The sequence below is a fragment of the Dermacentor silvarum genome, chromosome 1 (assembly GCF_013339745.2).
Source record: "Dermacentor silvarum isolate Dsil-2018 chromosome 1, BIME_Dsil_1.4, whole genome shotgun sequence".
NCBI lineage: Eukaryota > Metazoa > Arthropoda > Arachnida > Ixodida > Ixodidae > Dermacentor > Dermacentor silvarum.
In genome coordinates, this window is record NC_051154.1 from 184,931,325 (window position 1) to 185,003,413 (window position 72,089).

The 72,089-nt window shown below is 45.9% G+C and overlaps 1 long non-coding RNA gene across 1 annotated transcript; it reads left to right on the forward strand.

The window, feature by feature from the left end:
* Positions 1 to 11,794: 11,794 nt before the first annotated feature.
* LOC125942716 (uncharacterized) lies at positions 11,795 to 33,759 on the forward strand. The gene is made up of 3 exons (XR_007465318.1): positions 11,795 to 11,884; positions 25,944 to 26,034; positions 33,113 to 33,759. It is a non-coding gene; the product is annotated as an uncharacterized LOC125942716 (long non-coding RNA).
* Positions 33,760 to 72,089: the final 38,330 nt, after the last annotated feature.

Here is a 72,089-nt window from a genome sequence, read left to right on the forward strand (position 1 = left end):
ATTTTGTGTACGCTTGGTGACTATTGTCTGTTCATTCGTTGCTACCTCCTCAAGCAGCACCCAGATCAGCGTGTTGCAAATGGATCGTTTCGGCGCCGCGTTAGTGGTCGAGAATTGCCTCGTCGCGCTAGAGCACTTTAATCAAGTTTAGGGTTAGATCTGTCGGAGTGTGAGAGCGTTCATACCGGAAAGGACGTGTAGACAGTCCGTCGTGACAGTCCTGCGAGTAACTTGCGCACCTTATATTAGAGTGTCCTGCTTTTCCTGCGCAGCGCCCTACGCTACGAAGGGACTATAGTCTACTTGACCTGTGGTCTACGACCCTCGATGATTGCCTATGTCTGAGTGCTTGTGCCTCTTCATCTGATCTCTGAGCTAAATGTGATCCAAGTGAGGCAGATATGGACGATGTTACGGCCGAGTTAGATGCCGGTAGATTCGCCTTTATGTTTCTGGGAATGTTGCTGTGACCGAGTTGCTTTCTTATAAGTGTAGTCATTCCTGTCGTTCTGTGTAGCTCGCATCGCTGTTTGATTCCGTCGCCTAAGCAGTCATCGAGTCACCGAAGTCGTGGTTCTGTCATGTAGCTCGCGAAATATTGATGGCACAGGCGTTCCTTGAAGGCCGCCACCTTCGAGGTATATTACTTTACACTGGTGCTTTAATGACATTCGTCAGCTCTTCTATATAGTCGTGATTACGCGACATATCCATTCGGAGCTCATGAAGCGAGAGAAATGCCAATCCTGACGTTTACTATCTGTAACTGTCCAATAAAAGCTTGCCGAGACGCGAGAAAGTATTGAACCTCTCGACATAGCAACTGGCCACCGATGCAAAGAAACAGCCACATCAAAATAAGGCGTTGTATAGGTCTCATTTTGCTGACGCCTCCTGCTCTGTGGAGAGCTTCAGAAGGGGCATTCGTGCTGCAGTGCACTTAATTGGGCTGATGACGACTCCGTGCCCCCGAACCTATCTGTAGAAGGGCTGACAGCAAAATAGATAGAACAGGTTCATGAACCCCCGCGGTGATCTAACGGAAGTCCCCGTCGGCGTGCTGACGTGCTGACACACACTCGTCGGTTAACGAACGGTTGTCGAGGTTTGCGCAATGTGCACCTTGTATAGCATATGTCGGCGAGTGGTGAGGGTCGCAAGGAGGAGAGGAAATGAATTCAAGCTATGGCCGGTTTACTAACGAGACTGTCGCGTTAAGAGGCCGTTACGTGCTCCTTTTGGTGCTGTGAACTGAAAAAGAGCATGGCGCAGACGTTCATTGGTCCCGTTGCTACGGAGAAGGCGCGTTTTCAGAAACCTGCCAGTAGTGCGACAGGCAATAAACGCGACTACATGCGACCATGAGAAACATTTGAGCACTTGTAACACATGCACGCTAACGAACATTTACGTCATGATGCAAGTTCTTGCACTGAGTGAATGAGAAACCTTCTCTAACTAAGGGACTAATCACTGGTTACAGACGCGCCTAAAGTAAACTTAGGCAGTTTTCGCCTTCCTATGGGCGCGTTTCAATTGAGCAATTGAAACACATGCACGGTAACAAACATATAGAAATTTACGTCATGATGCAAGTTCTTGCACTGAGTGAATGAGAAACCTTCTCTAACTAACGGACTAATCACTGGTTAAAGACACGCCTAAAGTAAACTTAGGCAGTTTTCGCCTTCCTATGGGCGCATGGCACAGGGCGAAATCAACTGAAATGTTACTACTAAGCGCTACTGCAACGCCTAGAAAAACGTCTTGAATGATTCTTCTTTCCGTAAAAAAAATATGCTGAGAAGAAGCTGAGTGTTGTTGATGAAGGTGCGTAGCAGCTGGACTGAAATAAAAATGGGTGTTTAAAGTCGGTTTGTTTCGTATTATTTGTACGTGATTGAAAATGTTACCAACTATGTTGCAGTCGGCTTCTCCACAAGCATTAAATTGGTAAATGATTAAAGGTTGATAACATATAGTGATATATAAGAACATTTCGGCAATAAATCAGTTTTAGTAAACGTACGTGGCTTAACAATTAAAAATTAAATTGTGGGGTTCTACGTGCCAAAAGCACGATATGATTATGAGGCACACCATAGTGGGGGACTCCGGAATAATTTTTAACACCTGAGGTTCCTTGATGTGCACCCAATGTACTTTAGACGGGCGTTTTTGTATTTTACCCCATCGAAATGCGGCCCCCGCGGCCGGGATTTGATCCCGCGACCTCGAGCTTAGCAGCACAACGCCAAAGCCAATGCGCCACCACGGCGCGTTATGTGGGTTGCCAACAAAAATAATAATAGTTCACAGCAACAAAAGAGCACGTTCTGCTGTTTCTGCGATTAGGCACAAGTCAATAAAGCACCAAAAATGCAAGTTTGAGAGAGAGATAAAGAGAGAGAAGGAGAAATCAGCACAATCAGCATAAGTCATCAAAACAATTCGCCAATGGAAGTCAATGCAGCATTTAACATGAATAGGATATCAACAATGAAACCATAAAAGAATTCAGTTTAAAAGATATTTTAACGTAATTTAGTTCAAACAACATGTGCTAAGTGTCAATACATAATTACAGTACAGCTTTCAGTTAAAATGATTATTAAAGGCTATTAGAGCAGACATCTGTAATGACGGGTTGTTTCAAAGAGCAAGGAACTTCTAAAAGGACGCTCATCAAGGCGATTCATTGTGCAACTCAATGCATACTTCTGCTGCCCAAAGTTAGCACAACTTACTAAAACTTGTTCAGCGTTGTCCCATATGTATTGCCCCAACGTGTAACAAGGCATAGCTGAATGACGTATACGATCAAGAAAGCTGCCTGTATACACACTGCTTCCAACCCGAGACAATGAATCAGAGAATACATATTATTGCCAGCTACAGCAGAGATTGGAAACTGTAAATGGAGGTCAACGCTACACGAAGTTTTCATAGAATCGGCATCAAATCGAGAAACTTGGCTTGAATACTTGCATGAGCTGCAGACTTGCTTTCTCGTAATTTTAGGATAAGCTCTCGTGCATTGTTTTGGCGTGACAGGAGCAAGGAGGTTGTCGGCTTCAGTGTTTTCAACGACACCGACATGTGGAAGTATCTATTGAAGCTTTATTTGGGGCCCTGATGCCACTGCTGCAGGTATTTTCTGTGAAATGAGATATATCATCACTGTGCAAATGTTACCATATATAGGAAAAACGTCATGAGCATCCGACTTCCGAGTCTGTTATAATAAACCAAAAAGCAGGCTTCATGTGTGGTTGAATTAAGTCAGCAGTCAAAATTATTGTATAGGGCTATGCTGCCATTGAAGACGTCCCATGTGATATACAGCACCTGTGACGTACTTTCAGTGGTGGAATTACATATGCGCATGTCGAGTCTGAAGGAGTTGTTGATGCGTTTATATAAATGGGTATACGCTTCCGTTGTGATACTCTTGTCGGTTAAACAGAGCTAGCATGTGAGCAAAAAGGTTGTAAATGGCATTCCTGTTGTCCAGTCCGACCGTATCCGTATTTATCTGAATAGGAGGAAAAAGTCAATGAGGGAAGATGTGAACCGACAGTCCACTGCGCAAGGTGTATTCAGTTGGAACAAATTCTGCGAACGAAACCAGTTTCATGATATTTATTCCCAAAGTATTCGATGAAATGCTTTCGAGTTTAATTCATTTTCGAGCTTCAGTGCATAAAACAGAGTTTTGTTAAGGTAAGCGGAACCACGGTGCATTTTTTACCATAAATCTGACGCAGCATAACTCGAAACCAATAGCACCTAAGAGTTCGTTTCAGTGAATATGTCGTGCAAGCTCACCGCCTACAATTCTTAAATTTGCACATGTGCTGTAATATGATCAGTTTCAAACTCAATTAGTGATCCTTTGTTGATAAGTAATATATGCATTTCACTTTATTGTGCAAATAACGTCCGCCTCTTTGAGAAATCCGGTTCGATAATCAGAATTGTGCTATCTTCCACAGAAAAAAAATTGTATAGTCCAAAAACCGCACCTAATATATCTCTTATTTTTATATTTTTACAACGCTACTAACCCCAATGAAAGAGGTTCTGGCACAACATCAGTCATAACATAAACATCCCAACATCACTCATACAAAAAACAAAACAAAAAAAAAAACACCGCATATCCACAAAGTGAATGATGATGAGTGGGCGAAGCACCGGGGGATCATTTGGGTAACCGTGAATCCCCCGTACATTGCCCACTCGAACGCGCAAATGAATGACAACGCATCTGTACAGTATGTAGACTGTTGTTTTATTGGTCGTATATGGTATTTAGGCGCGGACTTCTTTTTCCCTTCATTAATACTGCCTTGTGATCAGTGCAGCAGCACGGCGACGTCGGAAAGCGGATCCAGAGGCGGCGAGAGCGCGGGAAGCGGCGGCACAACGCCGGAAGCGTTCTCTACCAGAGGTTGGTGGCGCCGATGCACGGTTCAAGCGCGAGATTCGCGAGCCCGCAGCTCCAGGTCCGCTTGCCGGCGTTGCCGTACTGCTGCAGCATTGCGAGCCCTCAGCTCCGTGTCCGCTTGCCGGCGTTGCCGTTTTGCTGCAGCTTCCTGCGCCCTAGACTCCGGGTCCGCTTGTTGTCTGCGTCGCCGTGCTGCAGCAGCTTTGAGAGCCCTCGACTCCGCTTGCAGTTGAGCCGCCACTCTCGCCTTTTCATTCATAGCGGGCGCGCCGTTATCAGAAGCGACCGTTATCATCCATGGCTGCAGAGAGAAAGAGAGCGCGCGTCGGGAACGAGCGCTTATATAGCCCTTGTGCACCGCAGCGCCCTTAGTGGACTCCATGCAAACCAGAGCTACGGACAACGACGACGAGGGAGGGACAAGGCTCGGCCCTAAGTGCTTCGCCCCTAAATATCGCCACTCAAACGCCTGCGGGATGGGTTGTTCGAGTGGAAGATTTACAATATGCCATATGGCTTCTGTTTATGAGCATGCGTAGAAAAAAAAATATCAGACACCAGAAGCCACTAAAACTCGGCCATGAGTTGAACGTGCACGCATCCGTTTACTGAGCTATAGATGAGCCTTCATTATGCTCTAAAGTGCGCACCTGAAAGCCCGTTATGTGAGGCAGTTTTAATTATTTTTTCTTTAACACTGCCATCCAGAAACTCTTAGAAAAGCAGTCGCACTGTTTCTCTACCACTAATCGATGTCTGCCGGAAGTTTGCGCTCCTGCAGGCTTATTGAAACTGGAAACGAAGTATAAACACAGTAACGGCTTACATTATAACACATGGTGCGCCACGCAGACCAACATTGTTTCACATTTAATGACAATGCTTTGAAGCGCCTGGCCCAGCGTGAGGTTTCCGGGATAACCCTGACTACAACCAGATTTTCTTTTCGCCTGCGCCTTAGCCATCCGGGCAAATCGGTGGACACATATTTACAGTGACTCTAGAACAGCCATACGCAACTTTACTAACGGATATGTGACACGGATAGCAACCAAGTTACTAGACAAGGTCAACAGTGAGAGGATCGAAATTCGCTGGTTTCCTGCACATCTGGGGGTGGTGGACGGAACTCGGAGAAACCTCAATGAGGTGGCAAATGAAGCAGCACGAGGACTTTCTAGCCGTGCTCTTCAAGACCGAGCAGCTTACACTTCACATGGGGAACACAGGGATCGATTATTAACATATAACGAAATCACGAAACATTATTATTTAAGCAGACGGGAATACCCATTGCCACACGGTAAACTTTGCAGAGCCCAAGCGGTCACATTACGTTTGCTACAGACAAGGACATACCCAAGTCCATATTTTATTAACAAGATCTATCCGGAGAGGGAAATTCAAACCAATTGTAATAAATGCAATGGCATCATTACTCTTGACCATATGCTTTGGCAGTGCCCCGCGGCTTTCGCAGACTGTGACAAGGAAGAAGAATGGTGGCGGCAAATGCTACGAAGTGAATCACTCTCTGACCAATTACGGGCAGTCCAGAAGGCCCGCGATGTGGCTGAAGGGCTCGGCCTGACAGTCCCAACGTGGGAGCGGCCCGCGTCAACCCAGGGTTGACCTTCAGGACTCAATAAAGTTCTCCATACCATACCATACCATGCGCGTACGAAGAACAACGATCAATCCATGCTTTTTCTCTATCTGATACACTATGCGATGATGATGATGAGCGGTGTTTAATGGCGCAAGGGTCAGAGATGGCCAAAGAGCGCCCCGATACAATAAGTATCCTTTCCTTATTAAACCATCATGGATGTAGAACGTTTATAATAATTATGTCTGATCTCCAATGTGCTTCTAGATAGCCATTTGGTATTGTTTGTTTTTTATTCGCACGCTGCCTCTTCGCCCGGCCGGGATTGATCGGCGAGGGCAATATTTTGAAAAGAGATGGACTACCCATCCTTTTCAGTAAACTCAGCGCGAGTGTCGCTTTAGCTCCAAGCTCTTTCTCTCTTATTAGAGAGACGCAGAAAGAAAGAAAAACAAAGAAACAAAAAAAAAACATGTATTCTTGTAGAGTGATGGAGTGATTATTCAATGAAGCCCATTTTATTTTGAAGAGGAATTTTTGTTTGACCATGTCCAACTTAGGTTTGTTTACCACTGCTCTCTTAGCTAAGCTCGATTTGAGCCTAAGTTGATGTCCGAAGGCGTTGTTCTCAGAGATCATAATATTGTGTCTGTTCATGTATATATGCATATATAATTTCAAACAATTTTCTGCGGGTCCGGTACGCACGTAGTTCAGAAAGAAGGAGCACACTTGCGAAAAAAGCGTATTTAATTGCTGACGTTTTGGCCGTGGCACGGCAGACAATGCTGTCATGACCATAACACTATTTCTGAGAGCGCAACCCCGTGCTGACACCGTAAAAATATATAGTCTAAAGAAATTGGGTTTCCTTCCGCGTATATTTTCCGTGTATATTCCGGTATATCCGGCACCGTTTTCAGTATGTGTCGGATTAATATTGTTGTGACTAACAAAAATCGGTCACCTTGGTTGCTCCGCCTTCTTCTCGTTCATCTCCACTGTTTTGTGCGAAATGCCGCTGTGTAGCTCCACAAAATAATGAGTTGCACCTAGGGTGAACTGGATCCTGACTCAGATTACCGTTTCAGAAAATAAAAGTTTATTTCTATCTCTCGACAGCTACTGGCGGCACGAACCGCACTCCTCGGTTTGCTGAGAGCCGTCGTTATCACGTTACGGAATGCAAAAAAAAAAAAAAAAAAAACCAAGTAACAGCTGCGCTATAACGCTGCCTGTAGCGGTATAGCGTCAGCCTTCAAAGCTAGGTCGTGTTCTCTTAACGGCCCTGAAACGTTGTGAGAGCTACGAAGCATGCCGAAGCAGTCAGTGGACCGCTTCAAAAACAGATGCTGCAACAATTTAATGGCATTTCTTTCCGCGGGAAAGTAGTAGTCAGCGTATTGTTGTTGGCAGCGGACGTGGTCACGGTTGTGTATTTACGCGGCATGTCTCATTATTAGGAGCCTGGCCATTATGGAAGACCTCGATTATGGAAAAAAGTTTGCTGGGACCGAACCTTCCCAGCGCATTTACGCCTCGTTAATATAACTACTCGCTCTCTGGACAATGGACGGCGCCGAAACGGAAGAAAGTCCACAGGGACTCGTTTATTTGATAGTTTAGTTGGTGTGAACAGCTTCAGTGTGATGGTAATTTGACTGCCCTTAGCAGACGTTCAACGCATTATTTAATGTGCAGAAAAACAGAGACAGAGACAGCACCCGTTCCTGGGCCGGCTGTTCTATTTCTCCCCTCGTCCTCGTCTTTACAGCGCAAAATATTCAGCCCGTGCGCGTTTCCCTGCATTTGCCGTATAGACAGCTCGTACTGCCATGAAGAGGCTAGCAATGGTAAAGACTGGCTATCGAAAGCTGTCCAAGTAACTTTTGCTACTTTTAAGTGTACATACTAGACTAGTCTAGTGTGTACTAGACTAGACCAACACAATCGCAGTGCTCGTGTTTGTCTTGTCTAGTCCTGTTCTTTGCGCAGTTCCCAAGTCCCTCCTAGATTTTAATGATACACGGGTAACCACACGTATTATGGCTGTTTCAGCTAACTCGTGTTGATCTATAATTATCATTATCATATCTACGTGTGCGTTACGAGAATGCAACCAACTTAGAATTTTTCACTGTCCTCTTGAGCAACTGAGAGAACCTTTTACTATGAGAATATGTAATTAATGAACAATTATATTTTTAACGAACCTTTAAAAAACGTTTACGGCTTTACCGCACGCCTTTACGGCTCAACTAAATGATTCAATAACTCCTTCTTGCTGATAGATATTGAGGAATGGAATAGTATACCTGACCAAGTAGTAATTGAAAGTAACCCTTCCAAGTTTCGGAATTTACTAACAAACAGCTTGAATCTTGATGTTTAACGTATTGAGAAGTATTTTTATTATTTGCACCTTTTCTGTACTTCTAGTGTATTGGTTGTAACTGCATTTTTTGTGTTTGAATGTCACTGCATTCTACCCGTATCCAGATGAATATTTTTTTTATTACCTCATTCGAAATGACTGCTTATGCGTTCCTTTATGTATGCTCCCTCCTTGTGTAATACCCCAACAGGGGCGTTTAAGGGTCAATAAATGATAATGACGATAATTGCTTTAAACTCAAAATCTTCAATGGAGAAGTTGGAGAGCCCGTTGACAAATATCCAAATAATTTATTTCCGTGATGATAGCTGCTGCGGGTTTAATTTTTCTGGGCAGAAAAGAAAGCGCGCGAGATACTAGAAAGGCGTTACCATACGACGTGACTAGACCATTGTGCGCAGCGAAATTAGTGCACTCAAACATACTACCAGTGAATGGTCGATGCTGCACGCAGGCCGAAGGCATAAGTAGGCCGTGTTGAGAATTGCAACCGACCACCACCCGTTTGTTACACCCTCGGTCAGAGGCCCGACGACGCACCACACAAAGAGGGCGAGAGAGCCAGCGAACGGACGAATGAAGCCCCGCTGGGCCAGCGTCCCGGCCGGGAGCCTCGACCCGCAACCTGATGCACATCACCGTGTTTTCGGCGAGCCGTCCCATTGCCGCCTGCTGAGTGTAGATCACCGGCACCTCCGAGAAATGCGAAAGCGTCGGTGCGGCAAACTGAGGAGGATAGCATTTTTGTCTTTTTATTTTCTCTTCCTTTTTGTAAATCTGTACTTCACCGCCATCTGTCTCCCGTAAAATAAACATTCACTCTTGAAGCGAACGCCGACTAGTGAGCATCGTTCCTTCGTGGCACCTGCGGGCGCGGCTACGCCGCCCGAAAGAGTCTCACGCTGTTAGTCGCATTTGAGAAGTTCCACAGTTTTCGTCGCAGTTTTTATTCCACGGAGAGGGAAAACAAGAGGTGAAAGGCAGAGAAGGTAACCAGAGTCCGGTTGGCTACTTTGCAGGTGGATGGGGTAAGGGCAGAAAAGATGAGAAATTAAGAGAACATAAAAAAGAGAGCGCATCAGTTCGCACAGTCTATAAATTTTCGATCAGTCTCGTTTCTTTTAAAATTCACTCTATAGCGCTTTTAAAGCAGTTCGGCACGACATCGGCTGGGACCAGGGTCTAATAATTATGGCTTCCGTAAGGGGACGGTTGTCAATCTTGTCGAGCGAAGTGCTGGAGACTTTTCTTTGTGAAGGTGCGCTATCGTATCTTTGTACCCACAAGCTTCACATTCTGGACTTGTGTCATTCCGATGAGGTGGGAGTACATCATTAGTAAAAGATATACTTACTCCAAGCATAGACCTCCCGTCGTGGTAAGCCATGAGGAAGGCGGAGCTTCAGATGAGGATCCAGGGAACAAAGGCGCTAGTTTTTAAAGTCGGCCGTGTTCAATTGGGCCAACGTAAGCTCGCGAGCAAGCGCACGAAGCTTTCTCGCTGCGTCTGTTATTTACATCTGGATAGCGACGCAATCGTCAATGTCATATGAAGACCGAGTTGCTGCGTCTGTTTGTTCGTTTCCAAGGATACCACAATGACTTGGCAACTACTGAAATACGATTTCATGTCCTTTCTCAACTGCCCAATGGAAAATTTCTGGTGTGTCCGCGACAAATCGTTCGTGCGGTCCATGGCGTAATGAGGAGAGCAAACTCTGGAGGGCGACCTTGGAATCGCCGAAGATGGACAACTTCTGGGGCGTTTCCTGATTTATCAGTTGAATTGCTGCACGCGGAGCTGCAAGTTTAACAGCCGCCGTTGATGTCAAGTGCGATGTCCTGAATTTAATCACTGTAGATTTTGCTGGGACAAATACTGCAACTGCTGAACTAGAGTGCATGAGCGACCCATCGGTGTAGACATGTAAGCGGCCACTGTGGACTTCATGTAGAGCAATAATGCTCCCTGATTCAATGCTGCTGACGGCTTTTGCGCCTTCTTGATGCCTGGAATGGTAAGGCATACTCGAGGAGAAACTCGAGGTGAATTCAGAGACCACAGTGGCAACGAAGGCCGTGCTGCTGGAACGTAATTCGATGGTAGCGATGCTCCATGAGTAGTCAGGCGACGGGTAAAACACGTATGCGGCCTGGTTGTTTGCAGGCAAGCAAGATGGTAAAAGGGTACCCTTGCGACACGTCGAATGTGCACTTTTGGAGCGTCGACTATAATGTATGCACGTTGCTATATAGGGTGGTCACGCGATATGGGGATTGTAGCTGCTGTGGAAGCAAACTTAGGGAGGCCGAGGCACGTTCGTAGAACTTGAGCTTGTATACTTGGGAGTGTGCGAAGTTTTGTTTTACTGGCGCTACCCAGCGCGGCCGCAAGCAAAAATGATAGGCGATGGCCTTCTCGTTGTCTCCGATACATCGCTATCTGCCGCCAAAACCTCCTCGCCTGTTAGCTGTCTGTCAACAGCAGTAACGCTGAAAAAGCTTCAAGAATTGCCATGCGTTATTTGTCGCAAAAACCACGGCTCCATTTGCTTCATTGCTTAAACAGACAAGGTATATCTCGGCAAAAGTGGAAGCCAAAATCATATTATTCGATTCGTATCCGTTGTAAAAGGCATGTTCATGCCTTCGCTCTGCGTGCAGCATCGATCATTTCTTCGCGGAATGTACGAGGGCACATAAGTCACAGCGCGAAAGTGCAGTCATGTGGCACTTTTGCAAATCTCGCACACTTTCTTTGCAGCCCGGAAAAATTAAAACCACAGCAGCTATCATCATGGAAAGAAATTATTCGCACATTTGTCTATAAGTTCTACAACTTCTCCATCGAAGAATTTGCGTTTAAAGCAATACTTTAAAAGCTCCATTTAAAATACTCCATGAGCGCTTGTTTCACTGATGCCACAAAAAAAAAGAAAAAAAAAAGGAGAAAAACTTTGCCTCATGGAGGAGTAATACCAGAGGGCTTTCCAGGTGGCGCAATTTCTAAACAATATTGCAGATTTTTAAGCTTCCATTCACTGGCTCTCCTTATGCTGTGTGCACGCAGAAATGGATGCAGAGCTTTTCAAAACAGCTACAACAATGTTGCTTTTATTGACGATTTTTAACAAACGTACTTTTCGATTGTCTTTCAATGGGCAGTTGCGCGTGCCGTTTATACATGGACCCTCAGGACTTTTCGCTTCTTGGAAGGGTATCTTCGGCTTGGTAGAGATGTGAGCTTCTTCAGAGAAAACGAGTGCGAAATAAGTTGCAGTAGGTACAATGCGCGGCTTCTAACGAAAGTTTTGTTTCCTTTGTTCCAGGTGACCAAGATGATGTTCATTGTGGTAGCCATCTTCGCTCTGTGCTGGCTGCCGTACCAGACATACAACATCCTCAACGAGATTTACCCGGAAATTAACTCGTGAGTTTTGCCAAAATGCATGATGCGTGAGTTGCCGTTTTATTTCACTGATTCTCGTCGGGAACTTATGCAATGTTTTTAGAGCCAGGCCTGTAACATGTTTAATTTCCAGCTAAAACAGCATCGCTCTGACCAAAGTGGTTACCACAGCGTTAGGTCAGAAATTTAATAACGAATACACGATGAAACATCGTGTTGTTACTCGATTCTGTCACACTGCTCTTCTGTGCCAATTGTCTGCTTAGCAATTGTGGGCACAATAGGCGGCTTGCATACATAATAAGAAAATCTCGTGCGCCAGGGGACATCGTTTATGATGCAGCTGCCGCACAGTCCCTGGTTCCTTCTAATTTCACCATGACTATTTGCCACACATGTGGAGTCCCTCGCTACAAATCGAAAGTTATTAAACGGCTGATAAGCACACAAATACATTTCAGCTCGCTATAGGTAGCTTGCCTGTCTGCCGTAAATAAAATAAAATGAAATTCTGGGGCCTTACGGGAACAAAACCACGACATGAATATGAGGCACGCTGTAGTGGGGGACTCCGGATTGAATTAGGCCTCCTGGGGTTCTTTAACGTGCACCCAGTGCACGGCACACAGGTGTTCTTTTCCTTTCTTTTTTATTCTTTTGTTACCATTTCACCTTCATCGAAATGCGGCCGCCGCGGCCGGGATTTGATCTCGCGCCGTCGCCACCAGACGGAAGAGCAAAACGAATTGTCTATGGTCACGCCTCGGGATATCGAGTAAAGTGCAAGAAGATATTAGTGGCAACATAGAGCTTTCTAATACCCCTGTCACACGGCACATGTAATGTCATTCGCAGCCAATGAGATTACGTGTCAATGCCATTTTTGTTGCTTCTACACGGGCATAGTGAATTACATTCACAGCTAATGGCATTCGCCCATTGAATGAGTTTCCCGAACTCATGCACGCACGACTTGTGTAATCTCGACGACAGGGGCTTTCCAACAAAATACAATATCAGTAAGTTAAAACGAAATGCAATATATTTTCAAATAACCTTCCAATGTTTACCATTGTATTGCTAACAATATAGTGAACATACGTAAACATGAAGCACTATTTGTAAGGCTTTGTTATCATAGCAGCCTGGCGATAAACATCGCCATGAATTGCGAATGCTATTTTGTTTACCCGTGTAGATTGGGAACGCAAGACCGCAATGACATTTGCTATGAATGTCATTTACTGCAAATGACATTACATGTGCTGTGTGACAGGGGTATAAGACTGGAAGCTAACATGAATTCCCGGTAGCTTGACACACGCAATAAAAAAAAAATCATGTATGCCCCAAGAAAATAAATGCATTGGTGCGCGTATCTCACGCACGTAATGGCATGTTCGTATAAGCATAGAAAGGCCTTACCGAACACCGGCAGGCCATGTTAAAAATAAATGCAATAGACTTGGCTGTCGCTCGTGTGCCTCCCTTTGATCTCCAAGTTATGTGGCGAGATATATTGCCAGTTCTTGTTTTTTAAAGAATAGAGCCTTGGCAAAGGGCCTCTCATCTTCAACAGTCAAGTGATTGCTTATAAAATGTAGATAGTTGCGACATCTAGCCAGGTTGAGGTATTTCGCGTTCAGTAGAGCTTCATATCCTTAGCTCAGTGGTTTCAGCTTCTTGTGCCGTGGACAGAAACGAGCAATCATTTGTTCCTGCCCTGCTGCTTTGGTTGAAAAGCAAGCGATAGGTGGTGTCAGTATCAGCATCAGTGATGTTACGTCTTTCTTTAGTACGAAGGGTCCTCATAATTGAAGTGTATTTTTCTCCTTCAGAGCATGGTGTCCCTTTCAACTGTAAATGTTTCATTGGGCAGTACTTTGGACTGGAGACTATACCGCAAAAATAATTTTGTCCCTTTTAGACCCTTTTCGCAGATGCCAAATTTCCTGCGTTCAAAAGCAAGGCATATGATATAGCGATAATGCGTCACAGCAGATAAAGTAAACCTTTTAATGGCAAAAATCCGCTACAAATTGTGTTTCCATGTTTTTCTTGTTTTTGGCATTCATGTTACCGGCGGATATTTTTCTGTTGACCTAAATCTAAAACAAAGTTGGACGCACAATTACAGTGACAGAAACAGACAAACTTGCTGCTTCATATACCGCGTATGTGAAGTCCTATAATGAGTCTGGAAGATTGTATGGCAATCTACGATACCCGCCCGGTCCAGCCCGCCACCCCTTTACCTTAGGCCCGAGCCCGGCCCGAGTCGGCTTGAAACCAGCCCGAACCCGGCCCGAGACCGAGAAAGATCACCGAGCGGCAGTAAAAACATAAAATAAAATAAAATAAAGAAGCGAATGAAATGAATTTCTTCTTAAGGCATAAATACATGTCATATGCAATTATGTACACCATTTGAACGGTCTGATCTTAAATACCAGAGCACGAAGACGAATGACCCTGTCAAGCAGTATCGCCAGCAACGGCGCGACCTTGATGCGGCCCAATCCACTTCTATCGCAGCGCCGCCACAGTATTTTTCCACGTCGGGCGCCTCACTGCAAAGCATGCACCGCCTCAGCCGCTCGTTCCACTCAACCGTATTCTAGTACACTATAGCCGAAGAGCAGCGCATGGATGGAGTAAATGGAGAAAGAAAGCTTCTCGTTCCTCCATGGCGCAGCGTAACGCGCTGCTGCTAGGCGGCCGGTTGAGAACATGCATGCAATTATGGATGGACGCAGTGCCATACTTCAGCAGCGGGACGAATTATCTTATCTTACCAGTCATCGTTTTACCAATTCGCCTTTGAAGAATCGGCAAGTCGCGAACGCGCTTGCACCGCGCTTAAAGAATTAATTACATTGATTTAGGTAAGGAATACAATGATATCCTTTGGTTTGAGGTGACTTCGGTCTTTGTGCACTTTTACATTCTGTTCAAACAGCGCAGAATACGACGGAGGAAGAAAAGGGAAGTACACAGGAGTAGCACTGCTAGATTTCAGCTGCGCCTGGGCAACATGTTTTTCAGAGTCGAGACGCGCGAGGACAACTCGCTTCACGTTACATGCACACCACCAAAAAAGTCCGAGCCCGGCCCGGGCCCGTGTCCGAATACCCGAGCCCGTCCCGGGCCCGGGTCAAAAAGCACATGCCGTGCCCGGGCCCGGCCCGAGCCCATGAAAAAAGCGAGAGGTGCCGGCTCCGGTGGCTCCGGTGCGCAAGCCGTGTGACATCACTGATCCTTGCGCATGCGCAGCACGGCTCTTGATGTGCCGCGCGAAACGGGCTTGGCTAGGCCAGTGTAGCTAACGCTACAAAACTGCCCTATATACCCGGCCCAGCCCATGGGGTGGGGCGGCCCGGGTCTGGGCTTTCGGGTAAGCCCGAGCCCGTGCAGTGTTTTACGTCATATAGACCGTGACACCGAGAATCACACTGGCTGAGCGCGGGACATGTGCCAGTGAGCTCATTCTTTAGGCTCAAATAAAGAAAAAACAGAACTGATATACACGTGGTTAAAATAATAATAAAATGAATAATAATAAAATAATAATAAAATGGACCGTCTGCTTACGCAGACGGTCCACAAATCACCATGATATTGCGCAGGAGAAAGACAAAAATACTAATAAACATTCGTGACACTTCAGCCAGCCGGCTGTGCGTGCGTCGCAGGCGGGAACTGTTCCCTGATGCGGCAGAGCATTTATTTTGCAACAGCCATCTGCGTTATCATACGCTGCACGCGGCGGGAACGCCACGTCGTTATGCAGGCATTGCAAGCTCAATTTTAATAAACAGCCTTCGCGAATTCTGCAGAAAAAAAAAAGCTTTAAGCGCACAACCAGACTAGGACGGCGAAAGAAAACCGGAGACACACGAGCGCTAGCATGCAACAATTTATTGGGACCCGCGAAGCGCTATATAAAGGCCTTTCGCTGGCCGCACATCACGAAAGCGCAGTGAGCAAAGTAATCAGTTACGACGCAAGTATTGTAATTTCTTTGAAGATAAAGCAATCGACGGCTCGGACACACAGTTATCCCCTCAACTATCAACCATTTCTGCCTCGATAATTTCAGTTGGCAGCCGGTTCTCGTGACGATGGTGCATTCTTGACTGATTGGCACGCAGCTCGATTTACACTGACTTCTGCGCTTTAATTGTCCGGAACTGGAAACAGCTCTAGGATCATCACTAGATTCACACTTCCTACAGCCACAGTGCACTTCAAGAAACCTTGCGCGTTTGTCCCTCACATTTCCACGGTGTTCATCTTCGAAGGAATTACACTACTTGCGTCGTCGCTGAGGGTTTGGCTAGCTGCGCTTGCGTGATGTGCGGCCACGAAACTCCTGCAGATTCCGCTGAGCGGGTGTCAATAAATTATTGCATACTAGCGCTCGTGTGTCTCCCGTTTTCTTTCGCCGTCCTCGTCTGGTTGTGCGCTTAACGTTTTTTTTTTTGCCATGTCTTACCAACACGCCCAAACAGCCACATTATTGAATACTGCAACTCTGCTCGAAAAAAAAAATAATATTCATTGCAGCTCACACAAGTCGATTTGCCAGGCTACAAGAATTCGACCCATCGCTACGAATGACGTATAGCTGTTAGTAGATATCGCATAGTTCGGGAATTGACCGCGACCCGCCGTGATTGCTCCGTGGCTATGGTGTTGGGCTGCTGAGCGGGATCGAATCCCTGGCCCCGGCGGCCGCATTTCGTTGGGGGCGAAATGCAAAAACGCCCGTGTACTTAGATTTAAGTGCACGTTCAAGAACCCCAGGTGGTCCAAATTTCCGGAGTCCCCCACTACGGCGTGCCCCATAAAGAGATCGTGGTTTTGGCACGTAAAACCACATAAATAATCATTTTTAACTAACCGCGTACTATTGCGCAACGCTCCTGAATTAATGCTTTGCTAAGGAAGATAAGAGAGTCTGCGTGAACTCCACTTGACGCCGCGCACATGACGCCACTGAATAAATGAGTGTCAAATTTAGCATCCATGGCTATCGTGTCCGTGTTCGCGAGTGTTATGCTTGCAATATGACACTCAAGAGGGTTGCATGTGCTCAGGACCGTTTATATTTTGTGAACTCCCAAGAAAATTTGTTTTGTACAGTGACCTTTAAAGATCATGTGACTCGAGTCTCGACATTTGTTATTCGTTGCTTCTATTATGATCGTCGTTACAAGGAAAATTATGTCAGAGAAGAGCAGCTGCCGGCGCCACCTACAGGAACCATCTTCTTCTTAAACGGTGTTAATAACACAGCGAAAAAGCAGTTCGTATATATATATTGTCGCGGGCGAAACAACAGAGCCAGCCAGAAGTCCACGCCTTTACCGGAACCAGCCAAAAGAAGAACGTTTTCTTCTTCTTCCAACCCCCAAGCGTGTACGTGCCACATCAGATGGCTCATATGTGACGGCATGTGCCATTACCCCTCTCTCAAAGAAGCATCGTACCGATGCTGTGAACGAGGATAAAAAATATAAAAAAAGAGGGTTACAACATAAACGAAAGAAATGTGTCGTAAGGCGAAATAACAATCTGCTGCTGTGAAAGAAGGAACAAAAGTAAAAAAAAAAAGACAGAACACAACGAAAACGAACAAAAAAAAAAAACAAAGACAACAAGGTAAGTCATGTAGTATAGTCCCTCGATGGTCGAGTCACGGCGCGAAAAATATGGTTTTAGTCTTGAAACATGAACCACTTCAGTTTGAGGAAGCCGACGGGAGTTTCTTGGCGTGCCCTCTGGGAGAACCTCGTAGGTAACGTCACTGAGTCGCCGTACAAACTTGTAGGGACCGAAGTAGCGACGCAGCAACTTTTCTGACCGACCCCGCTGTCGGCTGCGGTCCGCACCCACACTTCTTCGCCAGGATTGTAGGCAACCGCTCGGTGGCGAAGGTTGTAGCGCCGTGCGTCTGCGGTTTTGCGACACTGAATACGGCATCGCGCGAGTTTACGGGCCTCCTCGGCGCGCTGGGCGAACATGGCCGCATCCGTGGGAAACAATACCAAGTTGTCGGGAAGGAGCATGGCGTCGAGCATCGTGGGGACCTCTCGACCGTGCACTAAGCGAAAAGGTGTGAAGCCTGTGCTTTCTTGAATTGCGGTATTGTACGCAAAAGTGACGCAAGGAAGGATATTGTCCCAGTTCTTGTGGTCAATGGCCACATACAGTGACAGCATGTCCGCGATTGTCTTGTTCAGGCGTTCAGTCAGTCCATTTGTTTGGGGGTGATAAGCCGTCGTTTTTCGATGTGCAGTGCCACTTAGCCTCAAGACTTCCTGTAACATCTCGGCGGTGAAGGCTGTCCCACGATCGGTAATGACGACCGCTGGCGCTCCGTGACGGAGGACAATGCTGTGCACGAAAAAATGGGCAATGTCTGCTGCGGTAGCCTTTGGGAGTGCCTTTGTTTCGCAGTACCGTGTTAGGTAATCGGTAGCGACCACAATCCGCCGATTGCCGGACGAAGACGTGGGGAATGATCCCAGCAAGTCCACACCAATCTGATGAAATGGCCTCTGCAGTATTGCTATTGGTTGTAGCAGTCCCGCTGGCCGCACAGGTGGAGTCTTACGTCGTTGGCAGTCGCGACATGTGCGAACGTACTGCTTCACAGTCTTTGCGAGACGTGGCCAGTAGTAAGAGCGGCATTTTCGTTCCAACGTGCGTGTGTACCCCAGGTGTCCGGACGATGGTTCGTCGTGACAGGCACGTAAAATATCGTCGCGAAGCGAGGTCGGCGCAACTAGCAGGTATGTAGCTTGCGTATGGTCAAAGTTATTCTTATAAAGGACGCCATCCCGGAAACAAAAGGAGACTAGCGCGCGTATGAAACTTCGAGGAAGACTTTACGTGCGCCCTTCCAGGTAGTCAATGAGAGGGCATGAGCTCCAAGTCCTCGCACTGTTGTTGAGCCATGTCTGTTACTGATACAGCAGAAAGAAAACTGTCGTCCTCTTCAAGGTCAGTGGGGGCACTTCCCACTGGTGCACGCGAGAGACAGTCAGCGTCGGTGTGTTTGTGTCTTGACTTGTGAACGATGGTGACGTCAAATTCTTGCAGTCGAAGGCTCCATCGCGCAAGGCGACCGGAGGGATCTTTGAGATTCGCGAGCCAGCAAAGCGAATGTTGGTCGCTGACTACTCTGAACGGGCGACCGTACAAGTATGGCCGAAACTTTGTTATGGCCCAGACAGCGGCTGAGCATTCTTTTTCTGTGGCAGAGTAGTTTTTCTCGGCAGCGGATAACGTTCGGCTCCCATAGGCAATCACACGCTCTACCGTCATTTTGCCAGTGAACCAAGACAGCTCCAAGGCCGACGCTGCTGGCGTCTGTGTGCAACTCCGTGTCAGCGTTCTCGTCAAAGTGACCGAGTACAGGTGGGGCCTGGAGAAGGTTTCGGAGGGTATAGAATGCGTGGCACTGATCCTGGCCCCAAACAAACGGGACGCCTTCCTGCGTAAGTTGGTTGAGGGGTTCAGCGATTTTAGAGAAATTTTTGACAAAGCGTCGGTAGTATGCACAGAGCCCCAGAAATCGGCGTAGATTGCGCTTATTTGTTGGCACGGGAAATGCGGCGACGGCGCTCGTTTTCTCTGGGTCTGGGCGGATGGCGGCATGGCTCACAACGTGGCCTAAAACTTCAGTTCTTGGTACCCAAAATGACATTTTTCGGGTTTTAGAGAAAGTCCAGCTGTTAGAATTGCCTGAAGAACTGTCTAAAGGCGCTGGAGGTGCTGTGCAAACGTGTCCGAAAAGACCACCACGTCGTCGAGGTAAACGAGACACGATTGCCATTTCAGCCCAGAGAGAACCGTGTCCATCATTCTTTGAAAAGTAGCTGGCGCTGAGCATAACCCAAAAGGAAGCACCTTGAACTCGTAGAGGCCGTCAGGAGTAATAAAGCGGTCTTTTCACGATCACGCACTTCAACGGAGATTTGCCAGTAGCCACTGCGTAAATTCATGGAAGAAAAGTAGCGAGCGTTGCGTATACGATCCAAGGAGTCATCTATTCGGGGCAGGGGATAAACGTCTTTCTTCGTGATCTTATTTAATTTTCGATAATCCTCCCAAAAGCGCAAGGTACCATCTTTCTTCTTTACTAACACAACTGGCGAAGCCCAGGGACTGGTCGATGGCTGGATGACGTCATCTTTACGCATCTGCTGAACTTGATGACGTATAGCGTCTTGTTCCTTTTGCGATACCCTATAGGCATGTTGTCGAACGGGCCTTTCGGTAGGTTCGGTAATTATACGATGCTGGGCAAGCGGCGTCTGGTTAACCTTCGTCGTTGTAGTGAAACAATCTCGAAAAGAATCGAGTACGTCCAGAAGCCTTTCTCGTTGTTCTGGTGGTAGGCTCGGGTTCACATCGAGAGTGCTCGCAAACGCCTTGGCAGAATGGTCACACGGCGAAAGAGCAGCTAATACTGGCGGACCGTTGACGTCGGCAATTTCCGCAAAGTATGCAATCGCGGTGTGTCTTGCAAGATGACGACATTCCTCACTGAAGTTCGTGACCAGCAGGTGAGCCTGTCTCTTTCGAGGCTGAATAACTCCTCTGGCAACGCATATTTGTTGTGCAAGGAGGAAAGACAAATCTGCCTCCGCAACTACAGCGTGGGGAACGTCCTGCTCACATTCCACACCGACAAAGAGGCTGCTGCGAGGGGGCAGAGTCACAGATTCATCGGACGCACGTAGCGCGGTCTTCGGTACTAGGGTGTTGTTGTCAGCTTCAGAAGGAAAAGGGTCCTCGAACGACACCAGCAACTCACGTAAGTCAATGATTGCGCCGTATTCACAAAGAAAGTCCATTCCAAGGATTATTGGGCGGGAGCACACAGGTAATACGAGGAAAGACCCCGTGAACGTCGACGCACGGATTCAAATACGTGCCGTGTACATTCCAGTTGGCATCACCAGATGGCCACCTGAAGTGCGTAACTGGGGCCCTTGCCATGGCTTGGTGACTTTCCTTAATTTAGATGCCAGTGCGCCGCTCATAACTGAATAATCGGCGCCGGTGTCGACGAGGGCAGCGACAGCATGATTATCAATAACTACGGCGATGTCGGCAGAAATAATCTTCGCACTGTCGGAAGATAAAGAAAAACCGGAACGATCGTCGTCGGGTCCTTGCGTCGAGGGAGGTTCTTGGAATGTTCGTTGGAAAGCGACTTCACCCCCAGAAGTCGCCGTTCCTATAGTTTCCCCTGTGGGGACTCGGTGAGCGGTTCCTTAGGGGAGCGTAAGACGACGAGGGCAAGCTAGGTGACACAGGACCGGCGAGGGGATGGTGATCGCGATTGGCGGCGCTGAACAGTCGATGGAATTCGCTGGCCCGTCAGATACGCTTCGATTTCGCGGGGACGCTCACCGTAACATGGGCACCGCGCGCCGCGATGGAAGCCGCGGAGACCTAGCTGGTGGTACTGGCAGTCGCGGTACACGTGACCCGCTTCGCCACAGTGGTAGCATAGCGGACGGTTATCCGACGAGCGCCATACACTTACCTTAGTAGTGCTCTGTCTTGTGTGATCAGGTGGTCGATACGTAAGTACGCTCGGGTACCTTGAGCCGGATAGCGGACGCGAAGAGGTGTCCGGGAACAGATGTGTAGCCTGGTCCACTGTACGCATGATGGGATCTGTAGATGGTAGTGCAGGAGCCCTCAATGCCGCCACATATGCTAGCACAGGGACCTCAGGTCTTGGTGGTGCGAGTGGTTGCACCGCCTGTCTAATTTCATTCCGGATGACGTCCGAAAGGGCTGTCATAGGTGGTTGGGGTCCCACTGGTGCCACTGCTTGGAGTTGCCGCAGTTCGTCACGCACGACGCTTCGTATGAAGTCTGCGAGGGCCTGCTTCTCGCTGTCGAACCCAAGAGAGCACGCAGTAGCCGTGATGTCGTGGCGTTCGTACTGTGACGACCGCTGCTGGAGAGTACGCTCCATCGTGGTTGCCCCACTCACGAACTCGGCCACAGTTGTTGGTGGATTGCGTACGAGTCCGGCGAAAAGCTGTTTCTTGACTCCACGCATTAAATGTCGCACCTTCTTTTCCTCGGGCATTGCAGGGTCTGCGCGTCTGAAAAGACGAAGCATGTCCTCGACAAACATCGAAACTCTCTCGTTGGGCCGCTGGTTCCTAGAAGAGATGGCTTGTTCAGCTCTCTCTTTTCTTTCGGCGTTGCGGTACGCATCGCGGAGCTGTCGGCTAAACTTGCGCCACGTCGCAAAGGAACCCTCATGGTTCTCATACCATGTCTTCGCAGAGTCTTCTAGCGTGAAGTAAACTCTCCGCAGTTTACGAACATCATCCCACTCGTTGATGCTGGCAACAAGATCGAAGTGGTCCAGCCAGACTTCAACATCTTCAAAAGTGTCTCCATGGAACGCTCTGGGTGTCTGTGGCGCATGAAAAACATGCGGGAGAGAATACTGTGCATCGTGGGTTTGGCTCGCCTGGTTTGTAGTGGTCGTTGACATTGTTATTTCTAGTCTCGATGACAAGGGAACGAATTCGGGTAGTAGTCCTTGCAGGCGGCGGTTGCTTCTTGCTGTGGGAGCTGTGGCTGTCTGTGAGGTGCTATAGGAGTGACGGCGGAAACTTGAGAGCGAAGATGCATTTACCCAGCACTTCCACCAGTAATGTCGCGGGCGGAACAACAGAGCCAGCCAGAAGTCCACGCCTTTACCGGAACCAGCCAAAAGAAGAACGTTCTCTTCTTCTTCCAACCCCCAAGCGTGTACGTGCCACATCAGATGGCTCATATGTGATGGCATGTGCCAATATATAATTCTAAAGCGATTCATTCAGTATATTAAGTAAGCGATCGTGCCTAATTTGACTGCGTTAGACACTGAAGGAACACCACGGCACATTATCACGACATGCGCTGCATATTCCTTCGTACCGCAAGTATCAATCTTCACTGCGCGCTTTGCTACGCCATTATGATAAGAAACGCACAATAAAGGAGATGTATCTTCTTTGGATTCTGTGGTACAGGACGTCGGATGGTTAAAGAAAGAAAGATTAACGAAGGAAAGACAGCACAGAGTTAGTGACTGCGTCTGGAAACCAACACTCAGTTCCATCTGAAGAACGTTGAGCAGCCTTTTATTGCGATCGCAATTATATGGACACTTCGAGCGGATTTCTGCCGTCGGCGTCGCCGTCGCCGTCACCGTCGTCGTCGCAGCCGTGAGGTTTCGTGTAAAGTCCAAGGGCGATAATATCGTCGCCGTGTGTCGTATGTGCGAGTGAAAGCGCACGGGGGACGCGCGCTTTCACGGAGAGCGAACGCATGGAGCAGAGCAAACGCGACTTCCTCCGTCGCGCGAAAGGTCGCGGGGGTATGGGAAGTTTGGAGGGGGGGGGGGCGACGCTATGCTGCGGTACCAAATGTGTATCTTGCAACCGGGCGCAAGGGGAACTGGCGACGCAATCTCCCACGCGAAAGGAGGAACGTGGGAAGGCAGCGCAGGAGGGAGGGGTGGGGGGCGACTTCTACTCTTCTAACAACTGCGTACTTTGCGCCGGTGCGGGCTGTCGCGCGCACCGTATCTTGAATGCGATCTTCAGTCTTCAGACGGTTCTGACCTTTTGTATGCGCTGTACTTTTGCCGCTCTGTTTCCGTTGAGGCGAAAGACCGCGCGAACCTTCGCTCACTGCGGCGACCGCGCTTGTTCACGCCAGCGCTTTGACAGTGGTTGTCTGCGGTCATCTATTGTGATCTATACATGTTTGCTTGTGCGCGCTGACACCACGCTTGTTATTTCAGTTAGTAAGCGAATGTGTCCAAGTTTATGCCGCCGAAAAAACTACTGTCCCTACTCCGTATAATTGAACTGAACTGAACTTTATTTGGTCCTGAGAAGAGCAAGTCCCCTAAGGGGGCTCCTCTGCGGGCCGCGTCCCCGACGGGACCGGGAGGTGGAACTCGGCGGCCAGGTCGTGGGCTCTCTGGACAGCCCGAAGTTGGTTTCTCTACTAATTTGCTATCGCAATTGATGCTTTACCTTTCGGGCGAAACTGTGCGATTTTTTTTTTTGTTGCGCTATCGAACAGTTCTTTTATCCGTTCGAATACAGTACGACTCACAAGAAATCCCACAAAATACCTTTTGTTGTATATTTTCTTTCATTCATCGCCGTCTGCCGCGCTACACTGACTCGTGGTGGATTCATACCAATGCGCTCAAATAGCGACCTTACCGCAAATAGCTCCTCGCATGCGGCTTCAATGCAGCTCGCGCTGAGTAGCCGGATGTAAAACACACACACACACACACACACACACACACACACACACCACACACACCACACACACACACACACACACACACACACACACACACACACACACACACACACACACACACACACACACACACACACACCCACACACACACACCACACACCACACACAACACACACACAACACACACACACACACACACACACACACACACCACACACACACACACACACACACACACACACACACACACACACCACACACACACACACCACACACACAACACACACACACACACACACACACACACACACACACACCACACACACACACACACACACACCACACACACACCACACCACACACCACACACACACCACACACACACACACACACACACACACACACACACACACCACACACACACACACACACACCACACACACACACACCACACACACACACACACACACACACACACACACACACACACACACACACAACACACACACACACACACACCACACACACACACACACACACACACACACACACCACACACACACACACACACACACACAACACACACACACACACACACACACACACACACACACACACACACACACACCACACACACACACACACACAACACACACACACACACACACACACACACACACACACCACACACCACACACACACGCACTAGCACGCACGCACGCACACCCACCACGACACACGCACAACACACACACACACACACACCACACACACCCACACTACCACAACACACCCACCCACACACACACACACCACCACACACACAAACACACACACACCACCACACCACACCAACACACAACCCACCACACCACACGCACACACACACACACACACGCACACACACACACCACACAACCCATCATATATATATATATATAGATGGAGTAAATAGATCGACTGGTCTTTTTTTATATAGTAGCTACGGTACACTTAAATTTTTACGTGAAGTCAAGCGCCAAACGCATCGCTCTGCTAACCTATGGCCAGGAAACATTATTGTTGTTCGTTCATGGGCACTTATCTGCTTAAAAAATGCTCAGTGATTTTGTGGATGAAAGGACGTTGGCGGTGTTTTATTGGGTATTCATGGACAGTTTGGATGTAGATTGTAGGAACCGAGAAGAAAAAAACAAAAAACAAAAAGGGGTCGAGCTGGCACGGACAGTGGCGCAATTTTTCATGAAACCGCTTCCGCGCTACACTTGGTGGCCGACGCACGAGATTAGGGCAATGAGTATCGCAGAACAAACATCAGCGTGAATGTGCACCTTGGGAGTTTCTTTCAAAACTTCGCGTTGAAGAGGAGACCGTTATTGTTCAAGGCACGTTCAAATATTATGAACCAACGAAGTATTATATAGCGCCTGTGTGGAGATGTTCGTCCTTAAATATGCAGCTAACGACTGGCATTCTATAGATAATGTATTTACTCGGAGGCTACTTGGGAAGGAGTTTCTGTAAAACTATACTTACTGAGTTGCTATGAAAGTAAGAAGGCATCGTGGGCAATTCCTGTCGTCCGGAAGTCAAATAATGTGGTACTAAAATTACGCAGGGCCCAAATGGCTCCCTGAAACACAATCTTAATAAATTATTTTCGATGCGAAGCATGCTCACACTAAGCTTACTCTGTTAATACTCCAAAGAGGATGTTATAGCGGTGGTTCACGTTTTCACTCTCTTGTTTTTGTTCATGCAGATATCGTTACATCAATGTCATCTGGTTCTGCTGCCACTGGCTGGCCATGAGCAACTCCTGCTACAATCCATTCATCTACGCCATCTACAGCGTAAGTATTTAGTACCACCTTCCTCTGTTCGTCGTGGAGTATGGAGTCTGTATTATTATTTATTATTATTTGATTTGTAAACATATACACAGGAAAGAGAAAGCGAGAAGTAAGGCTGGCAACTGCCACCAGAAGGGGCACAACGCCTGCCTACTCTGCGGAAAGGACGAGAGAAACATAGAAGGAAAGATAGGAAGGAGGGGAGGAAGGAGGAAAGGAAGAGCGAGATGACAAATCTCAAAGAATAAAGTAAAACATACAGTAGGGCCCGTCCCTGCAGGTCAAGCTACTAAAGAATGTAAGATAAATGAAATGGTTGCTGGGTTACAAACGTGCCCCTAAGTTCGTTGCTTCTAGAAAAGTAAGGAGAGCACGATGAGCTTGATCACGTCGAGACGCACAACCACTGGGGTATAAACATTCGTCAGGAGTCGTACACCGCCGGCCAAGGAGATGATAGTACCTCACCATCGATATGCGTTGCGCAATGAAAGCGGGACATTCCAATATCAGGTGCTGAAGTGTCTCGCAGCCACCGCAAGACGTACACGATGGACTAGTCACACGTCGTTGTCTGTGTAAACGTTCGTGAACATTAACACAGCCAACCCTTAGCTGTATCCCCATAAGGTTTAATAAGCGCTGCGCCACTCAGGACTTGCATTCATGAAACTTCTCTTACGCAAGAGGGTTTCCTCATTGGCTGACACTTGGGTTGTCGGCACTCACGATAGTAATCCGCGTGAGAATTAGATGATGGCCACGGCGATGGCCAATCCCAGAGAGCAATCACGCAAGAAGAGTTTTGTGAATATGTGCGCAATAAGTTGAAAAAAGTCGCACTTTAACCAGGTTAAGTGTCCGGTTGGCTACTCTGCACGGGGGGATGGGGTAAGGGTAGTAAAGATGAGAAAACCAGAGAAGATTAAAAAGGAAGAAAACAAAAACAAAAAAGAAAAAAAAAACACGTCTGTCCGCACAATTCTATAGTTTTTCATGAAGTCCTGTTTCTTTCAAAAAGCGTACTCACTAAAAGCGTACTAATTTGCGATAGCAAATTAGTAGACAGTAATACAAAGTAACCATAGTAGTTTTAAAGCTCGTATAAACTTGCAAACGTTTGCTTACAAACTAAATTAACAAGCATGGAGTCACGCGCGCACAAGCAAACATGAACACATCTCACTCGATGACCGCGCACACTCGCTGTCATAACGCTGGAGTGTGGAAGCTCGGCAGCAGAAGCGAGCGAGTGACCTTCGTGCTGATTCTCACTTCAACGCAAACTAACCGGCGAGAACACAGCGCACACGAAGCTATCAGCACACGGCCCACTCTGTCCCCACCGCAGATAGCTTGCAAGATATGGCCGATGGCGATGGCAGAAATGCACCTAAAGTGTCCATATAATTGCTATCGCAATAAAAACTGACTTTCACTGTAGAATGCGCCATTGAGTGAGCACCATGATCTCGATGACTTAGATTACACCGGTGGGGTCGCCTCTTGCTCTCGTACTGTCTTCCTCCAATAGTCGGTACTTTCTGAAGTATATTCGCCCTGAGTGAACTAAACAGTCGCTTCTTTCTCGCGCTACTCTATCGTAACCCAGTGTTCAAATGTTGCTTGTCACTTTGGCTGAGTTTTCTCTACAATGCTATCTTTCATTATGGCTTGTGCGAGCTTCTTTGACTGCGTGGTGCTGTCAGCGCACATGCGCATGTCATCGCCTTGATCTCTCTCTTCTCTCTATTGCCCTTGTTCTCCTCCACAAGCGTAGGGTAGCCAACCTCATGGTTTTCTGCTTAACACATCTGCTTTCTCTCTCTCTCTCTCTCTCTCTCTCTCTATCTTTTGCTGAGTAACGTCCCTGTGAGATAAGATCGGCCAATGTTGTTGCTTTCGCAGAGAGCTTCTCCAAACATAAGAGCCTCGCATATGTTTTCACTACCTTCCTATAGCTTGCTTCGCCACAAGAAAAGTAGAAAATTGCCTATCAACAAAGGGATCAGGCAAGGAGACACAATCTCTCCAATGCTATTCACTGCATGCTTGGAAGAAGTATTCAAGCTATTAGAGTGGAAAAGCTTAGGAGTTAGGACCAATGGCGGATATCTCAACGACCTTCGGCTTGCAGATGACATTGTCCTGTTCGGCAACATTAAGGATGACTTTCAACAAATGATTTAGGACCTAAACCAACAAAGTGTAAGAATAGGGTTGAATATTAATATGCAGAAGACACAGGTAATGTTCAATAGCCTGGCGAGGGAACAAGAATTCATGATTGCAAGTCAGTCTCTGGAGTATGTGCAAGAGTACGTTTACCTAGGTCAATTACTCACAGGGGACTCTAATTATAAGAAGGAAATTTCCAGAAGAATATAGATGGGTTGGAATGCATACGGCAGGCATTACCAAATCCTGACTGGGAGCTTACTACTGTCGTTGAAAAGAAAGGTGTACAATCATTGCATCCTACCGGTGCTAACATATATAGAGCAAAAACTTGGAGGTTAACGAAGAAGCTCGAGAACAAGTTAAAGACAGCGCGATGAGCGATAGAACAAAAAATGCTACACGTAATGTTAAGAGACAGGAAGAGAGCGGTGTGGATCAGAGAGCAAAGGAGGGATAGCCGATATTCTAGTTGACATGGAGAAAAAAAAATGGAGCTGCGCAGGCCATGTAATGCGCAAGGCAGACAACAGCTGGACCATCATGGTTACTGAATGGGCTCCAGGGGAAGGTAAGATTAGTCGAGGACGCCAGAAAATGAGGTGGGGGGACGAAATTAAGAAATTCGTAGGCGCCAGGTGGAATCAGCAAGCGCAAGATTGGAGATCGTTGTGAGAGGCCTTCGTCCGGCAGTGGACATGAAAATCTGATGCTGATGATGATTGATATGTCTTAACAGAAAGCTGCGGATGAGTACATTTTTCAGTTAGTCAATTGCAGGATATTTAAAGCAACTTTCGCGAGGCTCTCTAGTTTTCGGTTTCTCAGCCCAAGTAACAAAAAGGACTGCAGAGCAACGCGCACTTCTTTGACGCCGGCGACAGTTTTTTTCGTACTTAAATTTGAAAATGGCAAGAAATATTTCTTATGTATGAATATCCTTTCACCAAAGCGTAACAGCGCTATGAAAGCTAGACTCAGTGTCTCTTAGGGGCCAAATTGAAATATTGTTCCGTATGTAAAAAAGTTCTTATGTATGTCATTGAACTGCATACTGGCCAACGACGATAATCAGTGACACGATGACCAAGAGAGCCAACGCAGAGAAGTCGGCCTTGGGGCTGATTAATCTAGCCAGCTGCCATGACTGGGGCTTTGCTTACACGATGAAATCAGTATCTGAGTAGGCAGAAAGTTCGCTATACGCAAGAAAGTTTAATAACTGCACTGCTTACTTTTCGATCAAAATTTATGCGAAGCCGGCTTTTCTCCAGTTGATTCAAAGTTTGTTTTATTTTTATCCATACAACAGGCCGAAGCGCTATCCTTTCTGAATAAACATTGTCATCACTATTTAAAAAAGGCAAAGGAGAAAAATCAATGGCGACGATGAGCCGTTCTTCGTGGCTGGCTGAGGAACAGGGCAGTAATTGAGCACTTTAATCGGGGAGACGATGATCGGCATAAGGCGCCACAGGAAGAAGACACAGAGGAAGGGCAGCACACAGAAAGTGCCCACAACGCGCACGATTTGTCCAAGCTCCCTATTTAAAGGGACACTAAACAGAAAAATAAAAATGATTTCTTCCCTATCAGTAAATTACTCATCTACAGTATCAAAACAATCACTCTTACCACAATAAGACATTTAGCAAGCCAGAAAAAGTGCGATAATAATAAACGGACCGTGACTCCTCCTTCAAGTTTCAGCACCAGCTCGCTGTGAGGCCATGAATATTGACAGCGTCTTCTAGAGCTTAGTTAATTGTTTAGCGCTAAAGATAGACTAAGTTGTGTTCTAAAGGAGCCAAAGATTGAACATGGCGAGGTTACAGAAATTTTGCTGAGCCAACGCGACCCAAACATATATAAAAAAAATACTTTGAAATCCTTGACGTTACAGTGACGTATTGGTGTTGGGAATTCGGCGCGAAATAATAAAAAAACTGCAACTTTGACCTTCATTTTCTCTTCTAATAATCAATGTATTCAAAAATTATTGACAACAGAGTTTTCAAAGAACGCTTTATCCGTCCAAACTGATATAGTGTTTTGCGTTAGTGTCTCTTTAACACCTAGACGAAGCCTGCGAAGCATGATTCTACGCCATACATTGCCGTACAGGCAGCAGACCAATTCGTGGAAGAGGCACCACGCGTTTTTTTATGCTCAAATCTGTAATGTTATTACCACGCGTACAATCCTGTGAATGAGCCTGCTTCGTGTCACACGCGTCTTAGCCCATAGTTGGCCCATTTATCTCACTAGATCGTCCACGCGTGCGCGAAAATTAAATCTGCACCCCCGCCCCCTCCCCCGTTTTCTTCATTGATCCGTCCCTCTAGACCCCTCTTTTTTGTTGGAGCACTTCAGCCAGAAAGCGTTTGCCAACGAAAGGATCTCATTCTTCGTTAGGCAACGAATAAATTTCGTCAAGATGCCTCAGTGTCCAGCCGCAGTGGTTTATATTTAATACTGGCAACCTTCATTTATTTACATGTCCTCCGTCCTCTTTAGAGATTACTTTGGATTCTATTTGATACCTCCGTGTGCAGGCTGAGCAGTAACTGATTTTGCCTAATGAGGAACGCCTCGCGTAGAAACTGCGCGAATATAGAACAGCACTTCTGACTAAATTTTATGTTTCCTAATAGAGCTAATAAACGAAAAACGATTCAGAAGTATTCTTCTGCAATTCAGATGCCTGCTCTTACAATTAGACGTTTACTCCAAGAGACTTCTCCATGGCCTTGGACACATTATTATGTTATCACAGTCATGACGAGACCCATGCACAATATAAAGTCTGTGTGACGCAGGATATAACCGTCACTTGCTTGGCACTGTGGAGAAGTCACCAGCGACTTTTTCTTACCGCCAGGCTAAAGCAGGTGGTTTGGTTGCGCTACAGGAGAACTGAAGGACAGATACAATTTTTGCTAGCGGTCGGTATGTTATGTCAAATCGAGGCTTTGATATGGCTTACCAGCCAAGTCGCTACATTGGATCTCGGAGTTGAGGTAGTGCTGGAAAGGAGCACTGCAACAATCACTGCGTTGTTCCTATCACATGTTCTGGGCTATGCCAAGGAACGAAGCAAAAGAGCGAGACTGCACTCACTGCGTCATGGAATATGAATGAGACTTTCGGCTAATTTACACGAAGGCCGAACATAGGAGCGCAGAGCACGTTCACATGCGGATCTCTTGGCACAGAAGAAAAACTGACAGGTTTTCAGAAGCGTCGTCTGCCAGTCCAGCTTAGCCTAAAGAGGGATAATACAGCGATTTTTAGCGAGAGCAAGATGATTTTATGAAACTGTGCTTTCTTAAACTAGAGTGGCTAAAAGAACAGGAAGTTACTCGACAGTAAATTAACGAAAACATGCTGCGCGCTTCAGAGCAGCGAAGTAGGCGAGACCTCATAGACCTCATAGCCGTTTTGTGGGACTTCACATGGTCCTTCTTTGACATTTACGGTCAGCTTTATCACGCAAGAGCTGTGTAACTGTATGGTTTACCAGCAATTGCTTGCGAGCGTGTATGGCGAAGCGAGCCACCTATGACCCCATAAGGTCTATCAGATGAAACTTGTGGAGTTAAGATTATGTCTAAAAAGTTAACGAAAAAGAGTTCCGAATATTTCGATGGTCAATTCATGCCCCAAAAAGATAATTGTTGCTTCAGTTGAACTTGTTGCTTCTTTTAGACAATGGACCTGCAATATCGATTGTTTATGGAGAGAGAGAGAAACGACAATAGGGGTCGTTGATCTTGAGGACGAGTGGGTGGTGTCCTTTATTCCAGGACTCCACTGGCCATGGCTGCTCGACGTACTTGCTGGACGATCAGCTGTACCCCCTACCGCTCAAATGACGCGCTAGGCATCTTTAAGTGTTGAGGTTTGCCCCTGCACACCCCCGAGATGTGAAAGAGTGTACAGAGTGTGTCGCCGCACCAGGGGCAGATGCCGCGATATGTTTGTGGGTATATTTTGCTGTGTCTGTGTAGGTTTGGGAATGTGTTTGTTTGGATAAGTCTGAGAGCTACTTTTCACGAAATCACCTCACACTATAGGGACGGCAGGAGGTTTTTTTCCTCCCCCCCATCAGAAGCTGAACAGAGCTCAGGCAGTCACATTAAGATTGCTTCAAACTAAATCTTATCCTACACCTTTTGTACTTAACGAAATTGACCAGGAGTCTCCCGCGGATTGTAAAAGTTGTGGACACACTCCGTGTCTATTTGATCATATGTTCTGGCTGTGCCCCAACCAAAGGGCTTCGGACCTCAACAGTGAGGAGGACTGGAGTCGACGCATATCCATCGAAGTCCTCCAAGATCAGTTCCTGGCCGTCCGGAGAGCTCACGACACCGGGAAAGCCTTTGGCCTACCGGTGCCTACGTGGGCGGAGCCACCGACTTAGCCTGGGGGCTTTTGCCCTCGGGCCCTAGTTTCTCTGGACCAAAATAAAGTTCTTGCCATGCCATGCCACTGCCTCTTCAGTGCTGAGCTTTTTGTGAGTGGGAGGATAAATGCTGCTGTTGAGTCGCTGGACCTCGAGTCGGTCGCAGTAATTGAATGGCAGGGGCACGAAGGTAAAGGGTGGCGATTGATGAGACGATTGGTTTTGCCCCGCTCGGTTGATTAGCGCTCGAGCTAAGGCGTTCGCCTTTTCGTTCCCCTTTAGTCCCGCGTGGCCCGACGCCCACGTGATTTGATGGAATTCTTGCTGCCTCGGGCCTCTTACCTTTGCTGTTCTCTTAGAGATTAATTTTATAGACGGGAGGCTCTGTGATAGGCTTGCTAAAGGAAGCAAAATGCAGAAACACCTTGCCTAAACATTCTTTTTATTTTCTGCGATGTTTGTGACTCTTGTTGATTTTTTTTCTTTTTGCAGGAGAAATTCAACGCAGAGTTCCAGGCTCGCATCCGGTGCTGCGCTCGACGGCCTCACGAGGAGATTGTCTACGGACATTCATCCATTATGACTCAGTTGTCAGTGCGACTGCAGTCCTGAAACGTGCGAAAAAACACCGCGGTCGTTCTTGGGGGCCTATGATCTAGCTGCACCGCCGATGAAAACGAGCTTCGATGTCGCGTATGCGCAGAGCAATCGCAGTTGATGACAAAGTCACATGCCGCAGGAATGCGGGACGTTGGTCAGGTTGGGTTCTGTCTTTTTAAAAATTCCTGACGCAGCAGAACTGTAACCTAAGATGTAATTTTGATGACGAACGACCAAAACTTGCCCTGTATTATCTGTAGAAGCAAAGCACTGTAAACGCTCACAGAAGATGCTATGAGTGCATGAGCAAGTTGACCTGTTTACATCATCGTCTGATACTTTTTTCTTTTTCTCGGCACTCTTGCCTATTTGGGTCCCATAGCATAACTATACTATTCCAAAAAATAAACGTTTTATGCAGTAGTCTAAGAAGGATGCTGTGCCATTCCTACCAACAGGCCACGCTGCGTTGCCTGGAATCAGTAATGCAAAGCCTCGACGAATTGTTAGCTTGACACAGTAATTTGAAAACTCATATAAAGATTCAGATGCCTCTCCTAACGATGCTCGTTGCTTAATAAGGCTCGCTTGATAAGGCACAACTATCGCACGATGACAGCGGCCTGTCCTTTAATGATGCAGTAACTTGAGAAACAGTACTTGGAGGCCAGCGTTTCAAGGCACGCACTTGAGCACGAACCCTCATCGCTGTCGTTTGCAGCGTCTAAGCAAATGTGCACTGTTAGCTCAACAGCACTTTTTAGCTAAACCACGCACTTGGGTTGCCGCCTTGAGCAGAAAAAGAAGTGAATGCGCACAGTCAGCTTCGGCACAGGGCCAACATAATTACGTTGGTACGGATTATGGTTGCACAAGTCTCCTGAGATGCTGGACTCACTAATTGAATAGGATGCTTTATATCGTACCGATGAGCAACGTGCACGTGTACACCTGTAGGCGTGCGCATTGCCGTCGTGGATCGTGATAGCTGGTCACAATATTTGATCAATTTATTTCCCTACGTGCAATTTAATGTGTAACGACAGATTACGTTTCAAATTGCCGAGCCATGTTGTGTCATGCCTTCCTAGGGGTCACGCTGCGTTGTCCGGAATCAGTGATGCAAAGTCTTGGCGAACTGTTAGCAAGCAAAAAAAAAAGTTTTTGCATACTGTAGAATCTCAGTTTCTACGTGTGAACATTTTAGACGAGAAGCTTGTGCCACATTAGGGTTATTATCCGTAACAATAATTGTGAAGTTGTGCTGCGTCAACTGTTATCTTTAAACGGGCGAAGAATTAAGGGCTCCAATGCGTGAAAGAAAAGAGAGAGAAAAAAATTAAGACAACGTTCCGCATCCCTGCAGATGGGCTGGTCGTCTCGTGTAGGTTAAAACTCACGTGTGCGGTTTCTCGAAGGATGGTGCTCTGTCGAAGTGGCTCCAGAATGTGCTCCATTTACCTCTAGTCATAGAGGCACCAGATGGCACGCTGACGTCTTTGTCGCATTGCTTGACCGCGGTGTTTTTTTCTTGTTTGTTTTTTCAAATATTGCTCACATCATGCTCCGTTCACGACAGCAGTTCAACGCGGCAAAACTTGTGGGTTCCGATGTCGGTCCTGCAGCCAAAGGAAACATATATGGCCTGCTTGGCTGACATGTAATATTTTTGTAAGCGTATGGAGACTGTGTCGAGTGATTGGTTGTGAGAGTGACTGATGGGTTTAGCTAGCTACAATGATTATGAAACTTTATTGTCTGATAGAGCAAGTGCTTAACAGATAATGTCGAAGTAATATAAATCAATGTTACATTCTTTATTGCCACTTCCAGTACCAGCTGGGAGGTTACAGAGCCGGGAGGTTATTTCATTAGTGTAGTTTGTAAAAAATTATTTCAGTATTTTAATACTTTTTCTAGAATTCTACATTCTGGCACCAGTCATTCACAAGGCATGACTATTATCAGCACTTAACTGCAGAAGGCGATTCATATTTTGAAGAACGGGGGGGGGGGGTGACCCTGAGTAATTTATTTAGTAGAGTCGGAAGTTATTGAATTTATTGTTATTAAGGAGTGAATGTAATGGAAGAATGACAGAAAGAAAATTAACCGCATCTGAATAATTTATGTGAATTATCTTCAAGCTCTGCTCTTGAGACAAATGTCAATGATTTACGTCTTTCTTCGTGCTGGCGCACAAATTGTCACTTACTGAAAGCCAGCGCTCGATTTTTCACATCAGCGAAGCGGTGTTCTTACCAGCACCGTTCTTCAAGTGGCCTACTTACAGTCGCTAGTTGCCAGTTTGCCCCAAAAATGAGGCTTTGCATTGAAAACAATATATACAGAATACTCAATTTGAAGTTGAAAGAAACCGTACGAACAACATTCTAGTTTCCTACATTTTGATGGTGTTTCAATTGCTGTTTCTACGTTACTTCTACATATAGAATTGAATTTTAGGAAATAATGTTTGCTGGTGCAGAAAAATTCCGCGCTCTTTTTGTTTTTTCGATCACTTATGCTTACCACAAAAGCAAGGACGGAGAAGCACGGATAATGTCGGGTTTTGCATGTAGGATTATGAAAGGCGTAAATAGGCAGTACAACAACATTTCATGTGAGTGAAAATCGGAGGGAGTATCGCCCCAGTAGATTGTGTGTATTACTATTCGAACAAAGAGCGATATAATACTGTCTGTGCTGCATATTTTATATGCAGCTTGTTATCTGTCGTGTCTGTACAGTGTTTAGTGCCATGCTTTAACAAGTGAATTAAATGAGCTTGTAAAAGAAAAAAAGTTAACTGATGTCTTTGCCGTCTGTGACGTTCACGTCAGTGCTAACTCGTCAGATTTTACTGTACCCTTGTGAAGAAGGAGGCTGTTATTTGTTTCAGGGTATCATTCACCCGTCATTCCCTCATGCATTCACTTACTGCTTTTGCCCACCTACTCCCTAATTCATTCATTCATTGCTATCTGTACCGATTCAGTCACTAGAACGCTTAGTCACACATCTCCTCACTTTCTCTTCTAGATGTGAAAAAAAAAATCCCAGGCCACAGGTGGCGCCCATTGTAATTCCTGCAGTAATCATATACACTTGTATTGCCATGTAAATAATCCCTTACTCTAAAACACTTTAGACATACAAAAGCTACATTGCGCAGGCACTGTCACAGTGTCCTATTGAATGTAGTGCAGAACTTTCAGTAATGCCTGCATGGTAATATTTCAGCCCTACATTGTTCAAGTACGCGTTGTCATCGCGGAACGTCCTTTTTGTGACTGCACACAAACCGACAAGTCTAACGCTTTGCGTTTAGAACACGGACTAAAGTGCACGTACTGGTTCAGTGTTATAAGAAGCTAACATCAACTGTGGATTATGGCCTAAGGAATGACTAGAAAGCTTCAGCTTGTTCTCTAATACCAAGTAATAGCAAATAAGTAGAAATAAAAGAAAGCCTATAGAATGACTGGAAGAAGACAAAGCGGAAGTTAAGTCAAACGGACTAGCCCGCTGTAGGCATCAAACTAAACCAAACCAACCGCTATAGGCTTTTCTTTGACTTAAGGTGTCATATTTAATATTTGCTCCAGTTTCATGAATGATAAAGTGATTATGCGGTTTTTAAACTCGTGATGCGACGAAGACACAACGACCAACAAATATCGCGTAAAAACAACAACCGGGATTGAAAAACGTTTTACATGACGGTCGATACGCGAGCAACGTGTTTATTTTGCGGAATATTTCCGCCAGCCCAAAGTTGAAAACAGCAACAGCGCTGAGCCCTTGGGGGCCGCTCAAAGGGACACTAAAGGCGATTACTAAGTCGACGTGGACTGTTTAAATACCTTTCCAGAAACCTCGAAACGCTTGTCTCGTGCAAAGAAAAGACTTAGTTTACGAGAAAATTGGATCTGAAGGGCCCAAATAGCTTTATTGCAATTCAAATCGCCCGCCATGCCAACCGAGGAGTGGTGACGCTGCATACGCCATTACCGCCCTTTGCTGCTGTTGGTAAGTACCACGGCGCCCGACAGATGGCGGTACGGTGCGCCGCAGCAGCTGATTTTGGTAAAGCGGCGTAGACCGTTCGGGCATTCCGCGACGTCGCATGGAAGTGGAATTATCTGCTACTTGCAGTCAGTGCGAGGTTCGCGAGCCAGAAAAGCAAGCGCAACACTACAGGATAACAGAAAAACTGAAACGCGAAAGTGCGGGCGGCGCAGAGTCGAGCGAACACGGAACCTTTTGGCCACCCGCGTCGTTGTCAACGGTGTAATGTCAGTTAGTTCTTTTTTGTAAAAGTGTAATAGAACTGGTGAAGTAGTATTTTCTTTCTTCCTATAATACAGTACAATGATGTTTTTATAACGAGTGGTTACTAGTGACAGAATTTAAATGAGGAGTGCCTTCGTCATCGGGCGAGTACTTGAATGTCCCGGGGGAGTCTCTAATCGTGTCCTGCATTTACCTCAATTTCTCTATTACTAAGGCTCTGCTCGCGATAATATTGACGCTTTAGAGATACTCGAGCACTAATACATCACTTTAGCTTGACTTAGTATTTGCCTTTAGTGTCTCTTTAAGACTGTACTTGAAAGGCTGCGAAAATTTTTGTAACGACTGAAGAAGAAGCATGCTTCAGAGATTTGTTTATTGAAAAGTATGAAGCCTTACTTGCGCACGCGGCATCAACACTTGTCGATGGTGATATAAGAGCTCATACAAAATATCAAATTCCTGGGAGTCGTCTTAAACATGGGGCAACCTGCTTGCTGCATTACGCACGGGACACACCACACCAGTGTCTCTAAGCACCCAACATTTCTTCAAGCTTAAAGGACAACGCAACAAGCACAATATGAAGCTTGTTTTGAAGGACTACTAAAGACCGATTGAAATTCGTATGATGGGCTTAGAAACTGGAATACCTTTGTTCAAGTAGCGCATGTATTCAAAACAGCTAAACATTGGTGATGATTTAACGCGGTCGCAAGAGTGAACACGTCAGTGTTCTTCTTAGGCCCTGATAGAAGCATGCCATTATTATTGCCATAAGCACGAAAATACCTAAGCGTGCTACACTGTCTGAGGGACCACACTTATGATATGTCACATCATTTTGTGCACACGGCAGCCTGCAGCACAGAAACTCAAACGAGAGCACGGGCAGATTTTTTCCAGGGGGTGTCATCCAGGACGCGAAGTATTTCCACTTTCTGTTACTGCTTTCCTTGCGGTTGATGCCAACTTGATACCATTCTCTGAAAAGTGCTTGCCTAACACCTGTCACTGTTTCGCGAATGAGGTCGTGCTGTTTGTTCTTAGTGGAACGGTTTTTGGTATCATCAAACGTAAAGATCAATTTCAACCGTTGTTAGCTGTTTGAGCTGCGTAGTTTTTTAAGCACTGATCTGAAGGTTACGCTCGCACAACTATACAAACGCATGACTAGTGCGCATGACGATAATTCTCAGCAGAGCTAGTTGGCTAACAGTTGCCCAGAATTCAGCAGACTCTTAATTTTACAACACAAAGGGAATGAAGACGACACATTGATCTGTGTCGTCTTCAAGCAATATGTCGTCTTCTGTCCTTCCGTGTTGTCAAAATAAGTGTCGGTTGAGTTACAGGAAAGTGCACATGACCGTTTCTAAAACCTCATATTATAATATGTGCGGCCTTATTCTTGTTTGCAACGATCTAGGTGAAGAAAGTGGATGAAAAACTTTTTATTGTTCTCTCGGACGCTTTCTGCGAAACGTCTCGGGGCCTCTTATACGTGCAATACAACACGTGCAATGCAAAGGTATTGATGGCGTCAGGTGCGTTCTTGTCCGGGTTGACTACTTACTTTTATTTTTTTGTACACAGTGAAGGGCCCTGTTACCATTCGTTGAACTAAGTCCTTAGATCGAAGGTTTTCTTTTTATTTGAATAAAGAACACTACCGTTTCCTTCTTGCATACGGTGGTCGTTCTGAGCAGCATTATTGCATTAAGTTTGTTATTCGCTTCCCAAATGGTAACGTTTTCTTGGACATTAAACATTGTGACTGCGCTTGCCCAAGAGACAGCGCTTGCCTGAAGTCCCGCAGCGATAGAAGTTTTCCATGCGGTTACCAATAATAGCGTCTGAACACACAAAAAAGAAAGAAAGAATAGCAGCTCACAACTTCCAAAGACCATGACACAGGTTGTTCATACTGTAGGCAACCTGCGCGTTGTTGGTAATGGAAAAATATATATTAAACACATTAAAAATAGATCATGGTGCATAGTATGATTGCCTGCAGTTTGTGTAAATACGAGGAAATCTGATATTTTTGACACTTGCTAGTGGAATCCTCACTAGTGGATTTCAAAAGTGTATTATTCACTGCACACGTATTTTTGTCTCAAGTGCGATCTGTCACGTAGTAAATAGCCTCACACTCTGTATTTATTCATGTAACAATGTGCGCACTACACTGCCTCATGCAGTTTTAGGTGGTACTATTTTCGGCTAACGGGAATGTGCGGGGTGTCATCATGAATAAAGTCAATAAAATTATGTGTACAGTATTACGAGTGTTTGTGTTTTTCCGGTAATGTGTATTATGCAAGGTTGTATTCTAATTTTGCAGAGGAAGAAATGAGAAGCAGGAGAACGGTGACATCTGCAGGTGCACCAGGCTGTGCAAAAGCATGCCGGCGATTAGGTGTATGCGAAATACTGGAAGTAGGCTTTTTCACGCTATTAGGTTGCCTTACACAAGATGGCCGACCTCCGGCTCACGGCCCCACTGAACCAAGGGAAGGCTTACAAACAGCGATGATGTAGTGTGGCAGAGATGGTGGCAAGGATAGCGGCGTCAGAACGTACGCTCTTGCTTTATTTCTGCATTTGGGGTGACATCCGTCATGACGTGTGGGTCAAACAAGAAGTAGGGAAGCGCATTTAGACTGCCCTGACTCGGCAGTCTGGTCTTACTACATATTAAACGATTGGCGGGAATTAACTAGCATTGCCAAACGTCACCACTGGCGGAACAAATAAGTGTTTCTGAGAAACTTCGGCATCGGAGGCTAAACACCTCCCCCAGAAAATTCGGGAAGGCTAAGACTTCCATGCTCGGACATGAAGCCGCTCCAAGTTTCAGCTCTTTGAGGGGAGCCTATTGCTGTTCGATGAACTCTGAGCATTCTACCTAGCAGGTAAAATTTTATGTCCCCATAATCAGGACTAAATGAACATGCTGATTACCCCGGAGCACGCGCTGAAAGCATGCGAATACAGTGCAGTTGGGAGGCTTTTAATTGGCTGAGTCTCTTGGTCACAGAGGGAAGGTGCGGTGGAGACCTCAAAAAGAGAAAGTGGCTCGCGGCAGTCATTCCGAATAGTGGCTGCATCTTGAGCTACTTTCACGTCAGTGCTTGGCGCGCAAGGCTGTCTGCGTCTTCGCTTTCACACAAACCGATGGGCGAAGGAAACCACTGGAAGTAAAGATTGAATCTTAAACAGCGTAGCTGCTTTAGGCAGCCCAATGACCTCTCTAAGCAGATATCCTGCGCGGAACCTCGCTCTACCCCCTGGAGTGCTCACTTGCCGGCAGATATCACCACCACTGGCATTTAGCAAGATGTAATCTTCCTAAAGGCAGCTTCAATTGCAACGCTTTCACATATCATCGTAGAAACAATCCGGTCTGGTCAGGCAGGCCATGTGCCTTCAAGGAAGGTATCACGAATGTAATAGCACTAGCTTCGCGTTCCACGTCAACAAACCCATCAATGAACACTTGAAGATTGTGAATATGCGCCTTCTTTAACAGCTCGAGCCCCAAGAACTTGGTTTCTGCCGTGAGTGCTGAGCCTATAGTTGTGGTTCCAAGTACCTAATTTCAAAATATTGCTGTGGGCTTAGCTTTTCATCTAAAGGATGCCACACAGTTGTTTGAGAAATAACTATGTCTAACTCGTTTATTTTGTTTTCGATGCTGAATATTTTATGACCAATAAAACGTGCAATAAACAATGAATGATAGCAAATATTACATGCCGCACAGTATCATGCATTGGTCGCGGTTCTTTGTGAATGATCGATCTTGCGTAAACGATCTTGCATGTCTGCGTAAACACAGATAAAAACTCCAATATTTTTACAATGGTACAACTCTTCATGCGAGTGCATTTACGTGTCTTCACAAAAATAAAGCAGCTGTATAAACTATGCTGAGCTGGCTATCACCTGCAGATACAAAATGCACCGACCTACGACTACGGCTCGGCACAGCTATACGCTAGGTCTGTCGCATCCATTAAGGGGTGAAGACCTTAGGAAGCGAATCCTTAGGAGGCAAAAAGAACGTAACTTGGTTTCCAGGTGTTTTCCCAAGCTTAATTATAGCGAGGTTGCTTGATCTGTTGTCTCTGCGCCCAATTAGAGCTGAGGCTCATATATGGGTATGTAAGAAAAAATTCGTTTAGAAGGAATTTTATGTTAAAGGTTAGAGGTGACGGTAGTTTTACAGATGCGGCTACTGTAGAACTCCATGCGGTACATGCTAACTTCATCGTGCTGTGACGTCTAGTCATCACAGTGAACCAGCAGCAAGGTTCGAGAACCTTGCTGCTGTATGAAGCCAGTGGTAAGAAACGAAGAGCAGGATACGTAAAAGGTGGAAGCAAAAGTCGTGTGTTTTTCCACTTCTCCATGACCGGGAAGAACCGCTTCAGCAAAGGAACAAGGAAACATGACTCGTACTTTTAGCTTTTTTTCTTCTAAAATGGAGATTGCTGGAACGCGTCTGCGAATGCCTACTCCAACCCGATGCCGCACGAAGCAGGGCAATAGTGGACGTCAAGCGCCTACTCTCTGGGCTTATACGAAGAGAGATGGAGAAAGCAAGGAGAGGAAAGGTAGGGACGTTAACCTGAAGAGTGACAGAGAACGACCATCCAGAATACAGACGCCTCTAGAGACCGAATATATCCTCCTAAGATGTCTTTACGTTACCGCCAAAAATTAAGCGCAGCAGGGCCAATCTTCTGCACAGACTTAGGCTGGGAGTGGTATTTGTGCTTCGTTACGCCCACTTCATGCGACGCACTGACGCTTTAGTCTGTGAGTGGTGCCATGCGTATAAATCTTTAAACCATGTACAGATTGCCCTAAAACGTGGAAGCTCGACAGAGGTTAGCTGCTACATTTGCCCATCTCGACATAGGGGGCATTTGGCGTGACTGCGAGTCCAGTTTCTATGCCATCCATGTCTTGCTTGATTTTTTTAAGTATGTGTTTTAACTCTAGCCTACGCACAGACCTGCCCGTTATGTGATCTGCCTCTTCCCTCAGTCGTCATCGTCATCCGTCCTATTCCTCTTTCTTTCCCTCTTCTTCTTTCCTCGGAAGCTGTCTACAGGAATTTGTCTCAGGTCAAACTCCGCTTTTCCTATCATTAAACTGTCTTTCTCTCTCTCTACACTCATTGGCTGCCTCGTTTTTGTCTGCGATGTTATCAGAAAAAGAATTTCCGGCGATTAAGTAACAAGCGCTTCTGGTTCTTGGGCATGATCTACACTCTTGTAATCCGTCTCGGTGGCTCAGTTAGCTATGCCGTTGCGCTGCTGAGCACGACGTCGCGGGATCGAATCCCGGCCGCGGCGGCCGCATTTCGATGGAGGCGAAATGCAAAAACGCCCGTGTTCCTGCGTTGTAGTGCACGTTAAAGAAACACAGGTGGTCAACACTAATTCGGAGCCCACCAATACGGCGTGACTCATAATCCGAACTGGTTTTGGCACGTAAAACACCAGAAAGAAGAGCACTCTTGTATTGTAAGAGTCCTTCTGGGTTCTCAATCATTTTTATACGCTTGATCAAGTTCACAGCGTGTTCAGTGCAGAAAGATACTTCAGTTTTGGTATTGTCATTGAATATAATTTTCTTGCGGCGGCGATTTATTCATTTTTATGGTAGAAAGGCATCTTTGCCTCAACAAATTATGTGAAACTGCTCAGCGATGATGATTGCTATTTATTTGGCAGGAGTGAGCGATAATTAGTGACTGAGGCGACAGAGACGAAGAAAGTGTTTAAAAAATACATAAAATGTATATAAAAGACAAAGCTCTCACGCAATAAAAGCTCATATATTTGGCGCGCGAGGGAAACCACGGGGACGCAGTGGCTATACAGTAGCCTGCAGTAACGTATTCACGTGAACTAGTCCGTGATGTGCTCTGGGTCCTTAAGATGTCGCGTATTTGCGCTGGTTCTTCTTCGCTGTGGTAGAGTAAATAGAGAGAGAGAGAGCGAGAGAGAGAGACAAGAAGGAAAGGCATGGTAGAGTAGCCCCATCATTCGTGTTACAAGATAAAAGCGAAAGACCTAGTTGAGAGTTACTGCAGCTCAACACCGAGGTGTAACCTCGCTTGCGAATGTGGAATTTCGAAAGGGCCGTTAATGACGCAAGACCTGTTTAATTTATCGTGTTGTTGAATTAGTCTCTACTGAGATTACAAAACGGGTGCGGTATGCTCTTCTTGATCTTCGTCACCCGGAGGTTTCCTGTGATGCGCAATCTGTCAAGCACACAAACAAGGAAAATTTCCAGTTGCGCAACGTCACATGATGTCGTAGGTGACGATAAATGTGCTCAGTTTTGCTTACCAGATTTTCGGTATACGAGGTATGTTCCAAAAGTTCATGGAGTGATTCAGCAAAAAAGCGGCAGAAGGTATAGCGGCGCCACCTGCTCGCTCCCTCTACTCGATACCCGGTTGACCTCGAGTACGAGCTGGATTTCTGTATGACAAGGCAGAAATTTATGAGTATACTTTTTGTGCAACACATTTTCAATTTTTGTCGAAATGGAGATAGACTAACAGACGGAACAAAGGATCAGTGTCAAATTTCTTTTGCAATTGGGCAAGGGCAGCGCAGAAAGTCTTCAGATGTTGCAAAAGACCCATGAAAAAGATGTCCTAAAGTAAAGAACTATGTTCAAGTGGGTTCAGCGTTTGCGGGATGATGATCACCGGGAGGATTAGGACGCCTCTCCACCTCGTGCGAAGATGAAAACATCAATCATGTGCGCCCTGAGATGCCCAGTGACCGCCGAATGACTGTTAGAGTGATAGCAGAGGCACTTGGTTTCGGAAAGTCGTCTGTTCACCGGATTGTGACTGAAAATTTGGAAATTAAAGAGGTTTGCACGGAGATGGTGCCCAAACTGCTTACTCCCCAGCGAAAGTTGCGGCGAAAAAGAAATGTTGCATTGACTGGAAAACTTTCGACAACGGCAATGGATTCTTGCAGATGGTCGTCACCTCCGACGAAACTTGGATGTATAAAAACAACATTGAGCTCAGGTCACAGAGCAAGGAGTGGAAAGGAGAACATGAGCCAAGGAAAAAAAGCGGGGTAGAACAATCTGACTGCCATGGAATTGGGCATGATGAATTTGTGCCTGAAGGTCAAGCTTTCCATGAAGATTTTAAAGTCTTGAAGCGTCTGAAAGATCGTGCGTGCCGACTGCTATAAAAAGAGGGGCGCTAGATTCTACACCACTATAATGCCCCTGAGCATTCTGCATTCAAAGTGCGTTAGTTTTTGGCACGCAATTCCATCACTGTGCTGGAACACCCTCCCTACTAATCGGATTTAGCCCCCCGCGATTATGTTTTTGTTCTTCAAACGCAAACTGGTGCTTCGGGGGTGGCATTTCGGGGATGTGATGACAATTCAAAAGGAAGCGACATCGCTGCTGAAGTACTTAACAGAAGAGAACTTGCAACTGTTATTCCAGCAATGGAAGAAGAGATGGAACCAATGTATTGAGCTAATGGGGAGTATGTTGAAGGTGACCACATTGATGTCTCTAGAAGTCTGTGAAATGATTTTTTTAAACTTCTGAGACAAACCTTGTAGAATAACTTGTGCTCGATGTCGTTGCCGAAGGGCACTGAGGCCGGCGAGGGTCTATAACTTTCAGGCTGTGCCTACCATCCCACTAAAATCAACCGGAATACCTGCCCGTTCGAAAAGCAAATTAAACTTGCATCTCTCACTGTTCACTATCATTGTTCATGGCAATGGCGTCTCATGATGTTGCTTGCCGTGCTGCCTGTTCTGATTGCCTCCCCTCGTATGACTCCTTCTATCACCTTCCCCAACGCTCTCTGCAGAGTAGCAGGACACCTGAGGCCGACCATTCTTTTTTCCTCAAATTAATTCTTTCTCTTTCAAAAAATCACATACAGGTGTCTAAAAAATAGCAGGTCTATGTCACTTTTAAACTCTGGTCTAGATGTCCTCCTAATATATTCTAGCTGGCAGGATGTGCGTGAACCCTTAAAAAGGACTCCTCTTCGCGCATAAGGACTCCTCTTCGCGCATAAGACGCTCACGTGTTGTGTAATGGCGGGAGCTGCCAGGGTGCGAAGTACAACGAGAAATCATAATCCAGCTCTACCATGTAAATCGCCAAATGCGGTTGCACAGCGCGAGAGGGAACATTGCGGTTGAATGATGAGAGCGGGAAATCATACTTTAACGAAATAGAGAAATATGATTGCACAATGAGAGAGCGTGTAATGCGGGGTTGCATATAAAAAGGTCAGGTTGCACAATTGCACAAGTGAACAACAGACGTTCAGTGCCAGCTGCACTGTTTAAATGACCCTGACGTTCGATGGTCTCTGACGCTCGACGTTCACGCTGCTTTTCCTCGCACCGACGCCGTCGTTCGGCAGCTCATGATAGCTGCCAGTTCCACCACAGACAAATATTTTCCTTTTGATCCTTGAAAGAACCGCATAATATGTCACTTCCACAAAAATGCCGTGGTGAAGAGGTTAGAACACCCAGTTTGCAAGCGAAAATATATTTTCTGATGCAGTTGTATTCGGTTGACTAGGGAGGTGAATACGCGTTTAACTGGTGACGACATGGGATTTGTTAATTCGGTTAACAAACGGAGTACTGGATCGGTGAAGTTGATGACAAATTCCAATTGCCTAGCGCTACCCAACGTCGCCTTAAACAATTACCACTATTAAGAGGAGGTGCGGGCCTCCGACCAAAAGCTCTAAAATCTTTATTCTTTGAGGTATGGTGTTGGAAACTTGTAGATATATGAAATGCAATGTGCGTATTTCAATTACGAGGTTCATTTTTGCTTATATGTTTAGGTTCTAATTTTATGCAAGCGTCCTTTAATTATTCGCAAAATTTAACTATTCGCAAAATATTTGCTCCGTAGATTTCGCTAGGTAGGGTATCAATCTCTTCTGTATGATTTAAGGAATGCCGTCAGGCTAACGTTATTGCTCTGCCTTAGCTAGAACACAATTTGTGAGGTTTTGAAGTTGAAACTCGAATGAGTGTTCTTCTGGTGAAACCTTATTGTAATATGCTAATAATAAAATAATATAATATATATATATATATATATATATATATACGAGTTCTCGCAACTCTTGTTCTGGATAAGGCAGTACAATAAGATTAGTCTTACAACATTCCTTGAATAATACAAAAGCATTGATACCCTGTTTAGTAAAATCTAATGAACAGATATTTTGCAAATCTTTGAAAAAATATTTAAAGGAAGCTCACAAAAATTATAACCAGAGGAGATAAACAAAAATGAACTGCATATTCAAAACAAACACAACATTACATATACTTTCAAGCTTTCAGCCCCATATCTCGAAGAATAATGTTTCTTCTTTCTAAAACCCACTAGCCCCTTAAAAAGAAAAAAAAAACATAAATCAGTGCAGATATGACGACACTGAAATATTACGTGTCGCAATACAACTTTATTCTTACTTGCAGTTAATGAAGTTCTATAGCCAGGCATCTAACTCTCAGCGTTGCGTCACACACGTTAATTCTAAAATACATTTGGAAAAAAGAAAGGTAGAGGTTCGAAGCTTTGCTCAGATGTAGATGAACAATTGCTGATAGTTATGCGTGTGCCATTTTTGAGGTGCTTTTCGTTTCCCTCAAGCTTCCCGCCAATTTTGTACCGTTTTCTCGTTTTGTACCGTTTTCTGCTTATAACGTAGCGCAGAAATGCTCCACACTATTTTTCCCCCGCTTAATCCCGATGAAAGGGGAAGGCATTAAGATTCTTTGAAGGATCTGGTCAAAAGGTGGGTATTATTATAAAGGCAAGCGTGGAACGCTTGCAGCTGATGGAAAGTTATGGCTGGAAAGTTCCGCTTCCCGCGTGTCGGGCTTTACCATGTAAACAGTGCGACGGGGCCAGCAGAGAAGGGGGAAGCACGTAAGGGGAATATCGAAGGAAACCAAAGTTACGACGTGGGCATTACATTCAATCAGGGAGTAAGCGGGTGAAGGCACAGAGTGCGCGGTGCGAGGATTTCGTAAGCACGAGGAAGGGCGCGACTTGTCGCCGTCAACGCCTGGAGCTGCTGTCATAGAAAGCGAAGCTGAAGAAGTTCTGATTGAATGATCAAATGCACGTCTTCATTCCTACACAAAATAAATAAAGGACTGCCAAGAAATGAACATGGAGGGTGTCAAGACTTACGCAATGAAACTAGGGGTGCTCGAACATAAACATTTTCGAATACGAATCGAATACGAATGTACCTCCGGAAATCGAATCGAATAATGTTATGCACATGCATTTATTAGCAAGTTAGGTTAATTTGTTATGTTGGAACATTGAAGTTATATTGTCAATGTTGAAAAACTACTAGTAAGCCGGTATACTAAAACATTGTGTATTTGGCTCATGTTAACTTGGAAAGTTTAGTAATTCCCACTATAGCTGCCCTCGCCAGCCTGTGCCTTATTATGCCGCATCATATGCCCGTAAATTCGGAGGCATTTGACCATGTGCCAGTTGTTACTCATCGCATTTGCTGTCAAACAACAAGCCGAGAATTGGGGGTGGCGCTGCAAAAAGAAAAAGAGAAAGAAAAGTGCACCCTCGCTGTCCGCAAACCCGTGCCCCTTGCTACTGAAAGGTTGGCTATTCCGCAAAATTAAAACGTTTAGTGGTTAAGTGTGCTTTACAGGCAAAATTTCCGTAGCAGCACGAAATCATCGCAAAATTCTGCACAATATTGCCCCAATATGTCCGTGTTTGCTCCCACGCAGCCAGCAATATATCCGATTTATTTCTAATGTGCGTATCCAACCGAATATTCGAACATTTTTGCAGACATCTATTTCTCGAATACGAATATTAAAAATATAATATTCGATAATATTCGAACCTAAATGAAACTTGACAAAGACAACGGCACTGGAATGCAGAGGAGGTAGTTATGGGAAATTTGTTTTCGTTTGTGCATTCTATATTAACTTGACGCTGCCATCTTGATTTGAAAACCAGTGCCTAATTTTAATGCCTCGAAATTTGCTGCTTGTGAACCATGAGTTTTGTTCATTAATATTGGTCTCTTTATAAGTAGTGCGTCACCCAGCAGCGGGCAGCCAGTGCGCTGTGGCTCTGGGCTCCTCGCTGTCGCAGTGCACTGGCGGCGCGCTGCTGTGTGAGGTAAACAGAACGTCATAGGCCGCTCTCCAGTGCATTATGTTGCCATTTCGTCATGGACCGAATGAACAATTAGTCGCTGACATAAGACTTCTTCGTCACAACGCAATGGAGAAAAAACACAACATAGCGTATCAGTGAATACCGGGCCATTGCGGTCTCTATGGAAACGGCCCTGCAGGTGAGGCCGCCCGATCTGCTCATGATGGTCGCCACTGTGTAGCTACACCATTATCCAGAACAGACGCAGCTACAGGGCTTCGTTTCGCTCGGACTTGAACGTACACTCGCACAGTGGAACTCAACTGAATTTACCAACGCTCATCTCCACAACTTGAATCCGAATTATACAGCTCCGTCTTCCGTCAGGAATATGTAGAGCTGAGGAGACGCTTCTATGCCGCTTGTGGCTTGGCGTGGCCCTCACGAATTCTTACTCATTTCGGATCGGAATGGCCAACAGCCCTACATGCAATATCTGTAGCTGCGAGGAAACAATCGCCCACCGTCTCTGTGAGTATCCCCGCTTCAGTGCGTCCAGGAAAGAACTTCAAAACGTGTTAGATGGACTTGACAAACGCCATTTGTCGGATGAAAGGGTCCTGGGACACTGGCTGAGACCGTCTTCAGCACAGAAGTCTTTAAAAGCGTTGTTGCCATTCTTGAGGAGAGCTGGTCTTAGAGAAAGACTTTAAGCAGTGCCGTATTATCCTTTTTTTGCAACATCTCTTTTCTATTACCTTTTATTCCCTTATCTCCTTTCCCCAGCACACGGTAGCCAGACGGTCTGAGAACTGGCTAACCTCCCTGTCTGTCTGTCTTCTGTCCTTCCTTCCTTCCTTCCTTCCTTCCTTCCTTCCTTCCTTCCTTCCTTCCTTCCTTCCTTCCTTCCTTCCTTCCTTCCTTCCTTCCTTCCTTCCTTCCTTCCTTCCCTTCCTTCCTTCCTTCCTTCCTTCCTCTTCCTTCCTTCCTTCCTTCCTTCCTTCCTTCCTTCCTTCCTATCCTCCTTCCTTCCTTCCTTCCTTCCTTCCTTCCTTCCGTCCTTTCTTCCTTCCTTCCGTCACTTCCTTCCTCCTTCCGTCCTTCCTTCCTATCCTTCCTTCCTTTCCTTCCTCCTTCCTTCCTTCCTCCTTCCTTCCTTCCTTCTTCCTTCCTTCCTTCCTTCCTTCCTTCCTTCCTTCCTTCCTTCCTTCCTTCCTTCCTTCCTTCCTTCCTTCCTTCCTTCCTTCCTTCCTTCCTTCCTTCCTTCCTTCCTTCCTTCCTTCCTGTCCTTCCTTCCTTCCTTCCTTCCTTCCTTCCTTCCTTCCTTCCCTTCCTCCTTCCTTCCTTCCTTCCTTCCTTCCTTCCTTCCTTCCTTCCTTCCTTCCTTCCTTCCTTCCTATCCTTCCTTCCTTCCTTCCTTCCTTCCTTCCTTCCTTCCTTCCTTCCTTCCTTCCTTCTTCCTTCCTTCCTTCCTTCCTTCCTTCCTTCCTTCCTTCCTTCCTTCCTTCCTTCCTTCCTTCCTTCCTTCCTTCCTTCCTTCCTTCCTTCCTTCCTTCCTTCCTTCCTTGAGAGGGGCGGCATTGCGCTCGCTGCAGCCTCCCAATTTCTTTTTCGCGCGCTTTCAGTTTACCAAATACGATGAAGCCGCTTAAACTAAACGTTTATAAGTTAATTAATTATTTTTAATTAGCTACTAATTACCCCGTATCACCCGTCATCCCGTGGTCGCCACCACTGACGGCTTGTATCCGAAGGAACCGTCATTTTATTTCAAAATAGCATTTTTTTTAAATATTACGTAAAATATTCGTAGAAACACCCGGTATACGTGTCAGCTGCAATCGACTGCTGCTCTCTTGCCGAGTAGACATCAACTTGGGACACCGGAAATGCGCCACTGTGTGTCTTGTAAACATCAGAGAAAGCATAGCTTATCCCTAATTATGGTGATAATTGGAAGTGAAATTGATTCCGAGATGCTCATCTATAACGGCACGTCACATGTCACGTGATGACGTCAGATCACACCACTTCACGCCATATGCTACCATTGGTCCACGTGCCGCATCATACGATGAAACGTGTCCACAAATGTACTGTGCACATGATGGGAAAGGGTAGTATTTGAGAGCAGGAAGCGCCCTACGGTATATAAACGCCAGACGTCTGCCAGATGTCTGTCTGCGGTGATTTGTGCGGTGATCTCGCGGTGGAAACTGTTTCTACATCGACTACGCCGGATGTACCACCAGTTTTTGTGCCGTCTGAGCACGGTCGACCACGCATGTACAACAAGGCCGGAGCGCAGGAGGCGAAGAATGCAGCGAGGGCAGCCAAACGCCAGGAGCTTGCTGCTCTTCCAAAGGTCTCGATGTCTGAGAATAACTGAAGTTTGCTTACATCAGTCACGTGTTTGTCATGGTGGTATAATGAAGCAATCACAATTTGAACTCGTAGCTACTTTGCGATGAGTTCTGAATGGTTGCGGTCTGGTGATTAATAAACGCAGAGAAAAGAAAGCGAAGAACGGAACGCAAACACGCTATAGTACTTAAGAAGTCTGAAATGGTGATCGCTTAGAGAAGTCCTAATGCTTTCGCATTCAAATCACGTAAGGATTCTTAAGTAACTGTCAATTTTTCAATCCCGAGGAAGCTGTTTTAAAATTTTTGCTGCAATTTTTTTAACGCATGCTACCCGAACGTTCAGCATCAGTAACTTGGCCGTGCTTCCAGATTTTCCATGATGGTTAGTATGGTCGCCTTATTTGTTTGCTTTGTTCACGCTGTCTTCAGTGAGGTTATTAGTAGCAAGGTAGTTTCGGAATCTTACCAAAACACCAGATTGTTTTAGCACGCGGTTGCCCTGGAACATGTACAGTCGCAATCTTTTTGAGGGTGAACACGGGAGCGCATGGCTTTCTGAGCTCACAGCGCGATTCAGCGGCGGAAACGAGAAGCATTGCTCATGCGCAGTGTGTCCGGCGTGCGCAAATTCTCCCGCCGCGCGCATTGCGTCACGCAAGCAAGTGAGTGTCGTCTGCTGCGCGCGTACCGCAATAAGGTAGCCGTACGGTTCGGGATTGGTGACGATGTTGAACTTCTCATTACGCTCCCCACGATGCATCAATAAACTTGAAAATATATGTAATGTTTTGTGGGCGTTCTCAAGATCATTGTTGATCTGTAGCCAGGCCACGCATGCTCATGACACTTATGCGCGTACTTCAAAAGCGGCTTACGTCTTTGAGGAGCGTATATATATTCTTGCACATTACCGCATCTGTCAGAGCAGCAACTAAATTTCAGCATGGCCCGTGTTCCTGAAGAAGAGAGGTGGAAAATCGTACATTATTCGCTCAAGGGATATTCACCGCGCTCCATCGGTGATATCTCGTGCACAGGCCGCTAAAGACCGTCAACAGGATTATTCAGGCATTCAGCAAGGAAGGCCGACTCTGTGATGCCCCACACAGGCGTCGACCAAAGGCAACGACGGAGGATGAAGACGCGCTTATGGTAGCTGCTGTAGTCGAGAACCCGTTCCAGTCCGCGAGGCAAGTGCGGGAGCAGCTAGATGTGGACGCTTCCCTTGCTACGGTCCGGCGGCGCCTCCGAAGTGCTGGACTGCGAAATTCTGTAGCTGCACGAAAGCCAGTCATCACTGCTTCGAACAAGAAGTCACGCCTCCAGTTTGCCGAAGCACACGCTTGGATGGCAGCTATGACTGGGGCCGAGTGATCTTCTCGGATGAGTCGACTTTTACAACTCGCCAAAACCAACGGATGCGAGTTTGGCGAACCAGAGGCACACGGTAAGAAACTTTTCTTAATGCACATTTGACTTTGCGAAGGATGGTCAAAAATACGATTTCCATGCAGTTACGAGCCAGCCAATGTGCAGGGAGTCGACGCGAGTGGCCAAAACTGCGTGAACGTGTGGGGCGCGGTGTCAAGGCATGGTCTCGGGCCTCTGCATCGCATAGAACGTTCCCTTACATCGCAGCGATACTGCACAGAAATTTTGGACAATGTGTTGCTGCCCTACGCCCACAGCGTCTTTCCCGATGCCGACTTTATGTTTCATCATGACCTGGCACCAGTTCACACGGCAAAAGTTGTCAAGGAACATATAGAAAATCGTAGAATCAGCATGCTTTCCTGGCCGGCCAAAGGCGCGGACATGAACATCTGCGAAAATATATGGGGTACATCAAAGCAGCCATGGTGCGAAAACCTGTCCGCCCGACGACTGGGGACGAGCTGTGGGCAGCCGTTCGAAAAGAATGGGAGGACCTTCAAACGCATCATGACTTTGTGCCAGCGCTGTACGCGTCACTGCCCTCTAGGATGGCAGCAGTCGTTTCCTCAAAGGGTTGTATGACAAAATACTAACACCATCAAAGAGAAAATTATTCCTGCTTACTAATACTACTTCTAAACAGATCAATCTTTTGTTGAACTTGCACCAAATAAAAGTTCGGATGTTTGTGTTCCCTTGCCTGTTCGTTGTACGATAAGAACACAGCAGAAGGAAAACTAAACAAAGTGAAAAGTTGAAGTAGTTACAATAACGCCAAGCATAAGAAGCACAACGTTCTGAATTAAAAGCATCAAAATCGTGGTTTCTGTCATAATTTGGTTTCTATTGAGGGGAAAAAACTGCTAGCAGACGACACACGCGCGCTACGATGACGTAATGAGCACGAAAGAAGCGTACCCTCCCCGAGCATGCGCGCAGATATTGTGGCGGCCGTCTGACGGCGCTGGTGATATAGACGGTTTTAGTGTTTACAAACAAACCTCGCTTGCCGCTGATTGGATGCCCCATCGGAACTTCCGGCAGGAGAGCTAGGAGCACTTCCGGCTATGTTGTTTGAAGGCATGCGCGACGTGAGGCCGGCGTGTCGATATTTGCACTGCTTGGTGGAATCTGTGATGAGCCGATTCTACATCGTGAATATTGCCGAGATGACGAGCGACTACCTTAAGGCGCTTAGCACTGAAGCAAACGATCAGTATCGCCAAAAGCTGATGTTTAGAGGCAGAGAGCTACGCGATCCGCTGGACGATGATGTCGTGCGATTTTCGTTTTCGCCGGGCTCCAAACACTTTCCCTCAGTTACAACCCCGGGGCAACAAGCGGAGCATCTTAGTGAGGACATGCAATGAACGCAGACTGTTGTTTTCAAGGCAGGTAATGGGACTGCCGAAAACTAGAAAAAGTTTAATGACACTTTTTTTCTTCTTTTTGGGGTTTTACGTGCCAAAACCAGTTATGATTATGAGGCTCGCCGTAGTGGAGGGTTCCGGATTAATTTTGACCACCTGGGGTTCTTTAACGTGCCCTACAACACAAGCACACGGGCATTTTTGCATTTCGCAATGGCACTTTTATTGCTGCAAGATGGAGGATGAAGTGGTAAGCTGTGCATGTGTACATGCACATGTTTTCTGCGTCATATGCCTTGTTTCAGCTTTTCAACATGCATTAAAAATAACTGTACATTCTCAAGTCATTTAGTGCAAGAAGCCTAGGTCGACTGAAATGGGACTAACTTAAATGCTTACGAATTTACCCCACTTTTAACAAAATGAAACCTGTAGTGTTGGGCCCGAGATTGTAATCCATAATTGGCCTCCGTTAATTCGTAAATGCTTTTAGAATGTGACCAAAACTTCCTACATGCATGCACGGAAATCGCTAACTTTTCTGCGATTCTGCTCTGCGATACCGATACGAATGCTCACATGCCGCCGCGGTGGCTCAGCGGTTACGGTGCCCGGTTGCTGACCCGAAAGACTCCGTTTGGGCCCCGGCTGTCGCATTTCGATCGAGGCGAAATGCTAGAGGTCCGTGTACTGTGCGATGTCAGTGCACGTTAAAGAACCACAGGGGGTCGAAATTATCCGGAGCCCTCCACTGCGACGTCCGTCATAGCCGGAGTCGCTTTGGGACGTTAAACATGATAAACCAATGCGCACATGTACCCAGGTAGTAAATCTGCAGAAGTGCGCTTCTGCCCCAGATACGAAAAACATTAAAAGAAAACGGCGGCAGCATGGCACCCGCTAAACAATAATTTCAACTTATGTTCGTAGCATGGTGATCCACGCCGAGGCAAAAAACTGGACGAGCGGGCAAACTCGGGGCAAGAGTCGAGCTGCTCTCGCGTGAGTTACACGACATACGGCCAGAACAATCGTGCAGTAGCACTTTTATTATTCAGTATTATAGCAGTCCGGCTACTCCACGTAGTAACGTACCTTGGATGAAGTGAGCAGAGCAAATCTGGGAGCTCTTGGTAGGCTCCCAGATTTGAAAAACACCGTTGACGAGTAAACGTAATGAAAACAGTGGATGCTCCAAGAGCTAGTCGCCGTCACGCCACACATAGAATGCCACAAGTCGCACTTATATCGATATACCCGAAAAATAACACAGAATATGCGCAGGACGAGCGCGCGAGCAAACAAATAGAAGCAAAAAGGAGCAAAAGGAACGGCTACCGGAAGTTTCCTAAGGGCGCCGGATGCCGGTGCACAGCGTTGCCAGAGCGTGGTGGCGCTGGATGAAACCGTCTATAGAAAGCCATGCGCTCCCGTGTTCACCCTCAAAAAGATTGCGACTGTACATGCGGCTCCTCGCGGCCGCATGTCGAAGCAATGGATGACGCATCGCGATGTGCTTAAACGCTCATTGTCCAGTGGAACTTCATTCACTCATGAGCTCGGATCACTGATGGATGCCTTTTTTAGCATGTATTTTCATCATGAATGACGGAGACGGTGACAAGAACCTTTATTGGTCATGAGACACTGGCCAATGAATGGCTCAATTATTTATGTTAAACAACTGGACAAAAGAAGAGCACCGCCCGAAATTTCCGTACAGTTGCCTAAGGACCGCGTATATCCAGGCGTTCCGCCGTTCCAGCTGGTGAGATCGCGACAAAAACCGATGGAACCTGCATAATCTCACCAGCTTCAGTCGTGTTCGAATAACTGTTCCTGCACCCAAAAACACAACACGGTAATTCGGATTTCGTACCAAGGGTTATCTCGACAACAACAACAACAACAACAACAACAACAACAACAACAACAACAACAACAACAACAACAACAACAACAACAACAACAACAACAACAACAACAACAACAACAACAACAACAACAACAACAACAACAACAACAACAACAAACAATGTAGTCGGTGGCTGCGCCTGCTGCACCCGCCCCGGCCGTCACACGTAATTACATTCGCGGCGCAGCTGTATGAAGGCGCCACCGGTCCAAAATCATCTGCGGCCTGTCCCTATACTTCAGGCCATTACTCAAATTCTCTGTTCGTTTATTCAACACCCTTCTCGGTCCATTGTGGCCAATTTTCACTCTCGAAGATTGCCTACACCAACTTCCAGGGGCACTCTTATACATACAGCTTTCGCGCAAAGCGTACGAGCTCCTCCGCGCCTATATACCATACAACTTATAAGTCGTTCAGCTGTGTGCCGGGGTTTGCGTGGCGCTTCTGACACTCTATACCTCTGGATAGTGAGTATTGTAGGTCTTTTCATTCCCTGAATCTCTTGGAACTTTTGTCATACCGCGCGGACACCTTTAAACAGCCGGTAGTTTGTATGGCGGTCGCAGGCAAAGCAGCCTGTATACTTGTTACAAAGACTGCACACTCGCGAGAAAAAGACTAGAAACCATGGCATCAGCAAAAAATTTAAGTTTATTCTAGCACAGCTGTGCAGCGTGAAGCTGACGTGCATTGTATTGATCTTAGTGCATTGTATTGATCTTAGTGCATTGTATTGATCGAACAGGCGCATGTGGACTGTACCACTTGGGTCTCGGCTGCGAAAAAAAATTAAAAAAAATCACAGCATATCCACCAGGTGAATGATGATGATGGGGCGAAGCTCCGGAGGGATCGACGGTAAACCGTCAATACTCCGAGTAATTCGCCCAGTATATGATCAAGTAAACACGTGAGAAACAGTGTGCGTATATATACAATGTGTTTTATTTTCTTAGACGCTTCTTCTTAGATGCTTGGTTTGCGCGCGCCGCCGCCGCCTTCCGTGCTCTCCGCTCCGCAGCCTTGTCTTCCATCCGGCGACTCCGAGCGAAAGACAAAGCGCGCCAAGAGCGAGCCCCTTTGCGGTAACCCGTCGCACTACATTGTAGGTTTTCTCATCAACTATACGAAAAACTAGCGCCATCGAGTGACATTATATACACTTATATATAGAAAGATCGACACTTACGCCATCTAGTGAACACTTCATAAAACTACAGGTGGCTACATACTACATCGGAGGAAGGACAGACCCACGCCCTAAGGAGCTTCGCCCGTAAAAAGAAACTCCTGAGAGCTCTGGTCTCCAAACTACTGCTTGCGAGAGCGCAGCACTACTCAACTGGGTTCAATCGCTGACGCCGGGGCACCGGTACGGTATGTTAACTTTTGGTCGAAGCTTAAAGGTAGACTAAAGTCACATAAAAACTCAAGCTAAAGTGATAGAGCAATGCTCTAGAACGTCTAAGGCGTCAATATAATCGCGAACAGAGCTTCAGTAATCGAGAAGTTGCGGTAAATGCAGGACACGATAACAGACTCCCCAGGGACATTCCGGTAATTACCCGATGACGAAGGCACTCCTCAAAAAAATTATGTCACTAGTACTCAACCACTCATATTAAAATAAATGTTTCGTTGGATTATAAGACGGAAGAAACTGCTACTTGTCTACTTCTATTAGGTTTTTAGAAAAAATGCCTTTTTGGCGTTACACTTGATAACGACGTGGGCGGTCAAAAGGTTTCGTTTTCGCTCGACTCAGCGCCGCGCGCGCTTTCGAGTTTCAGAAGTTTCGTTATCGCGTAGTGCTGCGCTGGTGTTACCAGGCCCCGGAAACTCTCGAGTTCACCAAATGGCCACAGAGGGCGAAAAATCAACCGCGGCGCGTTCCAGCATAAGCGCGCAAGTGGAGCTACTGTAATTTGGTCGCATACTTTAGTTTGTGTTTTTTCTGCTAGGGGCGCTCAACGGGGCTCAGTATTTCATCTATTAATGTACATATAATAACCGACAAACACAGTTACGGTGTCATTTGTTTACAAAATAAGTATTGTGTTGTTTTTATTTGACTTCTGTTATTAAATTCCTTGCTTTGTTACTTGAATAAAGGTTTTGAGGCCTCACTCACGTGTGATCAGCAGCAGCCCACTGGTATCGATTGCAGTCCGTGCCGTTTATCGATTCAAATTGTACGGCGGTAGTATTTGCGAGCGGGGTGGTCGTTTATGTTGAGCAGCATCACGCAGGTTCGTTTTAATTAGTTATCAGTAATATCTCAGCCAGTTTATGCGTATAAAATTCGATAGCTGCCACCAAGCGAAGTTGTTTAAAGACGGTAAACTTTATCAGCTGGCGGCGTTTCACTAGCATAACGGCTGCATGCACGGCTTCCGCCGTTTGTGATCTGCCGCGTCTGGCCGCGTAATGACGTGTTGCTCGAAAAAGAAAGTGCTGGCCAGCACGAAAATTCATCGCTGGAACCGAGAACAGTCTGCTTGAAGACTACCCACGAAAGCGGATTAACCTTGCAGCCCCTGGGCTTGTGCGCCGGTGAGTAAAAAAGCAGTGCTTCGCATTTTCAACTTTGAATTTCTTTGCGTGCGAGGCGGATAAAGCAGATTCCTGTCGTCATTTCTTAAAAGTAGAAAATAATAATAATTATAAAGTTATTGCCCTTCCAAAGCAATTCAAACGAGGCTCTTGCTATTTTGCCAAGTTGCTAAAATTGCTAACATGAGTACGGCATAGATAATAAAGTTTTGGCTGTTTCTGCATAAATGATGCACCGCGATAAGTTCACTGCACATTAGTGACAAGTGTACTTCCGGTGATACAGTTAGATTAACTGCATTTGAGACATAATAAAATGACTGTGTTTATTACTAGTATCTGGCAGAAACAATTGTCATCTAATCGAGGCTTGACTAAGCACAGCCCACACAAGGACACCACTGAAAGAAATGCACACTCAAAACAGTGTTGGTGTGTGTGTGTGTGTTTTTCTGTCATGGAGCGTTTCGTGCATTGTTCTCTGTCATACATGAATCACAAACTCAGGCACACTTCCACCATAGTAATTGAGGCTCTTTTTTCTTTCGATTCCAGCCTCCAAGACGCTGCTCATATTTGGACTCATCCCTTTGGACTCTATTGTCTCTGAACGTACAAGTCAACCGTGAATGTGTCACCACTGGAAGTAACATCAAGGGCCAGCATCATCACAGGGTATGTATTTGAACACTTCAACTAGAACCGTTATTTATTCATTATGGGACAAACTTTTGTTTCACCATTTTTTGCTTGCATGTGTGTCATGGCTTTGTCATTTCTCTTTTCAGGAAGACGGACAAAAGAGAGATTATTGGTCTGCAAGCTGCCCACGCTAAGCCACAAGATGCTCAACTGTCACCATAATGACAACAGGTCCTCTTGAACTACGTGCCTCACTATGAAATGTTTGGAAGTTTACCAGATAGAGAGGTGTGAGCCCTGTTAGGAAAGCAGCAGTCTACAGTTCTGTATCGTACCGAGCGGGAATGAGAAATTTGGCATACAAGCTTAGTTGCTTTTAAGGGCGTTTTATGACAATCGGGGAAGTAACATGTTGAGTCCCAACTTGTTTCTTTTCCAGTCATTATAGCCGTGACGACCAGAACAGAAACAATGTAGCAAGCTCCTACTTGCTAATGCACAAACTCTGTCATCTGCTCTGTGCAAATCAATTTGACGGGCATTAGTACCATGAAGTATCACATGCTCCCTCACAACGATACTTTGTTACATGAAAATGCAAAGAATTTTAAAATGATCAAAAGCGCCTAATGCAATTTTAAGGAAATGACACTTCATGTTGACTGAAACTCTGGCAGTCACTCTTCATTTTATTTTTTGTTTAAAGTACCCTCAGGGCCACCTGGCATTAAAGAGGGGAGTGGTTACAAAGTAGTAGAGTAAAACAAACAAGTGCAGTGAGTTCTTGTAACATAATGATTCTCCTGATTATACAATGTTAGCTAATGTTTTGCAAAAAGTTTGTTATCTGTGATGGCTACGATACTTGGTGGTTACATTTCTGAGATGTACGGGGCATGAAAGAAAGACTTCGTGTTACATGAATCAATCCCTACCTTACTGCGATGATCGACGCAATTTGAAATGCACTGAGGCCGCAGTATGAAGTCGTCATGAAGTGTGGTGCGATAAAAAATTTATGAAATAGCAAAAGATGGCCGACTCTGCGGCGATTAGCTAGTGGAATGAGTGCTAGACTAGTTTACATTGAAGTTATACTTGCGGTACGGTTATAATTAGAAATAATGAAACGAGTAGAGTTACTGTGTACTAGTTCAAGTGAAGTAATAAGATTAACGCGACTGGCATCCCGTATTGCAGATGCATATTCAAGTTTCGAGCGAATTAGTCTTCTAAAGCTGTAGTTCTAAAGTAGACAGTGCTTTGGAAAAGTTGCGCCATAAGTACCCGAGCATGTTATTAGCATTGCTAATGATTCACTCTATATTAATGGTCCAATTTAAGTTATTTGTAATGTTTACACCGATATATTTATATGGCATGACAAAATCTAAGGGAACGTTAACATGGCAAGTGCTAGGATTAGAATTAGATCTGGAAATACGCATTATTTTACATTTGTTTACTACAGGAGGCTCATATACAGTTTGCATGAAATCAATAACTAGGCTAGTACTGCACCATAAGAGATATCTAGAAAAGGCAAGCTCACACAACCGGCCAGCCTATTTCACACTTCACAAACTTGAGAAATCACTAAAAACAAATATTGTTTCTCTTCAAACAGCAGATGACAAACCTGAGCGCCGTGTGCTCCCAAAAAGATATTGAAATGTACTCGCAGAATAAGTTCAGCTTAACATTCAGCTAATCAACAGTGGACGAGCACCGGTAACCTCACCTGAGCATTAAATGTGCAGCAGAAGAATATCCAGAGCACAAAATATGTGGTGTAAAATTTAGCATAACGCCCCCCCCCCCCTACACTTCGTGCTACGAGAGCAATGGGACATTGCAGCTCGAGCTCATCTTGCTGACAGTACATTTTTGCCGAGCATTTTTTTATGTTCCTTTCTTTACTCTAGCTGAAATCGTCGAACGCAGAGAATGTAAATCGTCAAGCAGCACTGTACGCAATACAAGTACGAGGGCAGCTCAGCATACATATCACTGTCTGAACCTTCGTTCGCCCTTCTTTACGGCACGCCGAACACGATGAGAAAACTTCGCTCGATTTCAGCTTTGCGTTCCATTAAATAGATGGTTATTTGTGTTTCTGTATGTTGTAAACTCGGTGACGGACAACATTAAGTCCACCTGAGCTGTACGAAAATTGTGAGCATGTACTGCCTCATTCACCATTGACAATAAACAATGTAAGCTTACTTGTTTGAAGTGTTTTATTGCCAGTTGAGGCCTCTCGGTCACCTGGCGACATATACAGATATCTGTAGTCATGTTATAGTACAGTACACACGAATACCGCCCCGAAAGCGGTAACAAAACGTCCAAAACCAGCGAGCGAGCAGCGCGACCAGCCCTACGAACCGCTACCGTAGCGGCCATATTGCTCACTACGTAATGATGATGATGTTAGTTTCGATTCTGCCACCGCCATCTCTCGGTCGCATACTTTAGTTCACAACGCCACCGCTACGCTTATTTCCGTTGCACTGTGGAAGGTACAGTTTCCCTTCTCTAAGTTTGTATGGGTGTTCTGTGGTGTTACTGGCTCGCTAAACTCGCACTTGAATTTGCTAGCAGCTTGAGAGTCGCGACGGCACGTCCAGACGGTGACCAGCTTCGTCGCCCGACGTCGCATTGCTGGAGTCCTCGCTGCTTTCGCGCTCGGAAGAGCCGGTGTCGAGGCCGCCGTCGTAGTATCGACAACGACGCCGGCAGCGCGGGCCCTCAGCAGCATGTCACGCTCATCGGAGCTTCAATCGCTAAAATCGAGCCCAGCATCGCGAGCCAATGTGTCCTTGTCAGGGTCGTAAACTAGTTGGTCCATTGCGACGAGCGTCGACGTTCACCTCACCGTGTTCACAATTCGGCGCGCGCTTTACTTTTCTCTGTGGTGGCTAGCCACCATACTTCCGTTTTCGCACTGCCGTCGGTTCTGTCTTGGCTCTGTTTCTGGCGGCGCGTTTGAGCTTTCTGCAAAAAAGAAAGAAAAAAAAAAAAAGCCGTAGCGGCGTCTGCGGGCGCCGTTTTACTCACCGGCGGCACAACGTCACTATATGGCCTTGACGTCACCACTCCTCGCTCGGGCGGGCGATTTGAATTGTGTACTTAGAAGTACGCGGACGCTTCACACGCAATTTTCTCTTCAAATAAATCTTTTCTTGGCACGAAACAACCGTTTCGAGGTTTCTGGTGTGATATTTTATCAGTACACGTTGAAATAATATTTGCCTTTAGTGTCCCTTTAAGGTTACTTCAGGACCACCACCTTCAGGACGACATAAAATACTTGCCAGGTGAAGAAAATCCAACGGTGCTTTTTATAGCGGCTTCCAAATGAATCCAAATGGGCGACAGTCTCTATCTTTACAGTCGAAATAAATTGTAGAAAAATAAGAGTCAAAGGCAGGCACCAACTTTATTTGGGACATAGCGGAATGTTTGCAAAGTAGAAGGGCACGACCGGGGTCTCTAAGATCTGGTAGCACTTTCGCGAGCTTGGAGGCCATGGCAATTATGCGGAATCATGGTCTCGTGGCTTCAGTTAGCCATGAACAAAAGCATTTATGATTTGTAATTAATTAGTCGCAGTTGCAAGTCGCGGCGCAAAAGTCTATGCGTGCAAACCAAGTATAATTTGACTGTTGTCTCGGACTACGCTCATCAAGGCACCATTACCTGTTGTTTTTGTGCGGCTACATCCAAGCTGCTCGCCGGACTACCATTGATGGATTTATTATGGCCCCCACCATTGGTTGGGGCTGGTCTACATTGAATAAAAGCATCTATATATGCAAATATGAGGAAGACCTTTCCGACGGTATGCCGCGCGCAGGACAAAGTATTGAATTAAAGGCAAGAAGGGGAAAGCGAACAGCCGAATATGATTCTTTTTAAAAAGGGCACTAAAAAGAAAAGAATATTAAGCTGTGTTGGCATATTAGCCTTCCACAATACCAAAACAGTCTCTCTTACCACGTGAAGACGCTGGGGACGCCAGAAAAGACGCAAGAACGAAACACAGGTGGTGCCGCCACCTTGACATTCCCGCGCCGCTAGCCGTGACATCACCGATGTTGACGCCGTCTCCTTGGTCCTAGCTAAATGTTTATTGTACAATTATATGGTCTTTAAAAAACGAGACTGAACTAAGGAAATTTCTGGGACTTTTACTGGACATCAACATCAGAAACACTAAAATAAATGTCACAGTTTCGCCCTAAGGGCGAAGCAATGAATGCGATAGCAACACAGCAATGTCATACGAAGTAAGGTGAGCAGCTTTGGTAGCAATATGAATTGTAGTAAACATGAGCTGAATAAGTAAGCAGGTGTGCTGCGGCGTAAGTAGACCGACATGAAGAGAGACTCGATGACCACGAGAAGGCGCGTGTGAAACGGTGGTGTTGATGAGAAGCGCTTCCCGTGGGCAGCGCGCGTGCGAAGGGACACACCTGTAGCGCTGCACTGCCGATCCGGGCAGCATTGCATGTGTAGCGTGCGTTGGAAAATGTGGCCCGACTATTACTAACTGTGGTGTGAGCGCGCACAAACAAACATGAATAGATCACACTGAATGACTGCAGACGACTGTCAAAACGCTGGCAGCAAGCGCATATACGCCGCAGCGGACGAAGGTACGTGCGGTCTATCGCTTCAACGGAAACTGAGCGGCGAATGCACAGCGCATTAAGGTCAGAGCCGTGTGGAGATAAGAGACGGTGCGGGACGAGCGACGAGCGCGGTTGTTGGCAGAGTAGAAGTGCCCGCTCCCTCCGGTGCTCGCTTCCCGCTTCCTTGCTTGCGCGTGGGAGATTGAGTGCGTTCGCTCCCCGTGACAGCGTGCGTCCCCGCACGCTTCCGCTCGGGCATACGGCGCGCGGCGAAGATTTTATCTATACGGAACCTCACGGCGACGGCGACGGCGACGCCGACGGCAGAAATCCGGTCGAAGTGTCCATATAATTGCTATCGCAATAAAAATAATTTGTCATCCGTGACGTCCATGTCACGTATACCGGCCCTGTGGGTTTTGTCGCGAAAGTAAAAAAAACGAAGCTTTGGCCGTCCTTTTCTCTTCTAATAATCAACATATTACCGCAACATCAACACAACTAGACTTCTTCAAGAATACCCACTTCATCAATCTAAACTGATTCAGTGTTTCTCCTTAGGCGCAAACTGAAATGCTCTAGTGCGCGCGCGCACGCACGCACGCACGCACGCACGCACGCACGCACGCACGCACGCACAAAGACACTACTTTGACACTACGTTGGCAGAGTTCGATGGACGTACGTAATAACGCCAGCCATTATAAGTGTCCGTAGTGTTCTTGAGGCGACCATAGACTTCACTGCAATATAGCACGAGAACTTTGCAGTACGATCGCTAGTAAACTCGATGTAACAGACTGTCAAGAAGCGGCGCTCAGTAAATTTTTCTTGTGATGAAAAAAAGCAAGAAAACTAAACAAGAACAGTAAACAGAAAACAAACATAGCGGTTCAACTAGTAACGCTGAAATAAAGAGATATGTCGCCGTTGTCGCAAGCAATATGTAGATCTTACCCTCGATCCTTCTATAACATTGACGAATACAGGAGTCTCTCTTCCTTTGAGGAAGCCATTTGCTGTTCTTTCACAGTACGGAGATTCCTGTATTCTGCAGCTGGGCGAAGGAAGATTCGACCACGACCGTGCAAATATAACAATTTTGCGGCAGTCGATACCGGTGGCGTCGTTAAAGCGTTAAGTCAGCGGAATCCACCGGAATAGATTCAGATCGAGTCAGAGGCAACAAGATATGAGAAATATGTTTCCTTCAAACATCAGAATAAGCAATAACTCTCCGGAACATTGCAAGCCTGCGTGAACTGAAACGGCAATCTTGGAAGCAGAAAAAAGAAACCGTGATTCGGAATGTGAGAGATCGATTTCGAGTTTTTATTTGCACTGTGCCAGTTCTCGGGAGTGACAGCCGTGGTGCCCAGGAAACGACGAATAATACTTACCAAGAAATAAAAACAACTCTCCGATATTGCTCTGTGCCAATCTTTATGCATAACGGTATTTGTAAATGGTTTTCATATTTACAATTCCCTGACGAAGGTTTATACGTAAACCTGTGCGCACGAAAATGTACGCGTACAAGCACAAAAGTAACTGGCTTTCCAGTTACTTTTGTGCTTCAATGCATAAAAGGACGTTTTGTTAAGAAAGTAACTGGAACGCCAATGCATTTCTCCGCAAAGTTCTTGAATTAATATCTCTAAACTGGTGTCATCCTGAGAATTCGTTCCAAGTGGATACGCCTTGCGAACTGCACGCCTAGAATTTGTAAATGCAATATAGGCCATAAGGTAACTTGTTAAAACCTTAATTAGGGAATTTTGTTAATTATTTGACCAAACAAAACTTATTGACCAAAGGGTTTGGTGAAATAATTGACCAAACAAAACTTATTTTAGTGGATTAAAAGTACAATGGCCAGCACATAGACTCGTCAGGGCGATAAATGCGGAACGCTCGGCGAAAAAACGTCGCTCTATGTTCGTTCACTCTCCGTAACACAGGTTCTGAGTGTCCGACAGGAAGCAAAATTAGTAAGTCGAATGTTTTCTAAATGATAATGTGGGGCAATGTTGTCTTGTCTGATAACTGTTGGCTATGAATACATGGTGTCGCACGGAATTGCGAATGATTCTGTGAAAAGGTTTCGCATATGTTGCTATACATTACGACTGTGTGCTCGCCATAGTACTTTTCTTCCATTGAAACAAGTTTTCTTTCTCAATTATATTGGTTACGTTATTCTAGACGAATAAAAGTGAAGTTGCTTTTGAAACCTCTGTTGCACTGTCATTTATTTCCATCCTATTCGTTCACCTTCCTAAGGAACCTACTGGAGCAAGTGCCGTCAATGACAGCCTAATTATGATTAATTAATACATAGGCCACTCTTATAGTTTAATGACACGCTCACGCTTGTCGATCGCTCAGCCTCAAAACAAAAATAGCTGCTGGCGTAGCCGTCGAAATGATGGACGGTGAAAAAATTCAAACATTTGCGCCAAGTATCATAAGACCTTGACGTCACTGCCATTTCCGGTTGTGATGTCACTTTTTATTTTTTATCTTTTGCTTTCTGTTAGTTGTCCCCCCCGTTATGTAGATGGCGACGGTTGCAACGAGCCGCCATATTCTTGACATGTGGGCTTCTATGGAAGCTAAGCTACCAGTTTACATATATCTTGCAGCGGCGACAAGATCCCGAGTATAGCTACAGCCTCGTGAGCCAACCTTGCTACAGCCAAGCAAACGCCATCTAATCCGCCATCTTTGCGGTGTCTTAAGCCTTGCGCGGCCTAGTGCAAGCTTGCGTATTTTCTAACAGCGAAGCTGTTTAAGCCAGCCGTAAAAAATGCGCATTTCACAAAATTATCCTCATAAGCATTTGCAAAATCTAGAATCGTAAATGTGGCCTCAACTAGAGCCGCATCAATCAAAGAGGCCGAAGAAGTGGCCATAGCGCTGGCCATCATGAACCCAACTACCCATACTGTCCTGAGCGACTCTAAGAGCACTATTCTCAGCTTTATGAGGGGCAGTGTGGGATTTAATACAGCCAAGATCTTGAAAAAATTCAATCAGGAAGACAGAACAAAAATCAATCTTGTCTGGGTCCCCGCTCACTCGGGAAATCCCGGCAACGAGGAAGCGCATAAAGTGGCCCGAGGGTTAACGCACCAGGTCGCGCTCTCCTTGGAACCGGACCCCCCGATGGGAGAGGTAGTGACTTCCTACAACGAACTTACCAACCTATACAAAGAGAACAGGAGAATATACCCAATACCACACAGCAACCTTACGATAGCGCAGGCCACTATCCTCCGCCGAATTCAAACTAACAGCCTTATCACTCCTCATCGCTTAGCGATCTTCACAGATGGGGAGGTTGACCCAATACGCCAAAACTGCGACAAAAATGCCATAGCAAACCAAAGACACATCCTCTGGGAATGCGAGGGTCTTCCCACACCCAGAGAGCTTCTGCCAGCTCCCTCTGAAACGACATGGGAGACCCTAATACGGTCTCCTGAAGAAAAGCTACAAAAAGAAATCGTTGCCTGGACGGAAGTGGTCGCCGCAGACAAGCGGCCACCTACAACGTCTTGAACATTTTCTTAATAAAGTTGTTTCCTCCTACTCCTCGAGCGTCGTCGTCTTCTTCGGCAGCTGGCTCGTTGGCGCCCCTTGGTTAGCGGTCGTACTCGAGCTCGGCACGCGCTCGTGCCGCTGCTCCCGCGCGCGTTTCACGAAACTATCATCATCAGCATTGGCTCGAGCGTCGTCGTTTTCTTCCGCAGCTGGCTCTTTGTCGCCCCTCGGTTAGCGCGCCTCGTCCTCTTCACAACCACTATCTCTCTCTCGAACTCGTGCTCGGCACGCGCTCGTGCCACTGTTCCCGCGTTCGTCGTCGTCGTCTTCTTCCACAGCTGGCTGCGTGGCCACTAATCATTCCAGCGTGCAATTTCACTTTTCTGTCGTCGTAATGGGCAGACAAAGCTTGCACTAGGCCGCGCAAAGCTCGAGTCACAACGAAGCTGGCCGATCGATTGCGTCTCCTGGTAGTAAGTAGCTAGGTTGAACTTGGCTATATCGAGGTTGAACTTGGTTGTATCTAGGTTGAACTTAATTGGTAGCAGGTAGGTTCGGCTTTGGCTATGCCTGAGTTGAGCTTGGTTATGCCAGGTATCTCTTAGGTTATGACGCAATCGATCGGCCAGCTTCGCTGTGTCTCGAGCTTTGCGCGGCCTAGTGCAAGCTTTGCTGTTTTTTTTTTCATCAATACATGTTTATTACTCCTCCTTCCTCCTACTTTCCTCTAACCTGTGCACGTATTTCTTTGATGGATGTTCCCAATCACGCAGCAGGCCACCGTGTGTACGAGTAGCTTGGAAAAAGCTTATTGTAGTGCGATTGTACTCCTGCAGTTGAGTGATTTATTTCTCAAAGCTCTTTAATCAAGGCAATAAAGGAATGATATTTTTTATTAATGGTGTATAAGCACAAGGGAATAACGCTGATCACAAAGTTCCTAATCGATGCATTTGCTCAGCATCGAAGGATGGCTGAGGTCGCACGTTGTCGTAATATTGACGTACAGGCAGCTTTATCACAAAGGTGAAATGTGATGGTGAAGCCCCAGTTCAGCCTCCCGCCAGAAGTTGAGTATCGCACTAGGAGGCACGAAAGCTGCACAATCATTAAGACGGAAATAATTTGCAAATATGTCAGAATCAAGTAGATGTATGATGAACTGACAAAACTGTGACGCACGCACGCACGCACGCACACACGCACACACATTTATGTAGTAACAATCGTAGGCAGCCAACAAACAACGAAGCTAAGGAAAATATACCGTAAAGAGAAAGACGTTTATGACTTCCTGGAAAATGATTCTCTGTGAAAATATACCGTAAATTAGTTGTTTTTGAATTGAAACATAAAAATGATATAATAAAGGAAAATTAGAGTGGATGAAAAAAACAACTTGCCGCAGGTGGTTGCACCTGCGACATGCATACAGGCCTAGCAAAATAAGATATGTTACAATGTCCTAGGCGGTGCGAGACAAACCAGTCCTCTAAAGATGTCTGGACGTGCACGCCCTTCGACTAAATTCAGCACTAAATTCGTGTCTTTACCCAACACCGATGAAAGCCGGAGTACCGTTGCAAAACCTTCATTCTGAATTTAGTTGACGAGTGGGTGAGACAGCGTTTTCTGTAAAGCCGGCCTGGGCAATATTCAAATGTCAGATGAGGCGCGTCGGTCGCTGTCAGTCGAGCTGTGTTAGGCGAGCGGCACGTATTGCCACATGAGTGTCTGCGAAGTTCTGACCGGAGACTTCGATGCCCAATATTTCGGCCCAAGCACTCTACGCTAGAAGTCTGCAAGACGTGTTTTGCTGTGGCTAATGATCGCCGCTAGTCTTGGAGCTAAATGATGTAATAGGATCATGGACGTCTGCTAATTAACCCCCTCAGGTATATAAGCCAATAAGCCGCGAAATTATCGATGTATTGTATTTTTTCTTTATTTTGGCCTTTCAAACAACATTGAAACACTTTTCAAAAGTATATTTCTGATAGCTTATAAGTTACACTATGGGACATATATATGCGTCCCTATGTACCCTAAGGGAACCGAACAATTGCGTGGGCTTCTTAGCTGCTTCCACCGTAAGACTCCATGAAGCAATTCCTTGCGGTAGGAAAGCACAAGTGAAATTGCGAATGCTGCAGCAGGGAAATATGGGGATTTCAAGCGTTCAGTTGGAGAAATCCGTGCACATTTCTCGAGCGGGAGCTTTTGTAATTTAGTGTGCAGGAGTGTCTTGACTTGCACACATTCTTATGCGCTTCCATATCTTTTCAAGACTTGTGTGTCGATCTCGGCTCAAAAAATTTCCCAAAGAATCCATGCAACTGCTTGGCAGAACTGCAGGGAGGTCAGAACGGGCATAGTGGGCTCGTCAGCTTGTAGTTTGACGCACATAATGTACGCGATGTTTACTTCAATTTCCCGAAATTCCTAGAAAACTCGGAGATAGTATTTAATTTTTGACTTACAGTCCACATTGTAGGTTACCTTCTTTGAGCTGGCAGGACGTGATTGTTTATCAAAAGGATAACAACTAGAAAGGTCTTTATTTCTTCTGCCGTTCGCAGTTTTCTCAGCATAACGAGTGCTTTGTTTCACAAGAATTTTTTACGAAGCTCTCCAACTTCATAACAGAAAATATTTTTAGTTTTATAAGATCCGCTGGTTGCTTTCACGGTAGAATACACTTTATTTCCTTTTGTTTCATGTTGAAATCAGCTGTGACTCGCCGTTTTGCAAGTCCTCTTTTATTCAATGACCCTTTGACGGAACACGTAATTTTGGGAGGAGTAATTGCAAGATGTTTTGCTGACCTTCTATTATTCGCTTTATCGGTGGCTTTGAATGTCATGGCTTTTCTGGGTGTTTTGCGTCGATGCTGCACTAACGTTGTCAACATATTCCTCGTCAACCTGCAAAACAGACTCATCATCGTTGTCATGAAACAAAATCTTAGAAAATGTTTTCTTTCGATATTAGGAATTTCCATTGTTTTTTTCTGCCATAATTCCGGAAAATAAAAGCTTGTATCTAAAATAAACCAGGCTACACGTAAAGGCACAACGTTTACAAGTTTATTCATTTCAAGCGGCGATTGGAACATGAAAGTGCCGCCCTCAAGCGAACGCCGCCAAATGACATCCAGAATTCCGATGCGGTACACTGGGACACATAGGTCCCAACACGTCTTTATCGCTAAAAAAGTAGTTTATACTCGCTTAATATCAAAAGCTTGGTTTGTTACAAACCCTTGATAACGACCCTTTATATTACACACGTTCTATTCTCATTGGATAGAAAAATCTACAAAACATGTACTTAATGCGGCGGCGGTGAAGCGCACCGTTGAGGTGCGACTCAACCCACGCCTCGTCAGTGTTTTGTCATAGATTTGTTAACCGAAATTATATGTTTCGTTAATGGAAGCTGTTTAGTTCAGTAATTGACCTCAGCAGGTTTCTAGGGGCAAAACGTATTTATCGAGACATGGTTAAAATTCGGGGACACATATGTCCCATGTACCTTAAGGGGTTAATTCAATCTCTGAGAAGTATGCGCCCGCGAACTCTGTCGCGTGGCTATACATGGGTGTCCCTGCTAACCTTAACCAAGGTTAAAAATATTCCTGCTCAATAAAGGAAGAGGCAACCAAAGGAATATTTTTGACGCTCTATATATGGAGCAAGTCATGATAGTTTTGCTATCGTCTAATTGCATAGCTAATCAACGTAATCAATCACTCGGAAATCTAAAATTCAGTGAAAGATTTAGAATGAGGAATTTTTAAAGCGTTCTCAGAAACCTCCGATTCAGCACATTTTACCTTGCCACCAAGAATGATGAGCACCTTTCTTATTACGAAAGCTTTTTCCTTCATTTAAACGTTGTGAAGGTAAATAATTATTCTTCACTAATCATGCAATTAGACCGCTTATGAAACATTTTGCCATTTGCTCCTCAGAAGGGTCAGCAACAAACGTTTAGTCGCGAGCTCCTATATTACACCTGCGTACTCTCATACCTCGGCTAAATTTGGCTGGGACAATGTGTATGTACATTTGCATAAGTATAACTCACATAGCTGCTTTAGCTTCTTTAATGCGAAGTTCTGGGGAAACACTTTTACGGGTACTTTCCTCCTATTCTATTCATTTGTTACCATCCACTTCGCCGACCACAAAATGCCGGTAACGGCTACGAAGCAGCTTCCCGATGAAGGGCCACAAAATCCGAAAATGTAACGAATCATGGTAAGGCGTCGAGGTCAGTTTATGCAACAAACACGTTGACCAAGATCAGAAAAGATCACGACAGCAGGCCTATAGCGGCGACCTTACCAGCATCAGCTATAGTTTTCGTGTTCAATGCCCGCGTGCATAATAACCACCTCACGAAATTCTGAGTGCACCTTCTAATATCAGACAAATGATCGCCCCAGTTAAGGAATACCTCGAGATGTCTACATGAACTGTAATTAGAATATAATCCTGATCTACACTTATACCTGCAACTGACTGGAACGTTCCCAACTCTTAGATGCATCACACTATCTTTATAAAGAACGAGATGAGCGAAACCGGAGTGATATAAAGAGCCAGTCGAGTTTTCCCCCATAATTGGCTGATGATATATGCGGCAGTACCACTACTGTCTGCATGAGTGATAAAACAGTGCAGTTCTTGAATGGCCCTCGTTAGATGTAAGCGCCTCTATTTTGTTGATTTATCTTTATATATAGGACATAGCTTTATCTTTCCAACAGAAGGAGTGGCAAGTAAGTGTCAGGTGCGTTGTATGTGTTCACTGGATATATGTCCAGCGTATTCGGGCTGCAAGACTCACTTCTCTAAAACCTATAGCACAAATGCGTGT